At 37.1% G+C, this 72,089-nt stretch overlaps 1 protein-coding gene and 1 long non-coding RNA gene across 2 annotated transcripts; one reads left to right on the forward strand and one right to left on the reverse strand.

Moving 5' to 3' along the window:
• Positions 1-11,205: 11,205 nt before the first annotated feature.
• LOC129504584 (uncharacterized) lies at positions 11,206-37,341 on the reverse strand. Its single transcript, XR_008663382.1, has 3 exons — positions 37,184-37,341; positions 12,431-12,487; positions 11,206-11,349 (listed from the first exon to the last, which is right to left on the reverse strand). It is a non-coding gene; the product is annotated as an uncharacterized LOC129504584 (long non-coding RNA).
• Positions 37,342-37,769: 428 nt separating this feature from the next.
• On the forward strand, positions 37,770-50,478 carry UFM1 (ubiquitin fold modifier 1). Its single transcript, XM_055317352.1, has 6 exons — positions 37,770-37,858; positions 37,935-37,991; positions 43,232-43,289; positions 47,471-47,510; positions 48,752-48,784; positions 50,068-50,478. Coding segments are annotated over exons 1-6 (258 nt in total). The 5' UTR covers positions 37,770-37,856; the 3' UTR covers positions 50,136-50,478.
• Positions 50,479-72,089: the final 21,611 nt, after the last annotated feature.

Raw genomic sequence — 72,089 nt, forward strand, 5'->3', positions numbered from 1 at the left:
GAATGTATATTTTATGAGCATAGGAAACATCTCATTTTTTCACTGATCTGGCAACAGTATCTTCAACAGTGCCTGGTATAGTGAGTACTGATGGAAGGAAGGAAGGAAGGAAGGAAGGAAGGAAGGAAGGAAGGAATTAATGATGAGTGGGGCTCTTTATCTTTGCATGCCTAGACCTTCTTGCTTTGATCATCTTACCTCTAAAATCAGTCAGACAGATACTTTTAAGCACTCTGAAGAATTTAATAAACGCATTCCTCTTTCAAATTCCTCCACATTCTCAGAAAGAGGCATGTTAGCCCTGTATGTAGAGACATACTAAGTTTATTTGTTGAGAGGAATTAGCTTCCACATTAAGACACAGCATCCCACAGCCATGTATGCCTATTCCATCTCTTCTATATGAAAACATTTTCTGTTATGTAAACACGAGTTTTCAACCCTATCCATAGACAAAGACTGTGATCACTGTCAGTAGTTTCATCTTCACACATTACGGATAATGAGAAATTGATTTGCTCCCAGCAGATCAGCCTGTTCCTTTAGCTTTAGTGAGATAGCAGGCTGTAGAAGGAAACCAGATGGCTGTGACTAGGGTGAGGGATGGCTCTGGAAAATAAAGAAAAATCAATGTAAATTCTGTGAAAAATACTGAATATTGCAGGTGATTTTTTTATTTTACTCCCAACTAATTACATAAATTTTCAAGACATACATGATGGCTCTGCTATTAGCATATTTTTAAAAACTACCCTAAATATATAATGGACCTTTACTCTGAAAAGAGTACAAGGCACTTTACTGATTATGATATATTTATGTTTTCCAACATTCCTATAATGTAGAAGGGGAATTAGAATCAGCAAACATTTAGAATCAGCAAACATAAAATTTTAGTCCCTGTTGGCCTTCTTTTTAGCCTTGGGACCTTAGGTAACTTATTGTCTCTTTATCTCATTTTTTCATCTATAAAATGAAGAGATTAATAACTCTGCTTTGTGGTTGCTGTTAGTTGTAAGTAAATCAAAATAAATATCTAGCTATAACCTGAGACTGGGCTTTTAGCAGATGCTCAGAAAGAACTAAAGAACACTTGCTGTTTCAATAAAGAAGTAAGACATGGAACATTGAAGTCACAACGTAATAACAGATTTTAGATTTCTTGATTTCTAGTTCATGAGCACATCCACCTCAGCTTTTTTACGTGACTGTTATTGGTGTCTTTACAACAAATGAGTCCCCATCCAACCTACTGTTTAAGGAATATAACTCTAAACTATTTTTAGAACAAATTATTTGTCTATATGCTGGATCCTGGAAATGGGTTACTTTTGTTCAATTAATCATGATATTTGTCTTTGTGTTCCTTCCATCAAAAGGAATTCTCTCCACAGGCATCCTTGATTCCAAAAACACAAGCACTCTCCAAATGCACTATGGCTACATCTTTCTGTCTTGCTTCTTTAAACTCTCCCTCTTGGTCCCTTCCATCACCATTCAAATATGCTGTAAGATTTTCCTTTCTTGAGTAATTGTCATGGGCCCATCTACCTTTGCATTTATTTCCGTATCTCTCCACCCCTCTTCACAGGTGAGCTTTTTGAGTTGGCTGCACACTTTATTATATGGTCTTCCTTTTCCCACATCTTGCTTGTTCTTCCACCTGCTCTGGTATGAATCCTGATCCCACCACCATTTTATTTCAACATTTCTTGTTAGCTTCACCAATGATCTTCAGGTTGCCATTCAGTAAGCCATCTACAAATCTCTTCTTAACTTCTTAGAAACATTTGACATGCTGGCCAATATTTTGCTGTCTTATCTTGACTTCTTTGGTCAGACTTTCACTACCTTCCTGAATACCTTAGGTCAGCTTCCACTCTTTTCTTTGATCTCTGAATACAAGAGGTTTCATTGCTTTGTTCCAAGTCCTATTGTCTCTTTCTTCACTCTTATCCTATGTGAGCTTACCCACCTCGACTTTACTACTCACACTGGCTTCCACATTTTTTTAAGATTTTATTTATTTATTTATGAGAGACAGAGATGCAGAAAGAGATGCACTCTTTATTCTTTTGCCCTACTATATAGACTCATTTGTGATTCTTACTCTTCCACAAATCTAAGTATTGTGCTGATAGAGTGTGACTCCGAAGTGTGATAACAAAAACTAAACTCTATTCTTTTCTCTCTGGTGCCTGATTAAATCTGACATTTCTTCCATGCCCTTTGGCTGACATCTCAAGTGAAGCCCATACATGATTACTTAGGCCACTTTAGCTTAATTAATCCTCCCTAATCATTTAATCTCATGATTAACTTTGGTAACTATACATCAAGTCTAATGAAATAGTCAAACTAGATATTTTATCAAGATTAAATTCTCCCTTTCTTCTTCTCAGTTCTCATTTTAATTGGAAGTCTAAGTTGGAAAGAGGCATATAGTAAGCTTTTCTCTCTTCGCTTTACATGTAGCTCTTCTCTCTCCCATTCCAGGCTGCCTTTTGGGTCTTCTGGGTTTGGAGGTTGGAATGGTATACTGGTAAAGGGAAGAAGAGATATTTTTTGACTGGTCCTCTCATCATATGGGTTTAATTCTTTTGGAATTTTAGGTATATAAAAAGCAGTGTTCTTTACAAAATCCTTAGATTCAATAATTTTTTGTGAGTATAAGAATTTTTTTAAAAATTTGCAATGTACATAGAAAAGGTTTTAAATATTACTATACAGAAATAGCCTTGCTATTATCATTCTTATACATGTACATAAAGGACAGAAAGCAAAGTGTATGTTCTTGTTTACTTACTCAGCATCTGTTACTCTCTTATTCCATTCTAAAAGTAGCCTGTGTTCAGATATCTAATCATTCTTTAGGCAAATAACACTTTTGTAGTATTAGGAGCATAAAATTTTCACAAACTCCAGAATACATTTGGAAAATAAAAACCCAGATATTTCAACTGTTACTGGACATATTGTCTAGGTTGATACTCGAAGAGCTCAAGTATCAGTATGGCAGCTCTGTTATGTGGAGGCATTTGAGGGCCAAATAATAGATGGAGTCCTGGGGCATACAACTCTTGATCTCAGGGCTGTGAGTCTGAGCCCCATGTTGGGTGTAGAGATTACTTAAAAATAAAAAATCTTAAAAAAAAAATAAAAAAAAAATGGAGTCTACATGACCTGAGAAGCCACTCACCCAGTTAGAATAACACCTTCATTTGTAGCCTCAGGAAGATCCTAAGTGTAATTTGAAACTACAAATCTCTGCATCTGCCAGACAACCTCAATACTACATCACTATCTCACAGCTGTGTCCTTGGTGCAGCTTCTGGGGACAAGGAAGTTAAGCAGAAGACACATTCCAACGACAGGAGAAGTGGTAAGGAACCTCCAGTTTCCCAGGTCCAACTTGCTGGTCAATCAGTGGTCACGTTTTCTCAAAGACCTCCCCAGTAATCATATTTAGGGGAAGTTGGTGGAGATTAAGGTCACCCTTAAAGATCCCTTGCATATCTTCATTTAAATTGCCAGCCTGGCCTCTAAAGAAATAAAGTGGGTCCCTGAGAGAGATGGTAAGATGAACGTAAACTCAATCAAATAGTAGCTCTGATTAAAGCTGCCAAATTAGATGGTCTCAGGTAGATCAGATGCCTATCCTAATATAGTGATGTGATATAATATTCTAATATGAACAATGTATTACAACAGATTAACTAGAATGTCACACACATGGCACATAGGCATAGAATCTCACGAAATACAGCATCTAACCAGGGAACACTGTGAGGAGTGTATGAGAGTGAGTCTTTGATTATATACAACAGCAGCCAGAAGATGCCAGCCTGCTACAATAGGGATGGCTTGCTAAAAGTATAGATGAAGTGATAACTTGAGGAGCATATTTGGAAAAGTTTAGGTGCTCTACTCCATGTTGCAGTATAATCATGAATTAATACCTCTGTAAGGCACTATGTCCCCATTAAAATGAATACATGAGTGTAAGAACCAAGGATGGATGTAATAGTGGCTGTTCTTACCATTTCTCCCCATGACTTAACTGAATGACTTTGAGTATTCTATTTTCCAACACTGGATTTTGCAGGGTTAGAGGCCATGCTCCCCAAAGGTGGTATCAAGTTTGTGCTGAACTATCATGTATGGCTGCTCCCAGGTCATTTTAATCTTCTTGGGCCTGGGAACCAACAGGAAAGAAAAGGAGTCACTGTCTGGTAGAGATAATTGATGCTGATCAGCAAGACTACTGTTAGAAAACAGAAGGGAGGAATATGTGGAGAGCTTCAGTGGTTCTTTGGTAATCCCTTGCCTCTATGTGACTTTCAGTCAACAAATCCAAAAACATTGGCTTGAGAATGGTGTAGTCACCAGTATATCAGCCTCTTGAGAATGAGAGATTGGGTCATACCACTGCATAGGATGACAAAACTTATAAAGGATATAGTTTTAGATAAGGATCGAGGAGGAGGGAGATATTGAGTCCATTTATGGCCCTCAGACTAACTAAAGCAGCAGGGACTATTGCTAATCTCACAGACTTCTCTTTTTCAAGTATTTCTTCAGGAAGGGAAGCTGAGAAAAACCACAGACAAGCTGTTTCCTTATATAGAGTAGATCTGCCTGGTGCAAGGGATGAACTGTGGCACCCACATAACTGCACAACTCAGATCTTTATTCAAAAGGGGACCTACCAGAAGAAGTGGAGTTAACCAACCATCTTCAGCTGCAATACCTTTGAGATCCATCTCAGCATCTGAGCGGAGGCTATGATCTTCCTGGGAAGCTCTCACACAACAACGGAGCAGAGAGGAGGTTCTAGAGTTTAGCCTTTCTGCCTCAGGCAGAAAGAAAGTCTTTTTATCTGGGTTCCCACTAGATTAGTTGAGACTATCTCAGAGAAGCACTGAAGTGTAACTTTCTATCTCATCCTTCTCGCTTCCTTCTTTTCACAGGTGTTCAACTTGCATCGCCACCTCCTGTTTCCACTTCCCATTGTCTGACACAGTCATTAACCCTAATAAATTTCTTCAACTTGCAACTCTGTCCTGGTATCTGATGACTGGAATACCTGAATAGACATAGATTTGTTACTTTCTTAGAAAGAGACTTGTTGAACAGTGCTAGCTAATTGAAGTATAATGGACACCATGATGTTTATTAGGGGATGGGTGCATAATCATCCTTCTGATTTCAGATCCAAGAAAAATATTCACATAAAAATCAGATAAACACCTATGCCAATCTAATCAAAGATGATGGGAAAATTCTACAAACTTCCCATTAATGATGGGAAGTATTAGAAATAGAAATGAAGAAGGCCTTTCTCTTCTCTTCCATAAATAGGATAATATATAGTTTTGTTTATTTTTTAGGGGAAGATACACTGACCTAAACAACAGGAAAAAAAATATATAAAAACTAAGACTATAAAAAGAAGCCACGGTGCCTTTCGAGGTTCAAGAGATGAGGAAATATATTCTACTGCTTGACAGAAGTAGTAAATACTTTGGGGTCATTTTTTTTTTAATCTAACACAGAAGTTAAAAGCCTACTCATTTGCTTAAAAGACTGGCAATCATTACCATATTTTAGTTTGTCTCCTGGGAGCCAGTAGGTATGAAAGTTGACAAAATGAACCTCCAGTATGATTTTTTTTTCTCTCAAAATGGTCTCAAAGATTGTGTTTTAAGTTTAGAGAGAAAGTAGTCTTGTCGCAGTCATTTATTTGTCCTGGTAACTGCTAAAACTATCATACTGAAATTTTTCCTGATAGTCATTGTCTTAAAAGGCCTATATGTTGGTAGTGGGTGATTTTTCAGAATGGCATTATATTAGACCACAGTTTTGGAGTCTGGGAAATTGAAGATCAAGGCACTGGCAGATCCAGTGTCTATTGAAAGCCTGCTTCCTGGGCCATAGATGGTCGACTTCTCACTGTGTCCTCACATTGCAGGAGGGACTAGAGAACTCTCTGAGCTCTTTTATAAGGACACTAATCCCATTCATGAGGGCTCTACTCATGACCTAATCATCTCCCAAAGCTGCACCTTCAAATCTCATCACACTGAGCATTAGGTTTTAACACATGAATTGGGAAGAGAACACAGACATTCAGTCTGTAGCAGCCCTACTCCACATTTGGCATCCTGAAAAATGATTCATAAAAAAAATACAGCTATTCAGCCACTTCACTGGAAATTGGAATCTGAACCCATCAGGCAGCAAAACTTGTGAACTGTTATAATGAAATGTTCTACTTACGATGAAAGTATACAACTCCATAGGGTTGTTCAATCAAAAGTTCATTGCATGGATGACAGGCCTCTTCATAAAGGCCATATATTATATCAATATTATTTATAAAGGCCATTATATAATATTATTATTATTTCTTGGGACTGGTGCTACTTTTTTATGACTCACCAGCTGCTTAGGTATAAATTTCCCACAAATCACTGGATTGGCTATCAGTATCCTCCGCTGCAACATTAAACCAGAAGGCTTCTAATGTGTTAATAGGGCCATAAGTAAAGAGGCAGGATGTAGTCTCTGGGGAATAAGCAGAGTACCAAAAAAAAAAAAAAAACCCTCAAAAATATTGACACATTTTCCCAAAATGCAAGCTACGACCTGAATAGGGTAGCCACTGTCCATTGTGACAGTGATATGTTTACCTGTAGTATATATAGACTTGGATCTTTGATTTTGGTGTAACTATCCAAACAGTAGCTTCTTGAATCTTCCCAGGTGTATTTGTTTGTTTTCGAGACAACAATGAAGCCAAGAGATAAGCTCTCTCATTATTATTGGTAGAAACCATGGTGACTGGTCTTCTGAAGCAGTAGGACTAGTCAGAGACTTTTCTTCCTGCACCTTTAACATATTATGCAATGAATATGGGGACAGTGACAGCTTGGTAGGACTCGTTAGCTTGTTTTGGATAAATATAGACCTTTCTCAAATTGCTTGTAAGGAGTTCTCGTGTCCAGCCCCAAATCATATGCTAAAGAAAGAGAAAATGGTGCTTAGAAGGAGAAATAGTGACAAATTAAGACTGAGTAAGCATGAAGGAAAGGACAAGAGAAATATTCTATGTAGAGAATGAATACCTACTCTGTTCTATGCATAGCCCAGGTATTCTTCCTACATTATGATTAATCTTCCCAAAAATAATCTTGCAAATTAGGTATTATTGTATTCATTTTACAGATGAGTAAGCTAAATTGTTAGAGCTGACACCAAAATCTGAGCTATTTCTACTACAACTTGCCACCTTCCTAATTAAAATGATTGCATTCTTCCTAGCTTGTCCAATAGCTTCCTTATTCATTTACATTTATCCAGAATTTCCTTTCTCCACTTAATTGTTTGTCATGATGAGATTTATTTTACTAAAATCCTGCTTTCATCATGTCTGGTGAAGGGGTTCAAAACAAATCTCCCATAAATATGCCATTTTGGCACAAAGATTATTTTAAGCTAATAGTAATCAAAAGCCAGCATGTTCAGAAAAATCTCTTTAACGCCCCCTCAACTGCCTAAATTTACTTAGGAAAGGGGGCCTGTACCAGGAAGACAATTATTACCAGAGATTCCTTTTTACCTAGGAACATATCTACATAACAAGGCAAACTTCTGTTTTCCAAATATCTCCTCTTACCTTCCTACAAATAGCCCTCTCCCCGTTTGCATCCCCTGATCCCTAGCTCAGATCCCTAGCTCCCTAACCCTTCCCTTAGCTCAGAAGGTTATATAAGCTTCAGTTACCTGGCTGCTCTTTGCACCTTATCTTTTATGGGGCCACCTGTACATATGTACTTAAATTTGTTTTTCTCCTGTTAATCTGTCTTAGGTCAATTTAATTATTAGACCAGTCAAAGAATCTAAAAGGGAAGAAGGGAAAGTTTTCCTGCCTCTACACTGGATTGAAACACTGAAATGGTTCTCCAAATCCTAAAAGATAAAATAAAAACTCCCACATGCTGACTTTCTACAGACTGAACTCAAGTACTATGCTAATCTTTTACTACTTGCTGGAAATGAAAATCATTCCCTCTCTGCCCCCATAATTCATTTCTTTAAGAACTATAGGGGAGCAGAATTTGCCACCCCAAAATATATCTCTCTGGTACATTTTAGACTATTTTTAATTAACTGCAAACACAAGAGAAGCTCTGAAAACCAAGAGAAAGATCCTTTTTGAAAGAGACACTTACATGTATAAGGAAAATCTCCATTTGCAAAGGTGTCTCCCTGGCTGTGTACCAGAAAGCGGCAGAGGACTATAAATTCCTATAAACTCTTATCAATGGAGAAGACTACATCAATCTGCAGAACAACCTTACCCTTGTTTACTGTGTTTTATTAACTTCCCATAACTGACTCCGCATCCCCAACATCTTAATTTGTCTTTAACTGTGGATAGTAATTAAGGCGATAGCTTCAGGCATTGGGAAGATACTCAGTTTCCTAGATCTCTTCCATGTGTACAGTGTAGAGGCTGCTTTTAGGCAGCCAACTTGAGCAATGGACACCTGAGTAAAGCAGAAGGGCCCTGCAGTGACCCGCTGGATAAATACAAGCAGGCCCATGAAGAGACTCACCTCAAAATATCCATAAGCCCTAGCTGACCCAGGCACAGGTACCAAAAAAGGAAAAGTCAGCAAGTTGCCCCAGCCTCTCACCCCCCCTTTAGCTACAGCAACCCGCAACCCCAATCCCACCCTCCCATTCCCCACCTCCTACCCCCATCTCCTCCTCACAGTCTCTCCTCTGCTGTCCTGCCTACTGCTCCCTTACAATGTAGTCAATAAATTTCTCTCTCCTTTGTTCTGCCTTGAGAAAATTTCACTGCCCTTATTGTGGGTCCCCATCTGATTGGGTCACCCCACACAACAGGAGGCTTACTTGTTATTAAAATTTTGCTTATTTTTCTCCAGTTAATCTCTTCTATCAAATTAATTATTAAACAAGCCAAAGAACCTAGAAGAAAAGAAGAGAAAACTTTTTTGCCCCTACAAAACCTACTTATCCCTCCTTTTGAGGGCTTTCACTCCCCTAACCACTCCTGTTTGGGCTGTGAAAAACATGAACACATCCTCATTTGTGTCCAAAATTGGAATCAGAGAAAAACACTGGACAAATCCTGGGCCTCTGACATTTTATTTCTAAGATATTTGGAACTGGGCCTGAGAGACTAATTTGTCTCTTACAACTTGGACTATGAAGTGATGGATATCTGAGATTGGGGCCAACCAATGAGTATAAAAGAGAAGATTCACGTTCAGAGACAGGAAGAGAAATCATTGTTCTGAGAAAAGTAGGAATGAAAGGCCATAGAGAGAAGAAGAGATGCCTTTATTATGCTCCTTAGTGCTTTAAATGTCTTCCTCTAGTCTCTCCAAGGCATGCATTCTCAGGGGGCCATATCACTTCCATGGGGGATAACTGGTTACTGGGGCAGGGGGAGGATGGCCAAAAAAAAAAAAAAACAAAAAAAAAAAACACCCAAAAACAAACAAACAAAAAAAAACTTAAGATTTTTGCAATTTGGAATTTCCCTTCTGAAAAGAAAACCAACATTCTAACCGCAGTTGTTGACCCTTGAACAACATGGGTCTGAGCTGCGTGGGTCCACCTAAACACATTTTTTTTTGGATCAATATAGTACAATACTGTAAATGTATTTCTCTTCCTTATGATTTCCTTCATAACTTTTTTCCGTAGCTTACTTTATTGTAAGAATTAGTATATAATGCATATAACATACAAAATGTGTGTTGTTAATCTTAAAAATAAAACTACCAGTTATGTTACAGCAAAAAAAAAAAGGATTTATTTGAGAATAGCAGAGAATTACAATCTGAAACAAACAAACTATGGCTAAACTTTAGTCAGGGCTGCAGAATAAAGGAGAGGAACACTCTCACAAAGAGGAAGGAGTAATTTGGGAAGGCTGCTATAAAAAAAAGTTCACTGGAGTAAAGTAGGAGGTTGAAGTATAGTGAATTATCACTGGTTGAGTTGTGACTGTCTCTCACTGGTGGGGCTATTGCTGGAGGAGGAGGAGAGCCTTTCTTCCTCTTGCTGGAATCCACAAAGTAGTAGCTGTGTTCAAGGTCTATCTCTATGTTGGGTGTGCAATTGATGAGTGATAGGGTATGAGAGCATCCCCAGCCAAACCTCCTCATTCCATTTTAGTGAGGTTTCCCATCATTAATTCTCCCAGTGCCATTCAACTGTTTATGTTACTGGTAGGGCTATTAGTAGTTAAGATTTTGAGGAGGCAAAAGTCATATATGCATTTTCACCTGCACCAGGGTCAGTCATCCTACCCTTGTGCTGTTCAAGGGTTGATGGTACATTTTATCTACTGTTCAATGAATAAAAATAGGACCCAGTTCCTGTATGGTATTGAGAATTGTTTCATAAATTTTGCAAAGTTATGCATTTTTCCACAAGATACTACTATGCCTCATCTGCTTTTGGACAGTCCTTAAATTTTTTAACAATTACACTTTCCTTTAAATAAGGAACAGAAAAGATTAGTATACTAAAGAAGCAGAGAAATTGGTGATAAAGAAGAGAATAAATCCCTTCCTTTCCCTTTCTCCTCTTTTCTTTCTTCTTTGTTAACAAAAATACTAATCCTCAGTGACCCTGCTGGGTATATTATTATTATTATCTCTCTATTTAACAATGAAAAAAATGAAATACGAAGATATTAAGACACCAGGAGGTAAGCAGATAATGTCCTAATTATCAGAGCCAAGAGTTAAATGTGTGACCAAGTGGTTCTAAAACCCATGTTCCTTTCCTACCAAAACACACTGGCTCCCAGAAATCTATTCCCTTATAACAGAGATTTTCCTCATTCCACTCAAGCTTTATAACATTAATTCTCCAAGAGACTTGAATTTATGAAAATGAATTCCCTCATATGCCTACATTTTCATTCCTTTTTATTTCATTCAGCCCACAGCAAAGCAATTTATGGTAAAGGCAAGAGTAACATTTATCCTTATGTTTACTCTTACCCTTATGTTACCTTTATATTTCTCTCAGGAAATATATAATATAGTATAGATATTGAATACACTGAATGGATTCTTACTTGTGTTTAAGTACAAATGTAAGGGAAATTTTATTTTATTTTAAGATTTTATTTATTTATTCATGAGAGACACATACACACACAGAGAGAGGCAGAGACACAGGCAGAGGATGAAGCAGGTTCCCTGCAAGGAGCCCAATGCAGGACTTGATCCTGGATCCCGGGATCCTGCCCAGAGCCGAAGGCAGCTGCTCAAACTTTGAGCCACCCAGGTGTCCCTGTAACAGAAATTTTAAAGGGAAAACAGTGTTTTGACTATGTTAAGCCCCTTTATGGCCCACCTCCCTCCAGAAGGGGAAAGGTATTCCAATTCCACACACAGGAAAGTTCTTCTGTGTTCATCACATGATGATTACTTTCCTCCCATGCATCTTGTCTCAGAATCATATGATAAAATAGCCAACAGCATAAAATACTGAAAATTCAGACTACTTTCACAAATTTGATTATTAATTCACTCTCTTTAAAAAAATCACATGAGGTTATACATAGAAATACAGACAATCCCTTTCTCTAGAGCACCATTTTAAAAGAGTAGGTGACCCATGTCACATATCCTTATGGAGTGCTTCTTAAATTAAAAAGGCAGATTCTCTAGTTCTAATTTCATTGAATCCTAGTCTGAAAGCTGGGCTTGAGAATTTCTTCCTGAACAAGCTATCCAGGTAATGCTGATACATGTTTTCCAACTTGATGATCTTCAGTACTTCCTTTTTATACATGTTAGTATTTGCAGAAAGCAATACATAGAGATTACATCAATTGTATAGAAATGGTATCAACTGAATGAAAACTTATTAGATTTTGTAAGGTCTGTAGATTTAAGAATTGTCTTCTAAATGTGTATTTCAAAAATATGTACAAAGTGGTCAATTTGCCATCCATTATGTTACTCATTTTTCTTTTTATGAACAACCTTATAAATTCTCCCCTAGTTTCATTTCTAGGGAAGCAGTTTGTTTCTCTCAAAAAAAAGAGAAAATGCTTAGTGCGAGGGGTCAACAGGAGCTAGTTAACTCATTATATAAATTATATACGCAACTCTAATATATGAATCTTCAAAATTTGGGCCAGCTATCGAAGATATAAACAATATAAGTACGGAGAGGCCTCCATTAATGGCATGTCACAAGAATATACAAACTGCAAAGGAATTAGAAAGTCTTTTTCTTGCCTTGATTCTCAAAAAAGGTCAAAACTAACTTGCAGCATTCTAGTTTCTGCTCCGACATATGAAGAGGTTGAAACACTTCACTCCCACCTTTGCAACAAGAAAAAGCTAGATTAACTGAAAGTCACCTATTTTAGGGGGATCCATCTGAGAACTCAGGTTGCAAGACAAATTGCACCTCCCTCCTAAAAAAAAAAAAAAAAGATTTTAGAGAGACACACAGATCCCAAGAGTCATATATGAGACCTGCTGAATCAGAAGCTGCTGCCAGCACAATCTGATGGAAACACTTAGCTGGTAATTTTAATGACTTGCTGGAAACTAGCTGTAGTTTAGCTTGAGAGTAAGAGACTTGTGGAAGACATAGTCCTAGGGATCCCCTACAATTTTATGGGGTTTATGTCTAGACACCCAGGTCTTCGTGGTAAAAAATTGCTGGAGGTCTCTGCCTATCTCGCAGAGGGAGAAGGGAATCATTGTGATATATACTCCTAGAGATTTCTTCATAACAAACATCTACTCCTAGGGGAAAACAGTTTGCCAAAGCCTCCTTCTTGCTGAGGGAAGGGAATTTTTTTTAACTTTTTATTTTTATTTATTTTTTTTATTTTTAGAGAGCGAGCAGGCAGTGGGGGGAGGAGCAAGGCAGAGCAAGAGGGAGAGAGAACCCAAGCAGACTGCACTGAACTCAGAGCCCAACATGGGGCTGGATCCCACGAACCCAAGATCACGAACTGAGTCAAAACCAAGAGTTGGAAACTCAACTGACTGAGTGACCCAGGTACCCCAGGGAAGGAATTCTTCACACTCCAACTGCCTCTAGCCTTTCTTCAAGTGAATGAGGGTGATGATAAAGTCAACAAAATTCAGGCTTCAAGCAAATAGATTAGGGTTATTAGAGCCAGGGAAGAAAGTAGGGACCCTGAGACAGAAGGCCCACAAAAGACTTTACTTTCCTTTGAGAATTTTTCCTTTGTGTTGACAGCTTAGCTACCTTCCTGGAGCAGGAGGCCTAGCTTTTGGACTATCTCAGCTTTTGACATACCTTCCTCAGTAAGCTTAGTCATGTCTAGCTTTCGAGTTAGAGAAATAGGTGACTCTTCTTTTCACGTGAACACTTAGAGGACACTATAGGGTTATTCACTGGCTTAATCTCAATATTGTCATGTCTCAGGGAATAGAGAGGTGTGAGGAGAGGAAAAGAAATGAGGGAATGACTAGTTGGTGGAGCAGTCAAAACACATAGATTTATCGATTTAATTCACTGTCTTACATGAGCATGGTTTGAGGCATCCCAAAACAAATATAATGGTAACTTCAAGATCAACAGTCACAGATCACCTTTAAAAATATAATAATCAAAAAGTTTGAAATATTGTGAATATTACCAAAATGTGACACAGAAACAAGAAGTGAACAATGGGTAATGGGAAAATAGTGTTAATAGATTTGCTTGACACAAGGTTGCTCCAAACCTTCAATTTGTAAAACACACACCTGAGCTGAACAACGGGATTCCTCCTCAGACTCTTACAGTAGCTGTCAGGAATGAGACAGCTTCATTCTCTGGGATTTAAAAGTCATAAAGGCATTGTAGATCGCAGTATGTCAGGGGTTATATTACCACAGCATGAATATTTCCTGTGAGGGGCCACATTTTAACCCTGAGGGACCCTTTATCTTGGCAGAATTTTTTTTAAAGGTGCATATAGCTTCTGTCACTTGTAACTGTAGTGAATATAGTTTCTAGGGTGAATAGAATTTCTGTCCTGTGTAACTGAAAAAACTCAAATAGATCATTTGACTTTGCTGTACTTCAGGAGAAGAGTTTCAACAAAAAAGCTAGAATAAAATTCATATATTTGTTAAATAATGAGTAAGAGTAGAGGGAGTGAAAGCACTTACTATATGGCACTCCTTGAAGACTTTGGATATTAAGTGTGAGAAAAGAAGAAAAGCAAGCAAAAAGCAGCTCTGGGAAATTTTGATTTACTTATTTATTTAAAAAATTTTTTTTAAGATTTTATTTATTTATCCATGACAGAGAGAGAGAGGCAGAGACAGAGGCAAAGGGAGAAGCAGGCTCCTCGTGGGGAGCCTGATGTGGGTCTGGATCCCAGGACCCCGGGATCACAACCTGAGCCAAAGGCAGATGCTCAACCACTGAGCCACCCAGGTATCCCTATTTGAAAATTGTGGTTTTTTTTTTTTAGATTTTATTTATTTGTGTGTGTGTGTGTGTGTGTGTGTGTGAGAGAGAGAGAGAGAGAAAGAGCCAGGATGGGGGGAGAAAGGAGAGAGGGAGAAAGCAGACTCCCTGCCGAGCAGGGAGCCCCATGCAGGAACTCAATCCCAGGACCCTGAGATTATGACCTGAACTGAAGGCAGATGCTTAACCAACTGAGCCACCCAGGTGCCCTTCTGGGAACTTTTTAAAAACAATTTTCCTTTCTGAAGAAAAAGAAATTTGAAGAACAAAAGCACTCAAAGAACATTTATAGGCTGGGAACAGGGACTGGAAAAAAGTGCGATTAAGGGTGTATACCAAAAAAAAAAGCAAGATGGGGGCGCCTGGATGGCTCAATGGATTAAACCTCCAATTCTTGATTTTGGCTCAGGTCACCATCACAGGGTAGTGAAACTGAGCCCTGTGTTGGGCTTGCTGAGTGTGGAGCCTGCCCAAGATCCTCTCTTTCACTCTGCCCCCCCAACCCCTCCCTAAAAAGGAGGGGGCAGGGAATCTAGCACTTACATTTGTATTGTCTTGAAATGCTTTTTTTTGGCAGCAGAGACTTCGGATAGAACATACTAGAACAATTTTTGGAGTGACAATCATCTTTCTCAAACTGATTGATGGAAACAGTATCACGAGTAAGTGTGAACAGAGGAGAAAGAGGTAAGTCAAGAAGAAGAGAAAGATGAGAGAGATACTTGGTAATGTCAAACTAGGATAACTAGTCCCTCGCTTAAAAAACGGTGTTTATATTTTGAATCTCTAACTAGTAGTAATTTTTAAAACCAGGAATGATATCTAATAGTTAATGGTTTTCATTACAAAACAATGCTACAAACAGATGTTTAATGAATAATTTTCATATGATTTTTTAAAGTCTGAATTCTTAGGGATCTGAAAGACTGGAACTGTATTCTTAGTATATATACTCTGCCAAATACAATTATATTAAAAAGTGAATAGTTAATAGAATTTGTATATTTGGTGTAATGATGAAAAGATCAAAGCTTCTGAACATAAGCTTCTCTATCAAAATTTTTTGTTCTCTACACCCTTATTTTTTATAAAACTTTCATTAACTCTTATTCTGAATGTACAGGAAGCCAGGTAGTGAGTTTGCTCAAGTGCTTTTTTTGTTTTGACAAGAACCTAAAATAAAGAGAGTCCTGCTTGTGTTTGTGTACAGGGAAGGTGGGGGTGGGTGTTTTAATAATACCAGCACAGAAACTGAACATAGCAAGTATTCAAATAGTGCCTATTGTATGAGTGAAAGAATAAAGTGAGAGTATGAGAGATTAAGTTATGCAATCACCTCCCTCATTCCCTTTTTCCTGTTTTCTGAAAATTTTAACTTCTGTTGTTTTGTCTAAACCAGTACGGTTTATTCAGAGTGTATTAATGCAAAACCAGTCCTTTTCCATCAAATAATACAGAATCTCACTAAGTTAATTGCCTCCATTTAAAAATTCAAACTGTGGGGGGGACCGCGAAGGGCACGCAGGTGCACGAATGGGCAGCACAGCTCACCTCCCTCCAAAAATAAAGAAATAAATATAAACAAACAAATAAATAAATAAAAATTCAAATTGGCTTGCTACTGTAATGTCTACATTTATACTATGTGTGCATATATATATGTACATATATATATGTATTTATATATACAGACATATATATACACATATATATATATTTGTATTTCTTTTATCTGCCATATCCACCCTTTATTGCCAACATCCTGAGTTTATTTCCAGGTTCCCAAACTTCCATTTTGAATGGGAGAAGGTCTAAATATATATTTACTATGGAACTATAAGAAATACTTAAAATGCTAGCTCCCAACCCACTTGGACAGGGCAGGTGCTAGAATGGAATGCTCACTGGGTTCCATGGTAGCAGCATCCCTGAATCTGCTCTGTCATAAATCCTCTCACTGACTAGTCTCCTATCAATCTAGTATTTTTTCTTTTCTGAAAACCTAGAGATTAAGGTTTAGATAATCAAAGTGCAAAGGCATATTTTTAGATTTTTAAGTCATATTTCAGACAAATTTCAAATATATTTTTATTCTTATAAACAAATAATTTCCTAATTGTAAAAAAAAAAGGCTTGTTTACTCTGGACTACAGAAAGGTATTTGGGTTCTATTGAACAAATAAAGAAGAATTTATTTAACATATCTTTGAAAATTGGGATTTTCATCACATGTAATCATCTAAACAGTAAAGCAAAATGAATTGAATGTCCAATTCATGTGGCTTTGTCAAAACGTCCTCAATGTTTAAGGTGCATATTAACTTCTTAACTTACTTTATGGGTTCAAGAATAACCCCAATAACAAAACTTCGCAAGAACTTTATAAGAAAAGAAATACCTATCCAATTTATTTTATAAACAGGGACTTCAAATATCCTTCACTCAATGTTAGCAAATTGAATTGAGCAAGGTATAAAACCTCATAACCAAATAGAGGTTTTCTTAGGAAATGAAAGTCTGATTCAACAACTAGAAAATTAGCATAATTCACCACCTTAATAACATAAAAGAGAAAACGCATATGATTGTCTCAATTGAGGCAGAAAAGACAACACCCACTCAGGGAAAAAAAAATCTTTAACTAAGAATAGAAAAAACTTAATCTATTTGTAAATGTGAAGAGAAGGGAATGTTCTCAATCTGATGAGGTGTATTTGCAAAATATTTGTAGGTGATATCAATATCAACGGTGAAATAGAGAATGTTTTTACCCTAAGACTTGGAACAAGGTGAGGATGTTCAGCATCAACACTTTTTATTTACCATGTTATGGAAGGCCCTAGCAAGTACAATTAAAAAAAAAAAAGGGAAAGAATGAAAGAAAAAGAGGAATAAAAATCATAAAGGAAGAAGTAAAGCTATACGTATTTATAAAGAACATGATTCTTTCTATAAAAATCACAAGAAATATACAAAAATAAATCCTTCAAGATCTAATAAGTAACTTTAGCTAAGTCACAGTATATGGAATCATCCAAAGAACAAATGGATATTTATTTGCTGGCAATAAAAACTGGAAATTAAATTTAAATTATAAAACATCAAATAAAATCAAAACAAAATAAGAATAAATGTAAATAAAAGAAAGATCTCTATACTAAAAACTTTAAATATTTTTGAGAGAAATTTAAAAATACCTAAATAAGTGGAGAAAATATACTATGTTCATGGACTGGAAGACTCAATATTAATAAGGTGCCAATCCTCCTCACATTCCTGTTAAGGTTATACAGCCCCAACTAAAATCCCAGGGAGATATTTGTTGAAATTTCCAAGCTAATGTAAAAATTTACATTGATATCCACAACATTTAAAATAGCCAACACAATTTTGAAAAATAAAAGAAAACTGAAGTACTTAGACCATCTGATTTGGAAAGTACTCTAAAGCCACAGTATATATAGGCAATCTGGTGCTGACAAAAAGATAGACACAGAGCATAGAAGCACAAGACAGAGTCCATAAGTAGACCTGTGCATATATAGTCAGTTGGTCTTCAACCAATGTCAATAAGGTAATACAATGGGCGGAGGGTGGTTGTTTTTTCACCTTCATTTGTTTTGCTTTCAGCAAGTGGTGCTAAGACAATCTGACACCTCTATGAAAAAAGCATTAGCCTCGACTTTAGCCTTAAACCACCCACAAAAATTGCTTTGAGACTGATCATGAACTTAAATATAAAGGATAAAGATATCAGGTTTCTAGGAGGAAATAAAAGAGAATATTTTCATGACTTTGAATTAGGCAAAGATTTCTTATACCAGCTAAAAACCCACTAGTCATAAGAAAAAAAAATTGGACTGTAATAATCCAATAAGGAAACAGACAAAAGATTTGAACATCCATTTCACTAAAGTGGATATGTAATTGGACAATAAGCACATGAAAAAAAATGTTCAATGTCACAAGACATGCTAGAAATGTAAATTAAAACCACCACAAGTGACCACCATACAACCACCAGGATGGCTAATTTTTTTTAAACAATAACAGCAAATATTCACAAGGGGAAGAAATAATTGGTAGTTCATATATTATTGATATGATTGTAAAATGGTAATACCACTTTGGAAATCTCTTAAGCAGTTCTTTTAAAGTTTAATATATACCTACCCAGCAACTCTGCCACTAGAAATTTATTCAGGATCTATAAAATATATGTGACCAAAGTGGTTTTTACAAAAATGTTCATTGAAGCCTTATTTGTAATAGTCAAAAAACTGGAAGCAGCCCAATTGTTCATGAATAAAAAAATAATTATATAAATCATGTATATCTGAACAATGGAATACTATTTATCATTATGCCAATAACATGAATTATTAGACTGAACAAAAGAAGCTAGACACCAAAGATAATATACCATATAATTCCAATTATATGAATTTTTCAATAGCAAAGACTAAGCTATGGTGATAGAAATCACATTGATGGTTTTCTCTGGGTGAGATGAACGGACTAGAATAGAACACAAAAGAAGTTTCTGGAATGATGGAGATATCCTATATCTTCATGAGGTGCTGGTTTCACAAATGTAAATATTTTTCAAAATATGAGACACCTAGGTGGCTCAGTAGGTTAGGTATCTGCCTTCAGCTCAGGTCATGATGCTGGGGACCTGGGATCCGGCTTCCTGCTCAGTGGGGAGCATGCTTCTCCCTCTCCTGCTCTGCCTGCTTTGCTCTCTCTCTTTGTCAAATAAAAAATAAACTCTTTTTAAAAAACCTAATTGAATTGTGTACTTTAAATCTATGCATTTTATATGCAGATTGCTCATCAAAAATAAAATTAAATTAACGTTATCATGCATATGTTTAAGTGTATTGCATTGTTACATAATGTACTGAGAAAGCAGATGTAATATAATGGAATATATTTCAAAAAATACTTTGATATCTCTGTTTCTTTATAGTTGATTCCTTTTATAATCCCACATATTTTATTTTACATGTTTAAGAACATTACTCAGGTAGGTTTCATGTGAGTGCTAGTGTCTTTGGAAAAACTGTGCTAGAGATGGAATTTTACAACTAGTTGTCTAGCTCCAGAAGCTGTTGTCCTAGTCACTATAGTGGGGGAAAGAAATTTGTAAACTGTATATTCTCTAATTTAATCACAGAACCGATAGGCCACAATTCCCCATTTTCTAAGAAGTATTTAAAAAATGTTTTTAGAAAATAATCACTAGCCATTATGTGTTGTTAGCAGTTAAGAAAAAGGTTAGTGAATAATTACGTTAGTTAGCATACACTTAAATCTATTCATATTTTGTATTTTGTCTTCCATGATGACTTGCTGTCATAGAATAACCAACTCTGTTTACTTTCTTTTGTTTGTTTGTTTACTTTCTTCTTTAATACGAATTTATCAGAAATACCTTGATTAAATTGCCAAAAGAGAGAGATGACAAATCACAGGAGCCATCTAAGAAACCTAGTTTTATAATTTCTTATAGTGTCTTAAAGAACAAAATAAGAAATGAGACCTACATTGATGATATCATTTACAATATGAGAGAAGGTAATCATGTACATGCTTTATGAACTTTTTATATTTCACTATTTCTAACAGTTTGCTATAATTTAGACATTAACAAGTTACATATCAGGTGCCTAAAAACAATCTCTTTAGTGAAAGCATCTTAATAAGTGTCAAATTATCACATTGTTATCACTTTGCACTGGATAAAAGGAATTCACACAGAAAGGGAAGCTGGTCAGTCGAAATACTGAAGAAAGGTGTACTGAAGCTGACTCTTACAGAAACTTTACTTCACAGATGATGATCAGCTACCAAAGTTATTTCTTTCAATTGTTTAATTAAAGCTAAAACTGAGACTGGCAGAATTATTTTTTAATTTTCTCTTAACAAAGTAATGTGTGTCTATATATATTATAAATCTAAAAACATATATATTTCAAGTCCATATGTCGATGTCTCCTCACCATGAAAACCAAAGTATTTCCTGTAACATAGTTTGTAATGAAAATTCCAAGAACTGCTACTTGAAACTTGTCGCTAAAAATATCTGTTATAGGAAATCTTATTTGTCAGAATGTTTGTTGCAGAAAATTGTAGTTTGTTCACTCAAAGTTAAATAGCATGTTTTTTATAGAGGTTGATTTTATCCCTAAACCTTGTAATAAGTAACTCATTATGGTCTTGGTCTAATTAGCCCAACCATAAATAAAAACATGGTAGATTTTTTTTAAAATTAAGAATATAGTTAAAAGCATACTCACTGGTAAAATTTACATGTGAAAAAAAGACTGAAAATCATTTTATTTTATTTATTTTATTTTTTATTTACTTATGATAGTCACAGAGAGAGAGAGAGAGAGAGAGAGAGAGAGAGAGAGAGAGAGAGAGGCAGAGACACAGGCAGAGGGAGAAGCAGGCTCCATGCACCGGAGCCCGATGTGGGATTCGATCCCGGGTCTCCAGGATCGCACCCCGGGCCAAAGACAGGCGCCAAACCGCTGCGCCACCCAGGGATCCCTGAAAATCATTTTAAAAACTCATTTTACCCACAACAATGATGTCTTGTGACTTAACAATGGCCTAAAGAGGTTACTGTAAGGAGTGTGATATGAATGTGAATGTGACATTTCTTCAATGTTTAACTACCAGTATCTAGTTAATAGCAGGCAAATAGCAAGGAATGAAAAAAATATTTAAAAGGTAAATATCACACTTCTTAATAACACCTTGTTAAAAAAACTGTGAACAAATTGTGAGTTGTAGTCTTACTCCTCTGAAAATTGCGAATCATTTTAAAACTCTAAAATGGAGAGAAAGTAAAAATTTTGAGAAAAGAAAATGTGGAATTGCAATGACATCCATATTGAATTTTTTCAGGGCAGATGAACTATTAAGAAATTAAATTTTATGATATGTAGGAAAGATGTAAACTAACAAAATGCAAACAAGAAAGTGTTAGAAGCCAAAGTAACTAATATCTTTGTAGCCAGAGAATTTCAGTAATTTTGGCTCGTGTTCCTAATCTCAGACTGCTAGACCACACTTCCATAGCTCCTAGAATATAAAACCAATTAAGATTCATTCTGTGTCATTTATATTCAGTCTAAACTATACTATTTAGCCAAATGTTTAAATCTGTTTACTTCACTACAAAAAAAAAAAAATTCCTTCGAAAAAATCTTTGAATCTATCACCCATTAGCTGCCAAGCAGCTGGTCAAGAAATGCTCAACAGTCCAAAAAAAAATTCAATTTTAGAAGCTATTCTAAGTCAAGAGCCTTGCCTTGGGAATTCAACATATCTGGAAAGTATCCCAACAATGGAACAGAAGAACTATTTCTTTTTTCTCCTGCTTAGCCACAGGCAAAATCTAAAATTATAAAAATGATCATCACCCAATCCCAACATTATGATGTTGGAAACCATAATAAAACAAAACAACAACTGCATTCCTTCCAAATTTTCAGATTCCTTATTCTCTAACATTTGTATACATTCCTCCCAATAAAAGTTTAAGCAATATTCATGAGCCAAATGCATTATATTGGGGCTATATTGTCCTTTACATTAAGAAATATATACTCTCGTCAGATGGTTGCTGTACTGTGATCTCAAATTTTCCCATTTTACTGTCAGTTGAGCATTTTCTTAATCTTCATCGTTATTGATGTGTTTAGAACATTCACACTCAATGGTTGGTCTTCAATCCACCAACTTATTATTTGTTTTTCATTCATCCCATCTGTTCTTTGTTTCTTTTTTCCTCTTTTCCTGCCTCCTTTAGGACTGATTGATTTTTTATGATTACGTTTAATCTCTACTATTGGTTCATAGCTGTTAATTCTTTTTGTTTTAGTGGCTTCTGTAGAGTTTGCAACATACACCTTTTATATATCACAGTCTCCTTTCAAGTAATAATGTACCACCCTCTTATATAGAAGGAGCCTATTTCCACTCTCTATCTATTGCTCCTGGTCCTAACAATGTCACACACTGTTTCTGCACATGCTGTAAACACCACAACAAATTTTTATTGTTTTACCTTTGAACAATTAGCTTTTAAAGAATATCTCAAAATTAGACAAATTATCATACGTTTATCCAACTAGCCACCATTTCTGGCAATTTTCATTCCTTTGTGTACTAAACTTCATTCTGGTATCTGGTATTATTTTACTCCTGCCATTAGAATGTTCTCTAGTATGTCTTGTAATGCAGGCTGGTGGCCTTGAAATCTCCCAGATTTTGTTGATCTGCAAAAACTTCTCATTTCACCTTTTTGAAAGAATTTTATGAGTACGGTATTCTGATAGGGTTTTTGCTTCCAGTACATTAAAGATGCCACCCTATTATGTTCTAATTTGCAAACACTGTGATGAAAAGTGGTCTGGTTTTCGTATCCTTGTTCCCATGTATATAATGTGCCATTTCTCCCCCGACTGCTTTTAAGATTTTTTTTCTTTATTTTGGTTTTAAGAGACTTGATTTTACTGTACTTTTTGGGTGTTTCTTTCTTTGTTTCTTCTACATGGGCTTGTTGAATTTTTTGCATTTCTGGACTGAAGATTTTCATTAAATTTAGAAATTTTTAGTCATTACTTCTTCAAATACATTTCTGTACCCATCACCTTCTGGATATCACCCTCTTTCTTTTATTTTCTCTTAGGTCATTGATGTTTTATTCATTTTTATGTGCTTTCTTTTGGATAGCAACTGTTGCTAAATTTTCTGCAGTGTCAATCAGTTAATCACAACTACAGTAAGATTTTTACTTTAGATATTGTCATTTTCAGCCACATGCTTCACCTGGAGATAAAGATGATAGATTGATAGATACATAGATACACAGATATATAGATTAGACAGACAGGTATTCCATTTCTCTTGTCACATTCATGTTTTCCTTTATCTTCTTGAATCTATGGAAAAAAATTTTAACAGGTATTTAAACATCATGATCTGCCAATTCCATTATCTCTGCCAATTTGGTCTGTTTTTATTGACTGATTTTTAATTTTTTTTTTGCCTGCTTCTTGGAATGCTTGTTAGTTTTTTATTAGATGCTGAATCTTCTGGGTGCTAGATTTTGCTATACTCTTTAAATAGTGCTGGACAATGTTATGGCATATGAGTAAATTACTTGGAATCAATTCAGTCCTTTTGAGGTTTGCTTTTAAGACTTGTTGATATGGGTAAAGCATATCATTTAATCTAAAGTTAATTCAGAATACTACTAAGGCATAATCCTTTGGAAGATTCTACATGATGGCCTGTGCATTAGACTCTTTTCACTTGATGGGTGGGAACACAAATTATTTTCAGCTCTTTCTGAGCACTGGCACTCATTAGGCCTATGGCTTTTCAATCCATGTACTCTCGTTGCTTCTGCGTTTAGCATTGAGGAATCTCCTGTCAAGCCTGAGCAGATGAGGACTCACTGCAAAACTCTCTACAGGTCTTAGGGATTTTGACTCCTTGAATTCTGATCTCTGTCCCCTAAGCTCCACTGGGATCTGCATGAGTCCTTCTCCCTGTACTGTGTTCTAGAAGCAGCAAGCAGGACAATCACAGAACTACTCCTATTTCTCTTCTTCTTCTTGTTCCTGCTTTCCAATATCTGAAAATCATTGCTTCATATATTTTATTTAGTTTTATAGTTATTTAATACACAGGAATAGATATGATTCCTATTATTCCATTATGATCAAAAGTAGAAGTACTAGTTTACTAATTATGATTTCAATTCATTTTATTTCTATTTTTCCTGCCCTTTAAATTTTCAGTTTAATTGGTAAATTTTTATCTTCAGAATTCATCATTTTTCTCTTTTCAAAACTTCCCTTTTTCATAGTGCATAACTCTTTTTTAGCATTAGAGTGATTTTTTATTGTTGTTGCTTACTCTAACTTTTCAAATTCTTGGGAGGCTTTGGCTTGTTCCTTTTGAATTTCACTCCTGGTAGCCTGTTTCCTAATTTTATAATTTTGTGAGGTCAAGTTTTGTAGCCTCTTTCTTTCTATGAGTACCTCACATGCCATGAATTAAGAAGCATGCATCCAAAGACTCTTGGTTTTTATCTCATTCAAGAGTCCAAGTGCCCAGGAGGGACTCCTGCACCATGTGAATAATATATATGTTTTTATCTAAATTTTAATTCTTCTACCTTTGAGGTTGATGCCTCTCTTTTAAATCTTTGTTGCATTAGGATTGTTGTTTAGACTGTTTCCAAGTGCTTTATTTTTTTTATTGCAGACTTTCTTCAGTGGACTGCAGATTGGGGTAGAATGGGATAGATGGGTTGACCAGTAACAGGTCTTCAAAACAGGAGGTCTCTCCATTTATTGCTTGGTATTCCCAGTCCCCAAGCTAATACCCCCAGTCTCTCCTTAGAATCTATACTCAATTTTTCATAGGAAGAGGGTAGTGCCCTTACTTGTTACCCCTTGCTTAGTACCTCTATCACTAGCTCTATCATTTACCCCAGAGTTCCATGCTGCTTATGCTTATTGCATGCTCCAGCTTTGGGATACTCCTAAACCTTCTCCTTTAACAACAGCACATTTTGAGTTCTAGAACCTGTCACCCATTTGATCCTTTCTTCCCTCCAGAGATTCCTCAGATTTCAATTATACTCTGAGGACAAGACTGCTTGTTTTCCCAGATGGTGTTTGTGTGTGTCTAACCACACACACCCATAAAAAACATTATATCAAAATATACAAACATTACATAAACACATATGTGTGTATCTATGTAGGTAAGTATAGATATAGACATAGATATAGATATAAATATAGATCATGATCCAAGATCTTGACTCAGTTCAAGAGTAATTTTCTATCAAATGCCATCCAGGGGTGTCTGGGTGGCACAGTCGGTTAAGCATCTGCCTTCAGCTCAGATCATGGTCTCTGGGTCCTTGGATCAAGCCCCATGTTGAACTTCCTGTTCAGCAAAGAGTCTGCTTCCCTCTCTCTCTGCCCCTCCTCACTACTCATTCTCTCTCTCAAATACATAAAAACTTAAAAAAAAAAAAGCCATCCAAATTATTTAGGTGAGTTTAGAGCAGCCAGAGTTTCTGGAGTGGAAGGTGTGTCCCAGTATTTGTAAATTTTAATTACATATTTGGAGCAGAATAAATTATTGGTTGTTTTTACATTTATTATTTTGCCCCCTAATTTTCTCTTCTTCCCTAAGAAGTTAACTGGGATCCTGTGCTCTCTTGCCTTAGAAGTGGTTTGTACCACGGAACCGAAAACAAAAGCTTCCTGAAAAAGATGCATTTTTCTATCTTTTGTGAAAGTGGACCAGTTGTAGGATTGGGCTAACAACTTTAGAGAGGTAAGAGAAAGAGGTTTATCCCTTTCAAATCAGAGATTTGAAGATAGGAGAGATAGGAGAGACTAGTCCTTTCTCTAAGTCTGGGGTTAGGAGAGATAATATGTGGGTTCCTTGCTATCCCAAGGAAAATATCCCTTTGGAAAGCATGGTAACATTGCAGCAGAAGGGACAGATTCCCATACTGATAGTTGGTACAGACATTGAACAACTAAGAGCTCAGGGACCTAGCTAACTTATTAACCAACTAAAGAAAAAATAGGAGGAGGAATAGGCTAAGCCCCCATCCTACTCCTTCTGTTTGTACATTTTGGCTTACATGAGCAGCAGGCACAAGCTGTGGGTTGTATTTATCATGTAACCCTCATTAGCTCTGTGATTAAGGCAATGTCTTAAAGAAAAACAAAATGCTTACTGTTGACCAGTGTCCAATGAAATTGCTATGCAGTCATAACTCCTGTTTTGTGTTATGCCTTCATCAGTGTTTTCAAAGAAAATTAAATGTCTGCATTAGAGATTACTAGCATTATACTTTCTTAACCCTATAATCCATTTTGGAAATTTTAACAGATGATTAGTTATGTTATTCCTTTATTAAAGACAATATAAACAAGCCTATTTAGCAAACAGTGTTCCCAATATTGTACTCATAGAACTTTTTAAAGGTGACTGAGTAATGACACGGAGAGGCTAATGCCATTGAAAGATTTTTATTACATTTTTCAAGAAGAGAGGATATATCGCACTATGCAAGCCCACATGGAATAACACCAGATTTGGGGCAGGAGGCAGAAGCAGGAGAAAGCTTAGGGCAGATAGGGATATCTGCAGGAGAATGCAGGCAGAACAGGGTAAACAAGTTAAGAGTTGGTTAATTTGCATAATCCTGGTGGGCTTTGGGCTATAAAAGTGGTCTCAGGTTTTCTGGAACTTGAGTTCATTTAGGGCAGAACAAATGTTGGGTGGTGTGTAAGAGTTGGATAAGGAGGTGGTTGGGGCTGTAGGCTCCTTAAGATTAGCTGATCTGCAGATGAGAGGTATGCTCCTAGCTGAGCCCTTTGCTATCTGTAAGAACTGGCCATCCCTGAAAGGGATGCCTCTCCATTTCATGCATCAACCATTTCAAGATGTCAAAATATTACAAAATACAGAAAACAAAAAACATAAATAATACAAGTAGATATAGAATGTGTAATAGCTCTTAACACATAACATGATGATTGAGAAATATTCTAGGAAGATGGACCATAATAGTAAGCTTATATCATCAAAATTAACATCTAAGTTAATACTCTTTCCTCTGACACTAACCTAGTTTATAAATAAAATGCTCCTTATTATGCTTCCTGTAAGAAATGCTTTATTTTTTTTTTAAATTTTTTTTTTAATTTATTTATAATAGTCACAGAGACAGAGAGAGAGAGAGGCAGAGACACAGGCAGAGGGAGAAGCAGGCTCCATGCACCGGGAGCCCGACGTGGGATTCGATCCCGGGTCTCCAGGATCGCGCCCTGGGCCAAAGGCAGGCGCCAAACCGCTGCGCCACCCAGGGATCCCAAGAAATGCTTTAATGTATTGTGAGCAATCTTTGAATTTTATGTTATGATAAGATGTATTGGATACAAATGTCTTTAACTTAACATTCATGCTACATAACAGTCATATTAAAATGACTGTATTCATGAGCCTTGTCTGAAGAGACATAGAAGCAGGAAAAAAATTATATTATGCAAATATCTATTAAAATAGCATATATTTCTTGTAATAGAAATTTGAAGTTCATATTAACAATGAATCAAAATATTAAAAAAATGCCAGGATACGGTAAATCTCTTAGGAAGTAATGACTGTTTTTTTCCGGTAGGAAAAATAAAACTTTATGAGCAAATTTTATTTAATAATCACAAAATAAGTAGGACATAGGTGGAATATTTCATTCTACTCTAAATGTAGAAAATATTCCCAATAACTGTTTAAGACAGATGAAAAATATTCTTTTTTCTCTGGAATAGTAAGAAATTCTTATCAATTACAAGTTTGTGATCTGTTCATTTATCATCGTTAAGTCCATTAAACTACTAAGCAAAACAAGCAAGCCCAAAAAAGACCCCAAAAAAACAAAAAGTAAACAAAAATAACATGCAAAAAACCTCCAAAAAACAATTAAAATTTTGTAGAAGTTATTTTAATACCTCAGAAAGTAAGAGAAAAGATAGCTATGAATGAAAAAAAGACAAAGGAAATATTAAAGGAATTACTATAGATTTGGTATAAAATTAACTAAACCAATGTGATCAGAGGTGCCTAAAGGCACTCAGAATTGCAGGCAATGATAATATTGTCACAGCAGGCAGCCAATCCCCTTTGCAAGATTTCTAAAACTCTTACTTGAAACACTAAAATTCTGTAGCAATGAACAGTTTTAAAATAATCTAGATTAGATCATTCTAATATCTAAAGTAGGTGTTTCAAGTCAAACTTTTAAGATCAATTCCTCTTCATGACATAACTGTTAAGCCATAGGTAAGGCTTTCACATAGTTATTTGGGTCTTTAAGATTTCTTTTTTTTTTGTCTTTAAGATTTCTGTTTTCTACATTATAACTTCAAAACACATATTAAGTATTCATGTGCTTCTTTTGGCTTAGTGGAATTGCAATTACAAATGCTTTCTCTAGGGCAGCCCTGGTGGCTTAGCAGTTTAGCGTCGCCTTCAGCCTGGGATGTGATCCAGGAGACAGGAGACCTGAGATGGAGTCCCACGTCAGGCTCCCTGCATGGAGCCTACTTCTCCCTCTGCCTGTGTCTAAGCCTCTCTCTGTGTGTCTCTAATGAATAAATAAATAAAATCTTTAAAAAAAATGCTTTCTCTATATCATGCCATTTACACCAAGGGTCCAAAGCTCAACTGGCTGCAGGGGACAAACAGAACACATGAAAGTGTAATTAGGATAATAGGAGTTGAACCATTTGTATTTGCACCAAGTAGAACACTTATTAGTTCAATACCCTGCGTTACACACCACCACCTTGAAAGCTACAAAAAAGGTTAATAGCAAAGAGCAATCCATCTCTGAGAAGTATACAATCCTAGAAGAATGAATAATGAGATTTCTATTGCAAGGTCTTTGATTCAGATAAACACATCACATAAAGTATGGTGAGGGAACGTATGAGGATATTCAAATACTTTTTTATTTGAATGGCTTCTTTATATCATCATATTGGATAAGAATCTTTAATTAGCCTTTTCTAACCTTGACTTTCTCCAGAAGCACTAAATTGAGTGTAGTCCTGTCCTCTGAACAGATAAGCCTTAAGAACAATGCAAGCATCAAAATGTATAATGTACTACATTAAGAGCATTTATGATTGTAGGTAATAAAATTTAAAAATATTACCACACTTAGGATGCGCTACCAATCTATAACACATTTAAGCTAATATCAATTCACTAAATAAATATTGATTGAGTAGTGCTCTATGCCAGATACTATTCTATGTGCTGAAAATAAAAACTGAGTAAGAACTCCTTGAAAAGCTCATCAAATGAATTATCAATGCAATTATTTGCACTTAATACTATAAATAAACATTGTATAGGACCAAATTAGATAAGTTTTGTTAAAAAAAAATTAATGATTCTGTTTTTTCACCATTCTCTCACAAACCATGAGCATGACCTTAGGCCTGTACATATCTCTTCTTGTTTATTTTCTCATTTTTAAAAGAGATAATGATATCCACCTTGAATGCTTTCTAGGTTTTATTTTAAACATCAAATAAGGCAGGGAATGTAAAAGCAATTCAAAAAGAACAAAATGCTATGAAAATGTAAGGAGACATTATCATTGACTGTTCTTTGCTTTGGTTCTCACAATTTCCATCTACTTATGTTATCCATTAACATTATTTATACTTATTTTTAATACTTTTCTCTTTGACTTTTATAGTAGAAATAGAAGCAATTTACCTACCACCATTAGAGTATTACAATATTGTTATCTCTATCTTTACCTTTACCAATGAGTTTTATACTTTCTAATGTTCTTGTGATGATACAATTCTTATATAATTAAGATGTCACACCAGTTTTAATACATTCAAAGTGTTTCAGAGACTAACCTATATAATGACAACTAATAATACTCTAAAATAACTTAAAACAGGGGTCTTATGACAGTGTTAATTCTTAGGGTAAATTACAAAAAATTAAACATTGTAATAAAATCAAATGTCATATAATTCCATATGAAAAACTAAAAACAGGAAATATTAGTTAGGAACAAATCTATGGGGTTCTTGGGTGGCTCAAGCAGTTGGGCATCCAACTCTTTTTCTCTGCTCAGATCTTGATCTCAGGGTCATGAATTCAAGCTATTGGGCTCCATACTGGGAATGGAGCCTAATTTAAACAAAAACAAAATCTAGGGCAAGAATTTACATGATAGAATATTATACAACAGTAAAATAAGATGATAAGAAAAGGCAATTTCATTTTCCCTTTAAGAAATAACTACTAAGTTCAAGGATGCCTGGGTGGCTCAACAGTTGAGTGTCTGCCTGTGGCTCGGGGTATGATCCCAGAGTCCCCCAAGTCCCACATCCGGCTCCCTGCATAGAGCCTGCTTCTCCCTCTGCCTCTCTCTGTGTCTCTCATGATAATAAGTAAAAATTTCAAAAAAAGAAATAACTGAGTTCATTCAAATTACAAAAATATTAAATGGAAATTTCCAGTATATATGGAAATAAATTTTTGTCTTCTTAGAGACTAAGCAGTTCGTATTATTATAAGGCACATGCTTCAATTTGAAGTACATTTCTACTGTTTTATTTGTAAACTCGTATCAGTTATCATCATTTTTTCATTTTATTTTTATAAAAATAATTTCTTTTAATTGAAATAAACTGGTTTCCTTTCTAAATAATATATTCATCTATCCATGTTTGTCTCCTATTTTTTGTTTTTAAATCACTCTTTATCATTTTTATTTTCTTATGTCATTGTAATTTTATTTCTAAAATGGCTTTCATCATTATTTGACATTATTCAGAATAGGATTAAGAATAAGGAAGAGAAACTTTCAAGGACTTGTGTAATTTTATATGAAATTTACTTCTTTTGCAATATTATTTCTGCTACATATAGATTAATTATGAAATAAGTGTCCCATAGGCTACTGTGAAAGGACTCAGTAAGACTCTGGCATAGTAACTTTAGACAGAAATGACAACTCTCTCCACCTCACCACCAAACCTGCCTACCCAATGCAGCGTAGACTGAAGGGGCACATGTCTTCAATATACAAGTGGCAATTTCTCAGTGATTAATTAGAGGATTTGTTTTGATGTGAGAATGATCTTTTGATAAAGTTCATCTACAATTCCGCATTTAAGGATGTGTTTTTTCTTATGCTAGGAAGTAAAATAGTAGGAATTAAAGAAGATAACCCGATTACATACCAGAGAAAATAGTTTTACATTATACCTAACAGGAACAATGTAAATATTCCTAAACTTATCTCTTCAGTAAGACAGCTTTGTGTCTGTGACGTTTTAAGGAATATCTGATTTCACCAATAGTAGAATTACTAGATCGTTTAGTATCTTCAAAGCATATATCCCTGTGCACTAGAACAGAACAGCAGTCAGGAAACCTGGAAGATCTATTTTGCCCCAAAGTGATTTTATAATTTCTGGACCTTAAATTCTGCACCACGGAGGTATCAGGAAAATATTTCCAAGTAATAATAGAAGTCCGCCCCGCCCCTCCCCCCCCCTTTTAAATCTTTACTTCAATATTCTTTCTTCTGTTCAAAGACACTAGTACTCCAGTACTTGACAGAGAGGAAAACAACATCAGGCAACAGAGGGCAAAATAAGATAATTCTAAGCTTGTGAGTTGCAAAACATATAAAGTAGGTACTTGAAGGCATAATTTCTGAGCCATATACATATTTCCCTCTGCTGCCTTCTTAACCTTCTCTAGCCAAGCTGTTAAACTAATCTGGGCTAAAGTAAGGAGGAAAAGAAAATCATAAAGTTAGGACATGGAAGATACTCCTTAAAAAAAAATGGACCTACTCCCTGATCCCTAGGAAAACAACCCCTGCAGAATTACAGAACCCCAGAGAAGATACCTAGTTCTTGCTCCAGTGGAAACCAGGAAAGCAACAAAGTCCCCCCTACATTCCAGAAAGAGAAAGACATTACAACTAGTCAAAGATGACTCAGCCCTGCTGTTTCCTACATTCACAGAGTAATCTCTTATATCCCTTAGATTGGACTGTTCGACCTGAAGACACCTCGCCACCCTTCAAAAAGGATATATCCTCAGAGAAAGGAGATATATCCTCAAAGAATAATGGGATAGCAGATATCTCATCTCAGATGATGTCAGTGGATATAAATTACAATGGGTATATGGACAGATGATGACAAACAAACAGATATTCTGAAAGCCCATATTTTAGATATAACCCCAATAAGAACTGTAAAGGAACCATATCGGACTTAGAAATCCCAATTTGACTAAGAAAACTTTGATTTGGTGGAGAAAAATCAGGTTAAATTCGTGCCAGTAGGTAGAAATTGGCCTGAAACAGAATCAGACAGAAAGAAAAAAATGAATTATATTTTTAGTTCACCATAGATTGGGCTATGAGAAGTTAGTATCCATTATAAATATATTGGATTATATAAATCAGTGCTTCTCAATGCTCCTTTTTTATTGAAAATATTTTTTAAAAATATTTTATTTATTTATTCATGAGAGACACAGAAAAAAGAGAGGCAGAGACACAGGCAGAGGGAGAAGCAGGCTCCACGCAGGAAGCCTGACGCGGGACTCCATCCCGGGACCCCAGGATCATGCCCTGGGCTGAAGGCAGGTGCTAAACCGCTGAGCCACTCAGGGATCCCTATTGAAAACATTTTAATGCTTTCTAATCCTGAATACAGTTTCCTGGATAATACAAACTATCTACATACATAGTCTTTAAAAATCTGTATCATGTCCTATCTGTAATACATAAAAGAAATAATAAAAGTAAATATTAATTTTATATGTACTTTAATATATGTTTCACATAAAGTCTAAGTAGTAAAATGGCTAAAACCTGTTATGAACATGTAAGGTAATCATGAGTATAACAGCCACAAATACACCTTGATACTACTGTACTGATTGGAAATTCAAATATATGAAAAGGGTAGCAGTTATTACATGATTTTTCAAAAAAAACTTAAGAAGTCTTGAAAAGTACTAGGAAAAAATGAAAAGTTAATTTCTTCTTGATTTCCATTGTATTTGCCTACCTTGAAAATACACTGTTCTTACTCTTTCCCACTCTGCATTTAGCATTGCTAGTCCTCTGACACTCTGCCCACTAAAATTCCAGTATCACTCCCAGTCATTTTTTTGTAACTGTGCTTTTCTTTTAGTCTTTAGAATCTTCAAGGATAAACTTTCATTGGAATAGAATACACACAAAGTACACAAACCCTAAGTATTGGGTTCAATTCAAACCCTTGAATTTTCATAGAGTTAATACAGCAGTATAATCAACACCCATGAAGCTCCTTACATACTTCTGTCACTATGCCCCATTCTCACTTCTAACACCATAGATTAATTTTGTTGATTTTGAACCATACATACAAATGGTTTCATTCAATATGTACTCTTCTGTCTCTGGCTTCCTCTAGAAATGGTACTGTCTATACTGAGCTCTCTGAATTCCTATTCAACATAATATAAAACAATTCTACAATTATATAAGAAGAATAACAATTATTATATCTGGCACAGGATAAATCTGACTTGGAGGCTGAAGTGGGAAAAAGAGTATCTATAATTAAGTGTAATATTTATAAATAAGTGATCATAGATTCACGACATATCATGTTGAAGAGTATAGGTTCTGAATCCAATCTGTCAGGGTTCCCAGACCAGCTCTGGCATTTTACTAGTTCTGTGACCTTGAAAAAGATTAGTTTCTCTTGCCTTCCTTATCTGTGAAAAAGGGATAACAATATTTGCTACCTCAAAGAATTGTTTCATACTAGCTAAGGATCTACCTTATATCCTTAAACTCTTATAGTGAATAAAACCCTGTTTTATATCAGACGTCTGAGTTCAGTCTCATTTCAACCACTTATTTAAACTTAGGATAAGTCATTTAATTTTTGTGTGCTACTTTCTTCTTCTAAAAATGGAATAGTAATAGTACTAACTTCATAGCTATTGAATGAATAAATACATATGTATGAAAAACCACAATCTTGTGTTTGGAAAAGATCTGTCAGAAGCTATTTTAATTTTTCTAACAAGTAATGTTCTCATTAAACAAATAATTCACACAATATTTAGAGAGAAAATTTAATTATACAAGATTGGTAAATTCCTGGGTTTTTTAATAATTTAAAGAGTTTTCTCATAAGGAAGTATTTTACAAATTCTGTAGTTAAAATATTGCAAGTCTAGTGATTATGTTTCACATTTATAAAACTTAGAGTCAAACAGTGAACCTTCCTAAGAAAAGCCCTTTTTTCCTCATTTAATTTCAGGAAATATTTGGGAAGGGTATGGAATCAAAATAATCTAGTACAAGGGTGCTTGCTCATTTGGTTAAGCATTCATTCAACTCTTGGTTTTGGTCATGATCTCAGGGTGGTAAGATCAGCACCCTGTATGGGACTCCCAAGTATCAGGTGATTTTAGTCATAATCATAAATATAGTCAAGTTAGGGTGAAAAAGTTAAGAAGACAATTTTTTTTTTTTTTGCTTCCAAATCTGACATTTTCTATTTTATTTAAAGCTGGTTACACCGGAGAAGGACAAACAGTGTATGTTCTCATTCATTTGGGGAATATGAATAATAGTGAAAGGGAATATAAGGGAAGGGAGAAGAAATGTGTGAGAAATATCAGAAAGGGAGACAGAACATAAAGACTTCTAACTCTGGGAAATGAACTAGGGGTGGTGGAGGGGGAGGAGGGCGGGGGGTGGGGGTGAGTGGGTGACGGGCACTGAGGGGGGACACTTGACGGGATGAGCACTGGGTGTTATTCTGTATGTTGGTAAATTGAACATCAATAAAAATTAATTTATAAAAAAACAAAACAAAAAAAAATAAATAAAGCTGGTTACAGATAAGTGAAGGTAAGAAGGATTTTTATGACTACATAAGCAAATCTTTTTAGTTTTTATACAAATTTAATTTCCCTCCATTTCCTTTCTAATAATGAGAAATGTATGTGCTTTTACAAACAGAATATTTGTATGTTCATTTATATTTAATGGTTTCAAATATGGTCACACTGTGCATTCTGTAATCATTTCTGCCTCTACATGATACTAACTGGAATCCTTCCAAAACACATTAGACCATTTATGCTGTATGTTGCCTTAAAATGTTGCATTTGCCAATTACCTCCTAAAATCCAGAGTTTGCTTTTGTTTACAGTCATTAAATGTACTTCAACACTTTAATGTTTCAATAAATAAGGTTCTTTTTCTGACATATTTGCCAAATTTTGCTAAATGCCTTAGCAAAATCTAAAAGAACAAAAAACATTAAACAAAAAATCATATACATCATTTATTTATATTAAGTATAAATGAATCTATTTATCATTTCTTTTCTGGTATCAGGAAAAATAAAACTCGGAAGCCTCTAGAAATTACTGTGATTCTGAGGACACAGATACAGGGGTAGGAGAGTTAGAGTATGGTGGGAAAGAATTCTAAACATTTAGGAATAGGTAATTTTGAACACAATGTTTTCCGCTTGTCCTTTTGATATATTAATATGTTTTCTGAAGAAGCAACGGAATGTAAGTACTGAAGTCACACTGTCTGGTGTTGAATCTTGTCTTCAATACTTTTTATAAGTACAATAAAAACTGAGCAAAATATTTTTTCTGGGCAGCCTGAGTGGCTCAGCGGTTTAGCGCCGCCTGCGGCCCAGGGCCTGATCCTGGAGACCCGGGATCGGGTCCCACGTCGGGCTCCCTGCATGGAGCCTGCTTCTCCCTCTGCCTGTGTCTCTGCCTCCCTCTCTCTCTCTCTCTTTCTCTCTGTTCTCTCTGTGTCTCTCATTAATAAATAAATAAAATCTTTAAAAATATATATATTTTTTCTCTTCAGGTACTTACTCTAATCTCTTCATTATTTTGGCTATTTGACACCAGGTAGACACAATCAGTAGTTTTCTTCTTATTGCTATTCTCAAAAATTTTATTCATACCAACGAATCCCATAGATTGACAGCTATAAATGCTGTACCTGTCAATCCCCAGATCATTTGCCTCAATCTCTTTCTATATAGCAAGGCCCGCATTTTTAGAAGTGAAGAATGAGCATGATCACTGACAAAATAAATTAATAATAAGTTTGAGCATTCGCCTTGATGTCTAGGTAAGTTTCATTTGAAAATAAAATCATAACACATTGAAATAAAACTCCCAGTAAGAATTCTTATCGGGAAAAAAAAAAAAAATCAGGTGCCATGCATCATACTGAAGCCTTTCTTTCCTAAGTCAGAGTCTGCATTCTCTCCCCGGGCCCACAAAACAGCACTCTGACACGAAATTACGGAAATTGGTCTTTAACATCCCTCCTGCAGCTGTTTCCCTATTCCTGTTAGATATCTCTCCTTAGAAATCTTAACATAATAGCCTAAAGATTATCTAGATTTCCTCATTATTTTAGTACCTACTTGTTTCCTATCTTATAATTCATTGCAATACTTCCTAAAAAGGGAATTACAGACATTGGAGAGGGATGTTTATTTTGCGAATACAGGTGTTTAGACTTGTAGTGGACTTTAGAGGGCATACAGTCTATCTTCACTGCACAAGAACTTGTTAGACCACGGAGGGTTGGCATCTACCCTCTTACTCATTCTAGCATCCGCAGCACTGAACTTTACTAGAAAGGATTCAAAGTTTGTTATTAAATTGAATAGATGTAGCTCATGATCGGCGCCCGAGCTCCCTGGTGTAATACTATTAGACCACACAGCAAACTAGTGAAATCCTGTTCACGGATTGCTCTTTCTCTTAAAGATTTTATTTATTTATTCATGAGGGTCGTGCACAGCGAGAGAGGCGGAGACACAGAGGGAGGAGCAGGCTCCACGCAGGGAGCCCGACGCGGGACTCGATCCCGGGTCTCCAGGATCACGCCCTGAGCCAAAGGCAGGCGCCAAACCGCTGAGCCACCCGGGCCTCCCTCCCTGGATTGCCCTTTCCATGTATATTCCAAGCTCTTCTAGCACAGGGGTCTTACCTTTCTCACCAACTTTATTCCTCTGTCGTCTGTTGAAATTTGACATCAGTATTGCCTAGCGTTAAGGAAAAAATTTTGAAATGCAAGATACAACAGGATTGCATTGCTGGAAAGACAGAAGAATGCTAATACTAAAGAGAGGCGAAGATTCCAGCTTCTTGAACTCAACGCTCCAGGTTTTCGGCGAACAGGTTGCCTTAGCAACTGCGTGGCAGGCCGGCCCCCAGCCCCGCCCGCGCCCCGCCCGCGCCCCGCCCGCGCCCCGCCCCTCGCCGCGCCTCGCCGCGCCGCGCCCGCCTACTCTGTGCTCTCACTTCCGCCCCAAGCTGCCCGCTGGGACCTAGCGTCCCGCCGTGTCTTCCCACATTTGTATTGCCTGACTGGAAATACGGCAGGAAATAACCGCAGTCAGAAAAATATTCCTCCATACGATCCATGCTTTAGTCTCAGAACTTTAAGTGCTAAATAAGTAGCTCTTTGCAACACGGAGGCTCCGCCTAGCACAAGCAACCGAAGCCGATGTTCAGGCAGTGCCTTAGACAACATAAGCTTTGGAGGCCCCCACGTTGCGGAGGGAGACGTGGACCTGGGGGAGGGGTGGCGCGGCCCCGGGCACCGCAGGAGAGGGAGACTAGGCGGCGTCGGCGGGGGTCTCCGTCCGCAGGGCTCCGCTATGTGAGTGTGTGCTGACCCCAGCCTCAATCCCTGGCCCTGCTGCACGGCTTTAACTCACTCTGGCTTTCCTCCTCAGGTCGAAGGTTTCCTTTAAGATCACGCTGACGTCGGACCCGCGGCTGCCTTACAAAGTGTGAGTAGCCGGCGGCGGTGGGCCTTGCGGGCTGCGGGAGGAGAGGGGGTGACCAGGCTGGCCTTCGGGCGCTCTCCCGCCCCAGCAGGCTGCATCCCGTCCCTTCCCCCCACCCCAGCAGTGGAGACGGAGACGGAGACGCGAGGGAGCAGGGACGTGCCGGGAACGCTGCGGCTGGTCGCTGACGGGTCCGCGGGACTCCCCGGGCGGGGGGCGGGGGCTGGGGGTGGGGCGGGGGTACGGGTGGCAGGTCCTTGAACAGTCCCTGTCCGCTTCTGATTGGAAAGGCGTTTTGCTGCTTTGACCAGCTGTTAACAGGAAGTAAGGGAAGACAGCCCCGTCCAGGTTCTGAAATTCCTGGAACATGGAGTACTGTCAGGCTTCTGGTTCCTGTGTAAGCGACTCAACAGCCGGGCGTCACAAAGCACTGATCCTCAAATCATACATTTTCTATGTTGGGGTTTAATGAAGAGTGATTAGTGGGAATAGGGAGTGCAGAAATAGGGCACGCGAGGCCCTGTTTTTCTCCTTCAGCAGTTGAGTGATGGGTTGGCACAGGTTTAACAACATACTCACCCGGAATCTTCTGTGATTTTAGACAAACGATTATTGAGGTTATTGCTGCCGGAAGTCGCATAAGATGCGGTAAAGGGCAAGACTTCAGTAGGATTTTTTTCATAGTTAATATGACGAGTATCAAGGCCTCCCTAACGAAACTCTTTAACAGTTGTCATCAGCCTCAGTGACTTAACTATCTGACCCATGCAACTCCTAGCCTTAAGCTTTCTCGATCATTCGTCTCCAGGTAAATCTTTCATCTTATCTCACATAGTTATGCTTGCAGCCTAGAACCGTAAGGTCTTCAGTAACTGCTCCAGCTAAGGTGTCATTTCCAAGTATTCCCTTGTGGATGACCTTGTTTTCTTTTTAAATTTGAGTTACTCTAATATTTTTTCTGTAAAAAAAAAAAAAAGAATTTTTTTTCTTTTCTTTTTTTTTTTTTTTTTTTTGAGATTTTATTTATTTATTCATGAGAGACACCGAGAGAAAGAGAGAGGCACAGACACAGGCAGAGGGAGAAGCAGGCTCCATGCAGGGAGCCGGACGTGGGACTTGATCCCCGGTCTCAGGAATCACACCCTGGGCTGAAGGCTGCGCTAAACCACTGAGCCACCTGGGCTGCCCAAAATGTTTCTTTTAATTCACTGATCAGACCTCTTTTTAAATATTTTTTTCTTTATTTATTTATGATAGTCACACACAGAGAGAGAGAGAGAGGCAGAGACACAGGCAGAGGGAGAAGCAGGCTCCATCCACCGGGAGCCCGACGTGGGATTCGATCCCGGGTCTCCAGGATCGCGCCCTGGGCCAAAGGCAGGCGCCAAACCGCTGCGCCACCCAGGGATCCCTAGACCTCTTTTTAAATCTATCGTTACCCTCTCCCCACTGCTTTACCCCATTCCTTTTCTTCTTACTCTTTTAGAGTCCATGGTCCAGTTACTCTCTGGTGGGTCCACTCACCTCAATTCTGGTGTTCTCTCCCCGGTATGTTTTCCTTGGTGAAACACCACCTCTGAACTCAGCCACTATGTTCCCTACATAACTAAAGGTCTTTACTGAAAATTATACAGTTAGACTGATGGATTTTTTTAAAAGATTTTATTTATTTATTCATGAGAGAGAGAAAGAGGCAGAGTCACAGGCAGAGGGAGAAGCAGACTCCCCACGGGGAGCCCAGTGTGGGACTCCATCCCAGGACCCTGGGATCATGCCCTGAGTCAAAGGTAGGCACTCAACCACTGAGCCACCCAGGCATAGGATCCTAGGTTGATGGATTTTGTATAAAATTCGTAACTGCGCTCATTGGTACCTAACACTATGTTACAGTTCCCAAGTTTTCTTATCTCTTTATTTTCTAAAAGATTTTTAAAACATCTATTCATACTTTCTACAATGCTTTTTTTTCTCTTTTGCTGAAGCCATCAGAGGAAAATGCATCTTTCCATCACCACATCTGTAAAGCTACTGTTACGTTTATAAACCCATAATTTCTTTTCATCATCCTTTTACAAAGGAACACATGATTTTATTCCTATGAAAAGCCAAGCTGTGCCACTTGGGCTTTGGATTTCATCTGTTTCAGTCTTCTCAAGCTTAGAGCAGTTGGGAGTCCAGAGATCCCTCTCTCCTCACCACCTTTGATTTCTCCCTTTATATGGAATTATTCTCATCAGTGTGTGTAGATATTCTCTAGAACAGGAGGGAAAAAGGACAGAGTAGGACAGCAGTAGTATCTGTAAGAGTCCCCAGAACTTTTTACTAGTTCAATTAATATTCATGACTGAATGAATTTAACAGACATACCTACTGTTTGGTGTGTATGTACAATCTGTATATGGATATGTGTGTATATAAAATATGTATGACGTGCATGTATGTAAAGTTAATTATGCTGTATTTCGTATTCGAAGTAAGCGGTAACTAGTACTTGGGTACTGTTAAATGCCATTCGTGAAATTTGTAGGAGAATTTGCTTTGGCTTTTTAATGTCACTTTTCACTTGCAAAGCCAGTAAATAAATGCTTTGATAGATAATTGTGCTTTGAGTTTCTAACATTACTAATAGTTGAATTCTAAAAAGGATTTTTTTTAATATTTTTTTTTTAAGATCTTATTTATTTATTCACAAAGACACACAAAGAGAGAGAGAGGCAGAGACAGAGGCAGAGGGAGAAGCAGGCACCACACAGGGAGCCCGACATGGGACTCGATCCCGGGTCTCCAGGATCACACCCTGGGCGGCAGGCGGCACTAAACCGGGGCTGCCCAAAAAAGGATGTTTCAATTCCAGATTTATTTTGGGGAATATCAGAGGTTTTATTGTTGTTTTGTTTTTTGATAGATTAACTCTTGGTATTGCCATTAAATTATGGAAATGTTGAATCAGATATGCTCATGTATATAGGATGAATTAAATATACCTTTAACTCAGTCTGAGTCCTATCTTTCCAATCTTACTCCCCACCTCTTTTCTCCCCTTCTCTTACAACCATAGTTAATCAAAGCTTCAGTCACTGTTCCCAGATTGACAAGCAAGCCCTTTAATCCTCCCTGCTTTTACACATGTTCTTTTTTAGGTTTGGAATGCAGTCTTATGACCACCACTTCTGGACAAACAACACCCTTTAATAATCAGAATGTCACCTCAGTAAGGATTTCTGTAATTGTCCAGGGAGTTATATTTCACCGTTCTTCAGTTTCCTATAGAAACTTTATTCTTAGTTCTTCGTAACAGCGCTTGTCAAGTTCTGTCATATTTTTGCTTATATGTGATATTTATTAAATAGACAAATTTTACCAGTAATTTACTTTTAAAATTTTTTTTTTTAATTTTTTTTTTTTTTAAATTTTTATTTATTTATGATAGTCACAGAGAGAGAGAGAGAGGCAGAGACGCAGGCAGAGGGAGAAGCAGGCTCCATGCACCGGAAGCCCGACGTGGGATTCGATCCCGGGTCTCCAGGATCGCGCCCTGGGCCAAAGGCAGGCGCCAAACCGCTGCGCCACCCAGGGATCCCTACTTTTAAAATTTATCTTAACATACAGAATAATTCTCATTTTTTTTTCAAAATACCAATGTAGTGTTTCAATGCCGGATTTGCAAAATGATGCAATTGGCCAACAAAACAAATTCAAATCTAGATAAAATCTGTGCGGTTGCAACTCCCAATTCCTTTGTAATTCTCTGTCACTTAGAACATGCATTAAAATGTGTTTTCATTTTATGTTTTATTGGATTATCTTTGGACAGTCTCACGAATTTAAGATACAAGTAAAAATCTATTTTAATGAATATCAGTATGACATTTAGGTATGTATTACAGGGACATACCCTGTCTTTAGTTCACAAGTGAATTGAAACTTTAAGGTTTTAGAAGTTCCTTTGAAGCAGAGGTTCAGGAAAACGAATCTCAGTTTCTAAACTGTAAATGTACTACAGAAATATTTGCCAAATACAATTCCCCACTTTGTAGACTGTCACATTCTCATTTTACTAGATGTTTTTAAAACAAATGGCTATCCTTTAGAACTTTGTTTTAATTGTCTCCAAAAAAACAAGGAAAGAAAAGGGAAAAAAATTATTTCCGTTTTCACCTTTTAGTGGTATTTTGGAAAAATAGAATGGAGGCAGCCAAGAATCTATTCACACTTCTCCTATTATGATGTATTGTGGCAGCTAGTGATTTTTATATTCAGAGATCTGTAAACTAAGTGAAGAAATGGGACACATATCTAAGATGTTACATAATGGTAATTTATTAAAACATTAAAGAATAATACAGTGGTGACAAACAGAAGTTACAAAGAGAAATGTTAGCTTGCCAGTCACTTCCCTCTGAAAGATACTGTTTTTCAGTCTTGAATGATTTATTTCACATTAGGAGTTTTTTATATATATTTTTAATCTCTTTCTGTGTTTTTAAGTGTTTTCTTAGGGTATAACGTCAATTCTGTTTTTAGTTTTTAAATTGGAAAATTCATACAAATTAATAATCATTAATGATTAATTAATTCATACTGATTAATCATTAATCAGTAGTTTTTTGTATACTTAACACTGCAAGTTAGTGACAAGATCACATGTTACCCTCCAAAATATTGTTTCAGATTGTATTAAGCCCTTTTTCTGATGATGATTTAAAGGTAGAAGATCACTTCACATTTTATCATAGTGAACATACTCATTTTCATCAACTTAGTCTACTATTTTAGGCATGATTATTAAACGCACACAGAAAGGTTCATCAAAAGGTGAGGGGGTGTGGATGCTTCCCAGGTAGTCTCTTATGATGAAAATGACTTTCCTGCATCTGGTGAAGAGGTGTTTGGACTGGAGATGGAAAAGGGGACTAAAGACCTAGAAGAGATGCAACTTTTTGAAATTCATTTGTGAATAAAAGCATCAGGCTATATGCTAGATCTGTTTGAATCAAAATATTAAAAATATAAAGTTTCCTTTATAGGTTAATTTTCAGGTGGAGCTGTGCGCATCATTTCAGCTATAAAACTAATTGCTTTTTTTTTCTCATTTTAAAGTTAATGAACATAGCATGCAAAATAGACAACTTTCAGCCTCAAAAGACCCCCTTGTCCAGCTCTACTACATTAGCCAAAATAAGGAATGAGGGGCTTTAAGAATAATCACCTTTTTAAAAAATTCTTTTTAATTCTTCTTGCAGACTTAGTGTTCCTGAAAGTACACCTTTCACAGCAGTCTTAAAGTTTGCAGCCGAAGAAGTAAGTATAGAATTTGGAACAACCTGTATGAAATGCAGTTTAGCAGTATCTTTGTCAAAAGTCTTTAAATTTGGGGGCTCCTGGCTGGTGTAGTTGGTTAAGCATCTGACTCTTAGTTTCAGCTCACATATGGTTTTAAGATTGTGAGATGGAGTTCTGAGTCTGCTTGAGTTTCTCTCATCCTCGCCCTCTGCCCCTCCCCCCTGCTCGTGCATGCATGTGCACATGCCCGCTCTAAAAAATAAATAAATTGGAGTGGGTTTTTTTTTAAGTCTTTAAATTTTGCATGTACTTTGACCCACCGCTTCTATGCAGATTTATTACTAGGTTTATGCTGTCCAAAAGTTAAACCCTACTTCACTTAAGATGTAAGTGAAATGGGAGCTAAAACTTAGAGAAGTAGGAAGATTGAGTTAAACAAATCGATCCCTCTATTTAATGCAACCATTGAGAATTATAAGGAGGGGTGCCTGGGTGGCTTAGTGGGTTAAGCTAATCTGCCTTCAGCTCAGGTCATTATCCCAGGATCGTCGGATTGAGCCCCACATCGGGCTGCCTGCTCAGCAAGCTGCCTGCTTCTCCCTCTCCTTCTGCTGTCCCTCACTTTGTTCTCCGGCATGTGCGCGTGTTCTCTCTCTCTCTCTCTCTCTCAAATATTTTCTAAAAGAAAATTATAAGATAAAGTTTTACTGAAATTGAAAAGGTTTGAGGATATGGGAGTTTTTTTTAAAACAGCACCATTATTTAACAGTGTAATTGTAAACATTTTTACTCATTTTGATTCTAGAATTAGAATTTTTTTCTTTATCATTTTTTTCAAGTTTTTTTTGTATGAACATGTTGACTGATTGCTTTTAAAAGTGTACAGTCTTGGGGGGCCTGCCTGAGTGGCTCAGTCAGTTAAGGTGTCATGATCCCAGGGTCCTGGGATGAAGCCCTACACTGGGCTCCCAGCTCAGTAGGAAGCCTGCTTCTTCCTCTCCCTCTGCCCCGTCCCCTGCTTCTATGCATACTCTTTCACGTGCTCTCTCTGTCAAATAAATAAAATATTTATAATGATAAAAGTTGTGTATGTAGTCTTTTAAGGCATTTTGGGGTTTTTTGTTTTTAAAGAAAGTTTTTTTTCATCCAGAGTTACCAGATGCATCTATAAAGCAACTCAGTGGACATAATACTACAAGAGTAGCTTAGTCCGGTGGAAACAGCATAAAAATGTGACTTGGGAGACTTTTAATTGTCATTATCTGTGTAACATGGGAAAGCCTCTCAATTTCCTTTTTCTTCAAATTTCATATCCTGTAAAATGGGAGTAACTATTATCTATCCTTCCTGTCTGATTAAATGATTTTGAGTAAAAATAGAATTTTATTTACTGATACTTTGTGAAGTTAAAAGTACTGTACAAATCTAGAGTGACTCAGATCCAAATGTTCTGATTCAAAATCTTCAAAAAAGTTTCTAGTCAGAAAAATAATTTTAGTAAGTAAATTAACTGGCTTACCCCATAATCCTACTCTGAATTTAAGTTATAAATGGAAAATCAGCCAACTCATCAGTGCTTACATGTATTTGTCAGATTATTGACATCATTTATCACTCATTCAGAATTGAACTGAAAAGTGTAGTACTTGTTTTATGGTCAATTTTAATCTTCACCCATAGAGAAGAAGTAGAAAGAAGTAGAAAGCAAATCTGAATACAGCATCAGCATTACTTTCTTTCTTTCTTTTTTTTTTTTTTTTTTCAGCATTACTTTCTGCTGCACAGATCACATGCAAGAACTATTTCTGGTTCTAGGGCATAGCAAGTTCCACAAATTGCAGTTTAAGAAGTAGGCCAATTTGAACTATAATTAATATTATTATATTTTAGTTACATGTGTTCTTTGTAAGGCGAAGGCCTTGTTGTGATCCTGGTCTTCTGATAAAAGTATGAAAAAATCTTAACAGGTATACAATAGGAAATAAACTTAACAAATTTCACATACCTGAATATATTTATTGAGGTTTTAATGTAGCTTATAATCGTTATGAATTGCATGTGTTACACATTTAGAAAGGTTATGACTTTCAGGCAGCAATGAGAAGGCATTTCACAAGATCTTTCCGTGAGCAAGAGTTGACTTGACAAACTGAGAGTCTGTAGATTTAAATCCCTAGTAAAATGTCTTAAAGAAGAAAATTCCCCAGTAGGACTAAGAATTTAAGTAGTGAGTTGTCAAAACCTGAGAATAGCCTTACATCCTAAATTAGAAGATTTAGGAGGTCTGAGAAAGAAAATAAAATTTAAGAACAATAAATACTTTGCATCCAGAAGAAAACTCGTCAGTAGTATAGGCTGAAGAAAATAGTTGCTGAATTTTACATTACTAGAGATGCTTCTTCTCCAGATGTCGGCTTAACTGTTGGTTCTACATTCTGGAAAAGGGAAAGATTATGTTAGCAGTTGCTTACGTTTTTTTATTCATAAATATGCTGCCACTATATGGATGTGACTAAAAATGAATAGCTTATCTTAAAATAAACAAAATCTAAGAATAAGACACTCAGGGTAACTAGAAATTTTGTAATACTCAAGTTTTAGAAATCTAAGATGTCCTATAATTAATCTGGGTATTTGCTCAGTTTCTTTAGATATTACAATCTCTTTAAATAATTTTTTAGGAATTTTAATATTTATGTATTAAAGCACATTTCAGAGTTACTTTAAATTAAGTTTATTTAATTTTTTTTTAAAGATTTTATTTAATTTTATTTATTTATGAGAGAGACACAGAGAGAGAGGCAGAGACATAGGCAGAGAGAAGCAGGCTCCATGTAGGGAGCCCGATGTGGGACTCGATCTTGGGACTCCAGGATCATGCCCTGGGCTGAAGACAGGTGCTCAACCGCTGAACCACCCAGGCTTCCCAAGTTTATTTAAGTTTTTTAAATCCTTAAGAGGACATTTACAAATAAAAATGTACCATAGAGATAATAAAATTAGGTTTATTAAGGAACATAATCCAGTAACAGGTTATTGTTCTAATGCATAGTTAAATTTTTATTTTAAAACTTGATTTTTTAATTAACAAATTAAATTTTAGTTTTTTCTTAACTATGCATGTGACCATTATAAATACCCAGAGCAGCATTTCCCAGAGTATTTTTTCCAAGACCCTAGAACCACAAAACAAAAACCATGAAAAATTAGAATCAGTGGCCAAAGAGTATAGGAAATACTTCATTCACCATTGCCTTCTTGACATTAAGTAAACTGTATTAGCTGCATGTTAAAGGATTTTGAAAAGAATACTACTTTACCTTAGTATTTTCCAAACTCATTTGATCACAGAATTCAACTGTAAAATATCTGTAAAATTAGTCTATTGCATAGAAGTACTTAGTAAATATTCATTAGATAGATGAATGAACTTATGAGGACATGAACACATTTTGACAATTGCTGGTCTCTAGAGAATTAAAAGAAGACCTCTCCCTTTAGCTACTAATAAGTTCTGTACCATATTTTATTGATTCAAAAAAATGCATCTTTTTACACCTCTGGAAGTAGATCAGTGGGTCTTACTCTGTTAGCCGAGTGGCTATCGCATAATTGTCTAGTTGATATCACCTGCATCTACATAAACTAGTTATTTCCTGGTGGCATAGTTAGATGGTACATTCAAAAGAGAATTTGAGGAAGGAGTTTGAGCTTTGGTTGGTCTTCCATTAAATGCAGGAGAGCATTTGTTTAACATTACAATTTCTACAGACAAATTTTAGAAATGTTCTAAGCAATTGTTTTTATTTTTCATTATGTAAGTGTTAAAAATGATAAAAGTAGTATGTCTCAGTCTGAAAGAGTAAACATTGATCATAGATTTATTGACAGCGTTTTTCTATTTTTGTAATGCATAAAATAAGGTGCATTTTACAATCTGTGGTGTCCTAGAGGCAGTGAAATCCAGTATTTAAAAAATATTGTTCATTAAAATAAGCAAATTATAGTATTTCCTTTGGTGACATTATTTATCCTAACAGAAAAATTACATTTTAGGATTATAGAATTGATTATATGTATGCCATCCTTGCTAACCGCTTTTATAGTTTATACATATTTTTTATATGTTTATATATATTTTATTTATATAGACTTGTATAAAGATAAAAAGTGTATTTTTTCCTTTTTCTCCCTTTCAGTTTAAAGTTCCTGCAGCAACAAGTGCAATTATTACCAATGGTAAGAATTCATTTTAAAACTATTACCACAGAGCTATAGAAATTGTTTTAAAAAGTCAGATTAATTAAAATCGACTTAAATAAAAAAGACCAAAATTTATATCAACATAAATGATACATGTAATTGTAAACACTAAGTCAAGATTATTGTCCGTAATGAGCTGTTTTCAGGGTTTTTAATGCTTTTGGTATAGTGTAGCACTTAACAGTATCTTGTGTCCTTACCGTTTCATGCCAGATTACTAAAAATAACTTTTCTGTGTATTTATTAACAAGGTGTGTTGTTTTTTAATAATTTGTAGATGCTTCTAGAATATAGGACGTTGAGTGGGAATATACCTTTGCTATGGCTTTTTTGTTGTTTGTTTGTTTGTTTGTTTGTTTTTGCTATGGCTTTTTATTGCTTTCCTGACAGTAAACTATTTGTTACAAGCTTGAAATAATTATGATTTCGTTCAGTTAGGTCTATAGTTTAAATTCTGAATATCTTAGAATACTAGTAATTGAGATGGAACTAGCCCTGTGAGAAGGTACCGAAATAAGTTGAGGAGTAAATATTGCAGGAAGGCCTTAATGGTCTTGCAGAAATACAAGGTAGTATTTGTGGGTGGTGGCCAGTGGTTCATCTGCAGTCAGGGCAGCCCAGATATGACGGGTTTAATGCACGGTAGCATGCTTTAGTTTATATGTGACAGAATTTCTCATTCTGAAATATTCTATATGTTGTCCCATTGAAGTGTTCCTCTACCTGAAATGAAAGCTAGCCTACTTTACGGAAAGTTTTAGATTTACAAATGAATTGCTGTTAGGAAAGTGCCTTGTAAACTATCATCAGGTTTCCCTGCAACTTAAATTAAATGAGTTTGTGGGCTTTCCTGGCCTTAAGATTTTATGCCCAGGAGCAATACATAAATGATTAAGAACAGACCTAAGGCTTCTTTTGACTTTTACTTTTCACTGGGTGTGGTGTAATAGAATAAAAACTGTCTTCTGTGGAACTTAATCAGGATCATCGCATTGGCAGATATTCTCATCTAATCCAGCAGTGTGTGTAAATGCATAATAAGAACAGGATTTCAACAGGTAACCTACCTGAAAGATTTGTCATTCACGTTTCTGGATTTAAATTGTTTGGCTTGTGCCTATATACTCTGTAGCGACAGATCTCTTCTTGTTACTGTATTAAACCATTTTAACTTGAGAAATAAAAGAACTTAGGTAATTTTACAATTTATTTTCTAGATGGAATAGGAATAAATCCCGCACAGACTGCTGGTGAGTATCTGTGTGAAACTTCTGGAGTTGTGGATGGGGCTACACATGTCAATTGAAACTGAACATTTAATTCATTCTAATTAGAATCAAGAGGATTTTTACCAGGATGATAGCTGTTTTTTAAGGATTATATAGTAGTCTTTATCTATGTGTCTGAGTAATAATTTGTTTTGTGATGGGCATCAGTTATATATGCTTTTGGCTACAAGAAAGCCAAAACCTCACTAGTAAGTATTAAAGGTGCTTAAGCTTGTGTTATCCATAGTAGCATTCAGTACGTGCTAGCTGTCACTATTATTTTAAAGAAGTATGGTCATTAAAATTTCAAGAGACTTAGTCCACACTTAGAACTACAGTGCGGTATATTAATGTCCTAACAAGCAGGCAAAGTAAAAGTAGTCTTAAACTTTTTAATAGGTAATTTTATATTTTTAGATGTACTTTTTGTTGGGTTATCATCTAATTATAGTATTTTAAAATTAAGCATGTTTTAATGTAGTGTGATCTCAATTTGAGTAGTAGTTATGTTTAAATTACTATATTCTGAAGTACATCTGTACTGTACAAAATTGCAGTGTCTTCATAAGGCCTTGGAATTGAAATTTAGCCATGTAGAAAATGAAGAGGGATGTAAAATTGTAACTTTTTTGCTTTAATCAGTGGTTTTAAGTATATAATGTTATTAAGATTATTGAAAATTATGAGGCATTTTATTGTGGAGGTATCTTGGGTTTAAAGGTTTTATTTTTTCTTATTGTAGAAATGTTCAGTAGTTCATATTGTTTGAGTTCCTGCTTATTGTAACACGTTGCGTGTTGTATTATTACCCTTAAAAGTTGAATTGTGTGTATCATGGGGCGTGAAGAAAATTTCAGCAAGCAATTGAGCAAAAATAGATTAGATCAGGTTTCTAAACTTCGGTCATTTGTGGTAATCTATATTTACTGTTTTTTTCTGTCCTTAGGTATTTTAATGTGTACTAAATTAGCAAATGTTGATGGTTAAATTAAGTTACATTGTTGTTTGCTGAGTGTATGTGTTAGCACTTTTGTGGCTAGTGTTCTTATTTAAAATTTTCAGATATGGTTGTGTTGTGAGAATGTGAGAGGAATGGGAACAGGCCTTAAAAATAAAAAGCATGGAGTTAGATTCTAAAGTTACTTGAGCTTCTGTACCTACTTACTTTACACTTCTTTGTATCTTGTATTATGATAGTTGTTGGAATGCTAAGATAACTTGTCATTTTTAAAATACCTGACTTTATGTTTTATTTGTTTGTGTAGGAAATGTTTTCCTAAAGCATGGTTCAGAACTTCGAATTATTCCTAGAGATCGTGTTGGAAGTTGTTAATATCTGCTGCTTGGAACATAGGATGACCTTTCCAAATAAATATTGGTATTGTTGTAAAACTGAAATCAGGCATTTAAAACTATGAAAAGACCAGTAGCTGATGAAATAATGAAGGGTGGCTCTGTCCCTTCTTGTTATTCACACTCTTCTTGTGACAAGGGAATGTTTATGCACAAAGGGTACCATCTCCACAGAAGATCATAGTCTGTCATTGCTACCTCACAACACGTAACAGGTAGTTCATTTGGGCTCAGTGGATTATCCAGCTGTATTTTGTAAGTGGTGGATGCTTCTGATAATTCTTACTGAGAACATTTGGAAAATTAAAGTTTACCAAATTTTCTGTGTGTCTGAGTTAAAATTTTATAAAAGGACCATGGGACATACATGCTTGCTCCAGATGCTTGATAGCATCTGACTTGGAGACTTAAAAAAAGTTGAATTCTTAATTGTATATTGTTTATGATAAAGGACATAGACATAGCAATGAATAGTTAACTATCTCAGCTTTTTATCATTTAGGTTTTGTTTATGTTTCAGACTATATTAGAGACCCCAAAATGGAATTTTTTGATCTAGCCCTTATGTACAAAATTGATATCCCACACCAAAGAGTTTTAACTGTGATCTTGCAGAATACAGTACTTGGTAGGAACTGAGAATAAAGTAGAAGCATTCTTTGCTGAGTTATGTATCCTTTATCAGTCTCTTAATACGACTTTTAAAACAGGAATCCTCAAGAAATCCTTGTCTTATTGAGGGTAATATTTCTAAATAGCATTCAGGAAGAGAGTATTGGAAAGATGTCAGTTCACAACAGAGCTCTAGGAAATGCTAATTGGAAATCCTGATTATTATGCTTACTAAAGACCCAACATTAAAAAAAAAAAAAAAAGACCCAACATTTAAGGAGGTGTTTAGTCACTGATATGAATAAGAAGTCAGGAAAAGGATCCTATGAAAGCTCCAATGACCAGTTTTTTAGTAAGGAGGAAGGAGACAAAAGACAGTGTAGGGGAACAGAAAGAGTGTCACAGAAAAAGCCAACTGGATTGGCAAAAGCACAGAGAGTAGGTTGTGGAGAACCAAGAGGGAAAGAAAATAGGACATTGTCAGAAGGAGTAGAAGGGCAATCAGAGAAAGCAAAGTAGGCTTAGTCAACACACAGACTTCAGAGTTCCCCTTATGATAATCTAAAAAATGATATGCATAAGAGAAGATTTTATTTGCCCTTACAGAGGAAATTAATATCTATATAAATCTTGGAAGATGAAAGGAAGGTTCATAGTAATTCTGAACCAGTGCTGGGCCTGCTATAGTCTAGATGGTGAGCTCCCTGGAGGCAGGCTTTGTATCTATCTTGCTCTTTCTAGACCTGGAAATGTAGCAGGCTTTCAATAAGTACTTGCTGAATTATTCATGAATAAAGTATCTCTAAGACCAGTTTTTATCTAAGCGTGTTTCAGTTACCTTCCCTGTCAAAGGCCATAGGTTCATTGAGAAAAAAATATGAAAGGACTGCAACAGGGTCAGCATCTCAAGGGTGACACTGATAATTAAGTTTAAGAAACTAACCAGTTGCTGTCATATATTTGACAGACGAACAGTAAAATTCTGAATTGTAAAGGTAGAAAGGTATGCTAATATTTGGGAAGTTTTTATTCTTCTAAACAAAAAATGCTCAAATGTATGAATACCCATTCCCTGAAAAAAAAAAATTTTTTTTAAAGATTTTATTTATTTATTCATGAGAGACACACAGAGAGAGAGACAGGCAGAGACACAGGCAGAGAGGGAGAAAGCAGGCTCCATGCAGGGAGCCCGATGAGGGACTTGATCCCAGGTCTCCAGGATCAGGCCCCAGGCTGAAGGCGGTGCTAAACTGCTGAGCCACCCAGGCTGCCCCCATTCCCTGAATTTTTTCATTTAAATTAGATTTCCCTCCATCCTGTGTCTACAACAAAATCTGCCTGCTTTGTTACATAAGTTATGATATCCTCTGCCATAAAGTAATTTCTTTGGTTTTAAAAATTTTGTTGTAGCTAAGTCCCTTAAATTACATTTTCCTAAAGAACTAGACATTTTGTTATTAAGTAATTGTGATCTGTAAGTTCTTTGTGCAGAATGTTTTGAAATGTCGTATTTAAATACATGATTAGTATATAATATCTATGAAAATACATTTGTCATTCTGTAAGCTGTATTGTCTACTCTTACTTCATTATTAAAGCTCTTAATCAGCAAGCACATCCATTGAGCCAGTATATAGCGTATGTTGAAAAAAAGGTGAGCAGGGGCAAAGATGTAGGTCATAGAAATGAATATATACTTCCAAATTCCAGTCCCTCTTCAGAAACAACAACAAAAAAGAGATTAAAGTAACTGGGTAGGCTAGTAGGTTCTAAGTGTAAGTGACTATCAGAGCCACCTATAGAATTAAAAACATGGATCTCTAGAAACCACCTCAAAAATTTTGAATCTTAAAATCTTGCATGTTACATAAGAATCTGTTTACAAAAAGCAGTCCTGGTGATTTCTGTTGTGCAGCTGGGTTTGAAAATGATAAGGCCAACCTTTCACTTTGTAGATGAACAAAATTCAGTGCAAGGGTATGTTCTAGAATCTTGGAAAGTATACATTCCATTTCGTGGTTCTCTAGTAGTTGACTAAGTGCAGAGAGGCTAGCTAATGACTCTGGTCATAAAGCCCCCCTTTACATTGTTTTTAAGTACAATAGTTTTTATGGATATTTTATTTCCTAAAATTAGTTATTTGAAAGAAAAGTTAATGGGAAGAAAATGCAGTCCCCTTGAAGCCCCCTTTTCCCAAATTAAAATATTAAAAATCTATCATAATCTTTTACCCAAGTCATTGAAATATTTTTGAATTTGAAAGTATTAATACACTTTAATGGAGCAATTCTAAGTTGACTGCTCCCAAGGCTGTTTACAAAACAGTCAATTACATAGGTAAATCATATATGCATATATATATATATATATATGTCTATATACATATGCATATTTATATATTATGTCGGTTGTGGTTATATATGTACACATGTATATATAATTTACATAAGTAATTCACCCAAAAGAAATGTATTAAACATCCACTGTGTGTCACATATTTGGATATACTTCCACTTACCTCATTTTCAACAATTCCAAATTATCACCATTTTACAGAAGAAAGAGACTGAAGTAGATTAAGATTTGAATTTGACCCCTTTATGACTTTGAAACTCTTCTCATCATAGTAGAATTTTCTAGTATCTTTTTTATCGTATACGGTATACCAAATCTGTATGTGTATTGAATTATAAATTTAAAAATATAAAAGAAAATGTGTAGGGCTTAAATTCTTATTTCAGAATACTTAATATGTATGTAATAATCATGAATGGCATTTTCAATACATGATGTAAATTTGGTGGTAAATATGGTAAAAATCATAGGACATTACAGTAAAAGTCAATCAAATAAAGATAATTATGATTCTGGTGCCACTCCATAGACTGGCATAATGGGAGCAGGACTATGGCACCATATTCATAAGCTCCATCAGACAATTTATGTTTCTGTAATTTTATGTATCTTGCAGATGCAACTACAAGATTGGTAATCTTCTAACCAGACTATTGCCCATAAGCCCTCCAAGACAGAAATTCTGGAACCACCCTATGATAATACTGGAGATAGATAAATCATTATTTAAATCAGGCTATGTAATTAAACCATTCTTCCAAATTGCTTAAGCCAGGTATTTGGAACTCACTAGATTTTATTCCTTTCTTTTGCCATAGCAAACCCATCACAAGATTCTTTTTTGATTGCATTTATGAACTCTGTCTCAAGATCTACTATAATTAAAGCTCTCATCCTCTCATAAATGATGTTGGAAAAGCTTCTAGTCCCTCTGTTCCCTCTTTCACACTACTGTAATGGGGTTTTTGGCATGGAAATACGATTGTGTTCCACTAGTCGAAATCCTACTGAATAAAAATCTATATGTGACCTGTTACACCCTTCATGAACTGTTCAGTCAGCTGTTACCACAACTTTCTCACAGTTTCCTTCTCTGATTTGCACTGCAGCTATACTGAACTACAAATATTTATTATCTCTCTTGTGCCATGGTCTCACACCTCTATGCCTTTATGTTCTACAGTGGTCTTTCCTGAGAAACCTAGGATTGATTCTTCAAGTTTAAAAGCCATGGAGCCTTTCCTCACTCCTCCCAAGCAGAGCTAGATGTTTAACTCTCTAAGAAACCATTGCAATTCGTACATTACCCCATTGTAGCAATTGTTAAATGCAGAGTCTCGTATTTGTCTCTGATTTAAAGTATAAATTTTATAAAAGCAGCATAAGATTGTGACTAAAACAGGATTTCCAAATTGCCTTGCATGTAATAGGTAACAAGTACTTTGATCAAAAGACTACATAAGAGGATAAAAACTTTGAAAATTGCAACAATTTGTAGCTCATGCCTAATAACTTCTGCTAGAATATGTGGTTAATGAATATATTCCTCACCATTTCTTGTAGTTGAGAATTTAGTCTGACTTAAATGAATTAATCACTTTTAAAATTGAAAAGCAGTCTCCTATTTTTAACATATATTAATTATTAGCTATATCATGGGAATTGCTAAATGCTGGAGATGAAATAAAATTAAGACTCATTCCTTTGGGTCCCCAAAATTTACCCATTTCAGAAACCATAAAATCCACATAGCTGTATGGGAAATGAAGATGTTTACCAAGACCTATTTTAATGTGCTGGGCACAGTGCTAGGCACTTCACAAGTATGATCTCTAATCCTTAATCTCTGTGCAAAATGCTGGTATTAATTTTTTCTTTAATGTTAAGTAGCCAAGATTTAGGTTAATGTGTCCAAAGTTAGAATGAGATCGGCTCCTAGGGCTATATGATTATAGACTCTACCCTGCAAATCATTACATGTTTGCTATCATTTTCCTAGAATTATATTGAAATATTTTTCCAGACTGAAAAAGGGTACTTCAAACCTTGCTTTTTGAACATTTCTGTGATCTCACTTGGCTTGAAAAATTTAACATTCATTAATCTGTATAGATGCACTTGGGCTCTTTTTCAGTATACATACAACAAAAAAATTGTGAGCATCCAAAAAGAGGCTCTATTATCTGCTTTGCTTTATAGAGGGTGTTGTGGTAATTGTCTGGATGCGAAACAGCAGCCAAGATTGGCAGACAAACCGGCATAAATCTCTGATTTTCTGGCAAAACTCGTTAGCAATGTAAAAAGTGTTATTGAGAGCATATTGTGATGATGCATCATGTCAATATTTGTTTGGCTGTGTAACACTGGATTTAATAAATTCTTAAATGTACAATTTACAGCTGATGAGCTGTTTTAGAAATAAACTGTGGTATGTGTTGTCAGTGCCACAAACATTTTGATGTCTCAAGTACTTGCCTCTGATTTTCTAGATAAACGTATAGATGGATGAAGATTTATTGAATTATCCTTCAGTGTGAAAGTTAGGCAGGAATGAATAAGTAAATGAGTGAATCACAGAGATATCTTAATCCTTTATGAGTTCTCCCATAAACCCATTATCTGCTAGACTGTTTTACTCAATATTCTCAGTTTGGGCATAGGATTAGAAAATGCCTAAAACAAATTGTTTGCTTATTTTCTTGGTATGGGAGAGAGATCTACCTGGCGCTTTGAGCCTAAAACCTAAATTATAAATGGAGAATCACTATTCATTTCTTCCTAAAAGAGAGTACGTATGAACAACTAATATTTCTTGAGTTTTTAGTATTAGGCACTGGATTTTAGCTTTTACATTCTTATTTAATCCTCATTGTAGTCTATGAGGTCAATAATATCTTTTTCACCATACTTTGGATTATTAAGAAGCTGGATTTTTCAACAAGATTTGGTATTTTTCCCGAAGTTCTACAACTAATAAGCAGCTAAGGTGTAACTCCTACCTTACCTGTGCTACCCCAGGACATAACACTCCTGGCCACTGCACTGCACGGCCTCTGGCCTCTGTGCCGGGGACCCTGGGGCATTAGCCTCGTTCAAAAGCTAGAAAGCTGGTGCCTCTCTCTGGCCACCTGCCTCTCTACCAAGCTGCTGCTTCCTCATCCTCCTGACCTCAACCCTTCCATGTAGCTTGAAGCCCCTGAGAAAGGAGGGTGATGTGAATATAATTGCATCCATATTTCTTCATGTTGCTTCATAGCTATCTACTTGAAATTCTTGCATTCCTTTATTTAGGCATTTATTTACCAAGGATGCGAGGATGATCTAGACCATCTCACTGCTCTTCAGAGTTAAAGTCCATGCTCCCAAGGCATGGAGAGCAGGCTGTGTTGGCAGCAGTTTCTAGCAACCTCAGCCATCTTCCGTAGGTCTCATTGGATGTTTTTGTCCCTCATTTGAGGCCTGACAAACCCCCATTACAGCTTCCGACTCATAAAACTTTAGCCTCCACCAGATAATTTAAATGGGGTCTAGTAAAGAGTACAGGATCCCCAAGGCCAACATCAGTGAACCTGGGGATAAGGTTAGAAAGCAAAAGAGGCAAGGCGAGAAATCAAGGTAGTAACCAAAGATGGACAAAAATAGTTAACACTTGGAATTCAAGAGTGAAGATGGAACTAATTTCCATCTTCACTAGACTGGAAGACTCGTCAAGGATCAGAAATCTCATGGGTAATGGTCAAGGCATAGTAGGTATTTTGGGGGTATGAAGTGGCAAGAGCAGTGGGTAAATTAATATGGGTGTGTCTCAGAGAGTGTTCTGAAATTGGAAATTCAATCTGACACAACTACTATACCAGCCAAGAAGCAGAAGGAAATCTGAAGTCTAGCACCTGATCTGTTCAGTCGTTCCTGGTGAGAACCAAAGAACCGTATTAGGAAAATGCTTAACTAGGTTACTATAATATAGTGTGTTATTAGAACAGATACAGAGGATGCACATAATTATGATTTTTAGAAACTTCACTGAAAATAAGCTGTAAGAATAACTTCAAATTAATTTTTCAACTGATCTTGCTCTTGTACTAAATGTCTAGAGTGACCAAGTTAATATCAATGAAACAATATGGTGTCCAAAGTAAGAAATAACAATTTCAAAGTGTAAGCCTATGTATTAGTTTGCTGTAAAAAAAGTACCAGAAACTAAGTGGCTTATGCAACAGAAATCTGTTCCACAAACAATTATGGAGGCTACAAGTCTGAAATCAAGGTGCCAGAAGGGCCGGTTCCTTCTGATGGCTCTGAAGGATAGATCCATTCCAGGCCTGTCAATCCACATCTTCCCTCTTTCTTTGACTCTTTGTTTTAATTTTCCCTTTTTATAAGAGAATTGGGACCAATACCAATGACCTCATCTTAACTAATATCTGCAGTGACCCAATTTCCAAATAAAATCACCATCTGGGGTACTAGAGGTTAGAATTCCAACATATCTATTTTGTTTTGTTTCTAGGTGGTTGGGGAAAAGGAACACAGTTCAACCAATAACAATCCATCTCATACTGCTGGTCAGCTGCAGCTTCGCAGATAAGCCTATAGGTGATTTTCATAAACTTACAAAATGTGCCCCCCATCCTTGCATGTGTGAATACAATTCACAAGTCTAATCAGAAATTTATGAATAAAGCTCCATAATTTAAAAAGTCAACTGAATCCATTGGAATAAGTAGAAGGGGAAATAGAAGGAAGAGGGAAATGCATTTTAATCCCCAAATTTCACCTTATTAGCCTTTTCCAACAATCCATTCATTGCCTAGTGCTGATGCAGGACCACAGCAGCCATGACACTGAGTTGTCTTTTCTTTCGGCCCTCCCTTGGCCACGCAAAGGGCAGAGCTCTAAAGGCCCGCAGCTGAAGGAAGAGAAGTTCTGGCACATAATTCAGACACCTTGGTAATTAGTACCCAGTCATCAGCTCGAGTCGTTGACAGTGGCTGAAAGGTCTGTAGTTGTTCGATCTTTTAGCTTGGGTGTTCAACTGTATACAACTCTGTCGTTCCAACAAATGAGAAGTTGGGTTTTTTTGTTTGGTTTGGTTTTTCTTTTTGATAGCCATACAGCATTTTTCATTGGCTACACTAACTTGCAAAGATGCAAAAAGCTATATCCATCATTCAGACACCCATTTGGTACCATAAACAAAAAAAACAAACAAAAAAGTGTGGGTATCCAAAGTATCTTCTAAGCCTAAGCAGGGAGAGGCTGTTAACCTGGAGACACCATATTAAACGGGAAATGGAAGCAGCAGAGCCAGTTATAGGTATATTTCTGCTTGTTGAAGAGACTTCAAAATAGGTTTTTTAAAAAAATCTGCCTCTAAAGACTTCATTTTCAATAAAGTAAGAAAAAAAAAAAAAAAACCCGACAGGCCATACGTAAAACAGAACGACCACCCCACCCCGCCTGCCAAGGGAGGGCGGCTGGAGGCCTCCCCGGGCCGCTCCCGAACCGCCGGAGCCGCGGCGAGCCTCGGAGCTGTCGTCGTTTCAGACGCTGAGCAAAACGCACTTCCCCCATCTCTAAACTTGGTAATTAGGTGTGTTTCGTTGGAGTCAAAGATAAAGTGGAGAGCGAAGCTCCCCAGGCGCAAGCCAGTCGCCCGCGGGGCCCGGAGGAAGCGAACCCCCTCGGGGCGCTCGGCCGAGCGAAGGCTTCGCCCAGCGTCCCCCAGCGCTTCACGGTGATCCAGTTGTGAGTCCGTTTAACGGATGGTGGGAGGCATGGAGCGAGCCACAGGGCGTAGAAGGGGGACTCCAAGCCTCGCTTCCCGGCCTCGGGGCTCCCGCTCCTCCGCTCGCGCCCGGCAGCTCAAGCGCGGGAAGGGAACACGCAAACGAGCCGCTGTCACTTCCTCACTTGTCATCCAGGTCCTCCCTCTGGCCCTGCTGTCTCTAGCAGAATCCCCCCGGCTACACCTCCCCCTCGCCTGGATCCTCGCGCCCCCGAGGCGCACTCCCGGCCGCGGGGTTGGCGGCGCCGCGTCCACCCGCGCGCCCGAGCTCCGCCCCCGCCGGCTCCGCCCCCCCGCCCCGCCCCGCCCGCGCGCTTGCGGCCGCGCCCTTGGGCCTTGGGAACTCGGGAAGACTGCGTGAGCCTGTGCGCTGGGGATGAATTATTAGTCACCTTTTCATATTACATTTATCCTCCCTTTGTGCTCCTTGAGGGCAGGCACGCGTCTTGTGTCTCTTTCATCACAATCGCAGTAACGAGTATTCCCGGAGCCTACACAGAGCGCGGATTTGCCCGCCCCTGTCGCTAGGGTTTCATGCACCCTCCTAAGAGCACTGAAGAGTATCATCTCTTTCCTCGTTTTATAGACACACAAACTGAGGAACAGAGAGATTGAGTAACCTGCAGCAGCACCTGGTTAACAGGTGTTGGGGGCTGTGATTCAAACCCGGAGAATTTGGCTGCAAAGGCTGATTCTCTTAAACCACTAAGTTCTATGGCCTTTTCTAAAAAAAAAAAAAACCACAATGTCTTTTTCTCATTTTGAAAGAGACCCTTCCATGTTGTCGATTTACCTAAAACAAACTTTATTATCATAGCCTTTTCATCAGCAAACTAGCCAAGCTGCGCCCTTGGTTCACTCCACGGAAGTCAGTGGGGCGTGGACGGATTAGCTGGTGGCTGAGCCTGGCTGCTGCTCCCCTGTGGTTAGCGTGGCAGGAGGCCCGGGGAACTAGGGAGCTTAGGAAGCAAGGGGCTGCATTTGCATGAACTGTGCCACTGGAACAGAAATTTTAAAGAGGAGGCATAAGGGAAATAATGGCTCTACTAGACCCTTCGGGCCCTCCGTTTTCACCTTCACCTACCAAGCACCCTTTACTGTAAACAGGACAAAGAAAGATACCTGTAAAAAAATAAACAGGTGTGAAGGGAGCCTGTGGGTGGGTGTGTCCTGTGTGACTGGCATGTCTGTCTGTGCTGTTTGTGTAATGGGTGCGTGTGTCTACATTCCAGGCAAAATGAGGATTGGAAGGGAATTCAGCAGCAACACGAGCTCCCCTTACATCCCCAGGGGAAGTCACACGGCCTTAGGGTCAGTGTCTCAAACCTTAGCATGTTTTTCATGGTTAGTTCCCCATGTGCATTGTGTGACTGAAGCACAGTATCTGTGTGTTCTCACTCTGTGCCCTGTGTGGTCCTTGGCACACAGAAAGAGATCAAAATTTGTTGAGTTCCTTGTGATCAAATCAACCCCAATTTTGATACTTGATTTGGAGTAATTTCTGCTTCTTGTTTTTGTGTGCTGCTCTAGGAATTTCTCTCAAGTAGTGAAAACAAAGTTGTTTTTTTATATCTATGGTGAGACAGTGTTAATCCTAATATGTAAGGGTCGTTGCAACTCAGTAAAGAAAAGAACACTCACTGATAAAAATTCGCTGAAAAAGGAATTCAAATGGCTTATAAGCATATTTAAACATTTTCAAACTCCTGAGATATCAGAGCTGCAAAATAATACAATTAGATGCTATTTCATCCATCAAAATGCCAAAGATTAAAATTCAGATAGGATACTCAGTATTGGTAAAGATGCAAAAAATAAATGCTTATACAGGACTGATGTAAACGGGAAGTGATTCCATCTTTCCACTGGTAACATTCTCAAAAGTCTTATGTACCGCCTTTTACCTGTATTTCCATTTCCAGGAACTTATTAAATGGAAGCAATCAGAGACATAAAGGAAGGTTTCTGTACAGATACTCATCACAGCATTATATACCAAAACAACAAAACAAAAAGGAAATAATCTGAATGTTAAACAATAGATTCAGGTATAAAAGTATATTATGCACAAAATATAACAATGCCATTGGAAAGTATTCATGATAAAATATTAAATTAAATAGAATATAAGACTATATAATATACCAAAAATTATATACCTGCTCAAATTTTAGCAGTGGTTAGGTGATTTTAATTTTTTTTTAATTTTTAAAAAATTGTATTTACTTATTCATGAGAGACACAGAGAGAAAGCCAGAGACATAGGCAGAGGGAGAAGCAGCCTCCACGCAGGGAGCCCAATGCAGGACTCTACCCCAGGACTCCAGGATCATGCCCTGGGCCGAAGGCAGGTGCCCAACTGCTGAGCTACCCAGGCGTCCCTTTTTTAAAATTTTTATATCATCCAAATTTTCTATTAAAGGCACATGTTCCTTTTTTTAAAAAAAAAAATTATTTATTTATTTTAGATAGATAGAGAGCATGAGTGGGAGCGGCAGAGGGAGAGAATCTCAAGCCGACTTCCCCCTGAGTGAGGAGCCTGACATATTCTAAATTTTGCTCTAGGCACTGAGGAGGCATTGGCATTAAGTATATTACTGACCTTTAAAGACTTGATTAGGGATCCCTGGGTGGCGCAGCGGTTTGGCGCCTGCCTTTGGCCCAGGGCACGATCCTGGAGACCCGGGATCGAATCCCACGTCGGGCTACCGGTGCATGGAGCCTGCTTCTCCCTCTGCCTGTGTCTCTGCCTCCCTCTCTCTCTCTCTCTCTCTGTGACTATCATAAATAAATAAAAAAAAAAAAAAAAAGACTTGATTAGTAGAGTAACAAAAAAATAATAATAATAACCAAAAAAGTGCATAAAATAATATTAGGAAAAGATAAGTACTAGGAACAAACAATACAGCAGGATAGGAGAATAATAAGCGATGGGAAGGATGGTATTAGTTAACACAGTCAGAGATGGCTCCTTAAAGAGGTATTATATGCACAGAGACATGACTGAGATGAAGGAACATATTCATTATGGAGAGATAAGCCTCCCAGGCAGAGGGAAAAATGGATCCAAAGTCCATGAGGCAGAAGCAAACTTGGCATTCTCCAAGAACAGTAAAAGGGCCAGTGCCACTAGAGTAGTGGCCATGGGGACAAGAGCAGGAAAAAATGAGGTCAGAGGAACATCCAGATCATAGAGGCTTTGCTAATTCTTTGAATTTCTTTCTAGTGCTATGCGAAGTCATTAGAGCATTTAGCAGGAGAGTGATATAATACAATTTGCATTTTTCAAGAATATGTTGGTTTCTGCGTGGAGACTAAACTATGAGAGAGAAGGAATATAAGGAAGGAAGAATACCAGTCTGGAACTCTTGCATCTGTGCAGGCAAAGTAAAAAGATGACTTAGATTAGAAATGAAGGTGATGAGAAATAATCTAATTTTAAACATATTTTAAATGTGGACCCAACAATCTATTAAGAAAAAGAGATCAATCAGTGATGACTTCTATGTTAAATCTGAAATGTATGGAAAGGACTTTGGGGATTCAACACTGATAGTCTGGAAAGAACACTTACTTGGTCTTGATCTGACATCTATCTTTTATATTATTAGTAAAATTGGTACTGGTTGAGATTCACCATTTGTGGTGAATCTGATTGGACTAACTCTTCACGTTAGCACACTGGTGTTTATCCATGGTTTACAGATGAAGAAATTAAGGAACAGAGAGTTAAGCAACCTGCTATAGGTCTCACCACAAGTTAGTCACGAGTCACGGTTTGCACCAGTGAACTCTGACACCAGAGCTTGTGTTCTGTGCTAGTGTGCTACACTGCCCCTCTCTTGTCTCTGTTAACTCTTGCTTTAAAATCCTGCTACAGAAATAACAGTTTCCTACCATCCTGACTTACTCATCTGGCAAGACCAGTTAGGACAAGGACCACTATGAACTCATTCCTTCACCTGAGATGGGGTGGGAACCCATTTTGCCTGGAGTGGGAACCATTCTAATAATGTTTTTAAAGGCTACCAGAAATGTGGCTATTACACTGGTGACTTCACAGATCATCTGGTATCTCTAGTTATGCTCTTCTGCTGTGACCCTTCTATGTGCTTTCTAAGGACAATATTTCTTCTGTTAGTTGTTCACAAAATTACAACAGCAGTAAAAATTTTTACTTTGGTCTGGGCCAAAGTTAAAGAAAATTGGTTCAGAATGTATGGTGTTGAAAGGTTCTGTCCCAAGAGAACATTTTTCTTAGTGCTAAATGAAGAATCACCTTTCTATCTTTGACCTTTAAAATGGGCTCATACTGCCAAGAATGAAGAATTAGTTCTTCAGATGGGAGACAAGTTTGAGAACCATTAAGTCCATGGCTATGAAATGTTGTTAACAGATATGCATACATGTGTTTTCATACATATACATATTAGGAATATATTTCTGCCTATAAAAATACTGGTAGTCTGAATAGTTTTAGCTATAAGTAGATAGCTTTGTATACTGCATTCCCAAATCAATTCACCACCAGGAACATGAGTTGGCTGATCTATGCAGTGATTTATAATAAAAGGAGAGAACATCTGATTTGTCTCAGCTTTTGAAGTAAGGCACGTTTTTATTAAGTTGCACTTGACAGAAGCAGTTAAAATTTGACAATACAATGAATCTTTTCTTTCTCACAGATTTTATTGACATGTTGGGATGGGTTTATCTTTTTTACTAAAGGGGGATTGTCAGAGCATTTATGGGCTGTGATTATTTGTGAATTTCTTTACCTTTATGGATTTTTTTTCCATTATTTGCACATGTACTTTTGTATATAAATAAAAATCAAATTTACTTTGTAAAGATTAGTCTTCATTCCAAACATTGATTTCTCCTTCATTTCATTGAGTACAGTTGATCCAAGGTATCTGTACTTTGCTTATATCCTTGATTTGAGGCCAAACAAACATGACACAGCTATTTCCACAACTTGGAGAACAATCTCTGCTACCAGGTCAGTCTTACTTCTCAGGCTGGAGGTGTCACCCTGGACCCATATATGGAGAAGGAATGTTGCATAATTAAAAGATTTCTATTCAAATCCTGGATTATTTTTGTTTCTTTCCCAGTAAAATAAATTTAGAAAATAATGACACCAAACATGAACATGTGGAAGTACCTGAAAATATTCTCAGTAAATTTTAGTTTAATTTTTTGTCTTATCATTGTCTCTCTTTGCCCCCACCTCCTTCCCAACAAAACAAACAAGGATTATATTTTTGTTATCTTGTAAAAGCCGTTAAAAGCTAGACATTTATATTATCATTTCAAAACATGTGAACATCTTCCATTCTCTTACTATATGTATTCCCATTAAACCTCTGAATTAAACATTAAAAATTTTCTGGGATGCTATTTTTTAAAGATTTCCCTGGCTATGTAAATGTTTATTTTATCCCTTCTTATTTCTCCTATTTGATTATTTAAAAAAAAATATTCCCCTATTTTTAGGATCTAAGACAACACACATTTCCAATTATGGTGGAAAGACTATTATAAAATAGTCATTCTGTAGTAAAGGAAGCTTGATTGGAGTGAGGTATCCTCGAACTCCATGTGCTTTCTTTTTCTTTCTTTTTTTTTTTTTTTTTTTTTTTTTTTTTTTTCCATGTGCTTTCTTTCAAAGACTCCTGGTGAACTGTCAGAGATGCTGTTCCCACTGGGCAGGCATTTCTCATTATTCAGCATTGTGAGTCACTCTCACTTCCAAACTGAAGCATAGAAAAAGCCCTCTTTGATTCTCTATTTCTCTAGAGGAGGCCTATGTTAGATGGAGAAATCACAAGTTGTAGGCAACATAGATTTCTAGGTCATTCCATGAAGGATGGCTGTCCTTGAGTCCTTGGATGAGCAGAAAGCTCTGCATGAGGAAGAACTAGATTCATGTCGGTTTCACTCTTAAGAGTTTGGGACCATATCACAGACAATAAGCCAATCTGTTTTTACAAAAGCTCTAAGTGGAAAAATTCATTTTATTTGTGAAGATGATTAATTCACTCAGACACTTTATTTACACTGGGCCATGAATTGTGCTTGATGCTATGAAGGATAAAAGAAAAACTGAACAAAACCTAGAACCTGGCTTGTAGGGGCTGATAGTCTAATAGCGCCACCATCCTAAGTTTCATTAGTGTATCTATAGTCTTTCAAAGTATCTTTACACACTTAATTTCACTTGATTTTCACAACAACCTTATAACTCTTTCCAGCTCATAAATGAGTTAACTATGACCCAAATCTATAGAGAAATTAGTGAGAAAAACATAGCTTACATAAGGTCTTTTGGGGATGCCTGGGTGGCTCAGTGGTTGAGCGTCTGACTTCAGCTCAGGCCATGATCCTGGCTGGGGTCCTGGGATCAAGTCCTGTTGGGCTCCCTGCAGGGAGCCTGCTTCTCCTTCTGCCTGTGTCTCTGCTTCTCTCTCCCTCTCTCTGTTTCTCATGAATAAATAAATAAAATCTTTTTAAGGAAAAAAAAAAGGTCTTTTGATTTCTGCCTGTTCAGATGTGCCAGCTGAGCTCAGATTTCTGGGAGTACGTCCTTGCAAGCAGTCAAGAACCCAAAGGATGGCATGTTGGAGGAAAGAGAAGGGGGTGTTGGGCTCGAAGATTTTGCCACTTGGGAGTTGTAGCTTTGAGGGTGAATATCATACCATAAGAAAGGTTTCTTAACAACAATGAAGATTTCTTTTTATTTCATTAACAGGAATATGGAGGAGCAAAGACATCTAAGAATGAGGGCTTCAATGTCATTTCTCATTATATATAGAACTCTTAGATGGGACATTTGCCAAATAATTTTTTTAGACTTATTATTATATTATTTTAGAGAGAGAGCGCGAGTGAGAGAGAAGTCATGATTGGGGGGAGCAGAGGAGGAGAGGAGAGAGAATCCTCAAGCAGACTCTCCACTGAGTGTGGAGCCCATCTTGGGGCTCAATCCCTGGACCCTGCATGACCTGAGCTAAAATCAAGAGTGGGCTGCTTAACTGACTAAGCCACCAAGGTGCCCCCAAATAAATTTTTAAATAAAGTTGTCTAATACTGTATGATAATTTGCCTTTAAGTGAATATTATATATCTTAAAGTAATTAATGAAGAATTATTCTAAATTATTATATATATCTTATTCCACTAACTTCTCTAGTAACCCCTATTAATATGCAACACTTTTCTGTTTGATAAGTCATTTCATCACACACACACACACACACACACACACATAGTATTTTTTGAATTAATTAAGATATTTTTGAATATCTTCTAAGATACAAAGCCTACAAAATTATCAACTTGTGAATACAGGAAACGTGCATTGTTATCACATATATTCTGAATGCCTACCTTGTGCTCATTAAATATTTAATAAATCGGTGAATGATAAATGAATGCAAAAAACAGGGCCAGCAGGACTATCCCTATGATATATTTAGAAAAAAATTAGAGCTGAACATTGTGGATTGCATTTTAAGGAAAACAAACATCAGACAGAAGGGGAAAAGGTATGAGTCGGAGAAATTGAGAATATCCCGAGGGGTTAACTTAAATGTGAGTCTTTAAATCTCCATCCAAAAAGTTCAACTCAAATTTTGACATGAATTCTATTATAGTCAGTACTGTTTTGTTTCTGTGTTTATTTTACCCCTTTCCATCTTTATGCAGTATAAAATATAATATAAATGAGTTACACATAAGATTGCATTTTCCACCATCCTGATAAAGAGAAGATCATTACACAACATCTGTAAAAGAACCACAGGTACAATCTTTCAGAAGAAAAAATAAAACCAACATTAATTCAGGCTGACTAATAATTGCTCCTATCTTAGACAACTTAATTAATTAACTATTATTTCCCAGTAATGATCAAACTAGAGAATAACCATATCTAATTACCCTTTCTTCCCTATGTGAAAAATTCTTTTTCATCAATACATGAGCAAAGGCAATGAACAGCAATTACTGGTGAATGAGGAAGCAGCTTACTTTGTACACTTCATTAGGAAAACTGTAGAAGCGTCCCCAGGAATGAAACTTTAGCATAGCTCTGATCGGATCTGTATGTGAGAGTGCTGTTATATCACAGGGTTTTAGGATTTTGTGTACCATTGGGTTAAAGGCAATCTAACTGAATGCAGTGATGCAAAACACAGGATATGAATGCTGAGTATTTTATACAGTTGATGAGTGGCACAAATTTTGTGCAATCAAATCAAAGTTGATTTCTCTGATGAATAATATAAGCGCCTGTGTGCTATTTTATTGATTACTAAGAGCTTCCTATGTTTCACAAGCCTCTTTATAGGCCACAAAATTGATTCATGAAAACTGGAATCCAATCAGGGAAGCATTGCTTTGGTGGAGATTAAGGTCACAGGAGTGCCTCTGATTAAATCCACTATTTCCCTCCTAGCTGACCTTTGATTCTTCTCAAGAACTTGGAGCAATGTATAACTGAAACCCCAGAGTTCTGTTATCATACCATAAAACATTCTTGCCTTGACATAAAATAGTATCAACAGGCTTCTTAAAGATTATCTGAATTCATCTGTGATATCTCTGGATAAGCTGTCTGAAAAATGATTCTCACCAAATGTTCAAAACTTATCCTTACATAATGATTGATGAAAACTGACCATTGAAATGCTGGTAAATGTTAATTATATGCAAAGGTGGTGATTATCACGTATTTTGTGTTAAACCATTCTAATGATGATTGACCAAGGATCTTCTTGCATATGTATCTACTTAGGAAAAAAAAATCAACATATAAAAAATCCATCAGTGCTTTTGATTTCTACTATTATCAAATTGCTACTATGAAATTCATGAGAACCCATATTTGTATATGGCTTAGAAATGCTTTTGGGGGGGTGAGATGGTGGAGGAGTAGGGTCCCCAAGTCACCTGTCCCCATCTACTTACCTAGATAACTTTCAAATCATCCTGAAAATGTACAAATTCGACCTGAGATTTAAAGAGAGAACAGCTGGAATGCTACAGTGAGAAGAGTTTTCGCTTCTGATAAGGTAGGAAGGCGGGGGGGGGGGGGGGGGGGGGGGAGAAGAATCCAGTGGGGGAGGGGCCCTGTGAGGAGCCCGGCTAAAGCCAGGTGGCAAAAGCCTCTGGGACAGGAGAGCCCAGCCCCGGAGAAGCAGGAGCTTTAAAAATCTGCACCAGATTCTTCCTGGATGGAAAGGCGCTTGCAGGGAACTGAGGCAGAACTGTAGGAGGGGCAGTGGGGCCCCCAGGTTCCCAGGGTCACTAACCAGGAAGTGCGCCGAGGGGAGAGCGACCCACCCCGCGGGCCGAGCTCGGTCAAGGGGTGGAGTGGCCTGGGGGGCCCGGGAGCAGCCCAGGCAGCGGCTCTGCATAGAGGGGGCTGCGCCCTGCTGCCTTGGAGAGCCGAGCGGGAGCATGATGCCAGCAGCACAGGCCCCAGATCCCAGGGCGTTGAGCGGACACAGCCAGTGATCCTGTGGTCCCCCGGGGACGGATGGAGGTGGGGAGGGCACAGAACAGCCAGCACTCTTCTGCCGCCGGGGGGCCCCTGGCTGTGCAGATCAGCACCCCGCCCCCGACCCCACCCGCACCCCGGATGCATCCAGGCCAGTGTGGATTGGGAGCTGGGGTAGTTACTGCGGAAGCTGACTCCAGGGCTGGAGAGCTGGCGATCGCCAGTGATGTTGTTCCTCCTGGTGTCACCGTGTCCCTGGAGGAGGCGGGGCCTCCAGGGAACAGGGGCCTCACAGGATAAACAGCTCCCACTGAGTCATGCACCTGGCAAGGGGCGGGGGGTGTCACGCGGCAGCTCCTCCAGATGCACACACCTGAGAATCAGCACAGCAGGCCCCTCCCCAAGAAGACCAGCTGGAAGGACAGGGGAAGAGCAAGTTCTTGACCAAGCAGCGCTGGAAAGCTCCAGGGGAAGTCAAGGAATTTACAGTGTATAGAACCAGAAGATACCCCTCCTTGTACTTTTCTTCCTTTTTCCAGTACAACTCATTTTTATATCAGACTGTAAATTTCCAATTTTTTTTCTCTTTCCCACCGTAACTGCAATATTTTACCACCTCTACATTTTTAGAATTCTCCCTTTTTGACTTTCATATTTCTACAATTACAAGTCCTAGATATATTTTTCACTTCTAGATTCCCTTCAACATACTCAACTTAATTTTGGGAGATATATAAGATATGTTTTTTTGTTTTGTTTTGTGTTTTTTTTTTTTCTTTTCTCTGCTGCATTTTGTTCTACAATGGTAGAAGTTAATACCTTCTAAAACATGACTAGTAGGCACCCAGAACCAAGTAGTATACTGTGCTGGTTCATTCTGTGAGATTCCTCATTCCCATTCTGCCCCCCTCTTTTATCTCATTTAGGTTTTGGTGGTCAATGCTGGGGCTTTCTACAAGTATTTCTGGTTTATATAAATTTGGGACTGAGCATCTTCTAACATACAGAACTTAATATACTCAGAAACCAGAGGATCACCCTCTAGAACCCCTCAGGTAGACTACTTTCTCCCTCCACTACAACTTCATCACCACCACCATCTCCCAGTCCACCACCCTTTTTGTTCTTCTCCTTTTTTTTCTTCTTTTTTCTTTTTCTTTTTCTCTCTTCTTCCTTAGGATTCCTTGCCTTTTATTTTTTACTCCTTTGATTTAAAATTTGTTTTTCACTTTAGTGGTCCTCTTGTTTTATTTCTTTCTGATCTTTGTTTTTAATTTCTGGTCTCTGACCTCAGCAATCACCTAGGGTGAAATTTACTTAGGGCGTGGTTGATATTCTTGACGCAGCCCACTCATACAGTCACTCTGCACTTAGCAAAATGACTAGAAAGAAGAACTCACCACAAAAGAAAGAATCAGAAACAGTCCTCTCTCCCACAGAGTTATAGAATTTGGATTACAATTCGATGTCAGAAAAACAATTCATAAGCACAATTATAAAGCTACTGGTGGCTCTGAAAAAACGCATAAAGGATTCAAGAGACTTCATGACTGCATAATTTACATCTAATCATGCCAAAATTAAAAATCAATGAAATGAGATGCAATCCAAACTGGAGGTACTAACGATGAGAGTTAATGAGGTAGAAGAAAGAGTGAGTGACATAGAAGACAAGTTGATGGCAAGGAAGGAAGCTGAGGAAAAAAGAGAAAAACAATTAAAGACCATAAGGAAAGGTTGAGGGGAGATAAATGACAGCCTCAGAAGGAAAAATCTACCTAAAATTGGGATTCCAGATGGCGCCGAGAGGGCCAGAGGGTCAGAAAGTATATTTGAACAAATCATAGCTGAAAACTTCTCTAATCTGGAAGGGAAACAGGCATTCAGATCCAGGAGATAGAGAGGTCCCCCCCCAAAAAAATCAATAAAAAGCATTCAACACCTCGACATTTAATAGTGAACTTGCAAATTCCAAAGATAAAGAGAATATCCTTAAAGCAGCAAGAGACAAGAGATCCCTAATTTATATGGGGAGAAATATTAGATTAACAGGAGACCTTTCCACAGAGACCTGGCAGTCCAGAAAGGGCTGGCAGGATATATACAGGGTCCTAAATGAGAAGAACATGCAGCCAAGAATACTCTATCCAGCAAGGCTCTCATTCAGAATAGAAGGAGAGATAAAGAGCTTCCAAGGTAGGCAGAAACTGAAGGAAAACCAGCTCTGCAAAAAATATTAAGGGGGACTCTGTAAAAGAAAGATGAAGCCCAAAGAAATAATCCACAAAAACAGGGACTGAATACGTATTACAATGACACTAAATTCATATCTTTTGACAGTAACTCTGAATGTGAATGGGCTAAATGATCCCATCAAAAGACACAGGGTTTCAGACTGGATAAAAGAGCAAGACCATCTATTTGCTGTCTATAAGAGACTCATTTTAGACCTAAGGACACCTACAGCCTGAAAATGAAAGGTTGGAGGACAATTTACCATTCAAATGGTCTTCAAAAGAAAGCTGGGGTAGCCGTCCTCATATCAGATAAAGTTTATCCCAAAGACTGTAGTAAGAGATGAAGAATATAAATATATCATACTTAAAGGATCTATCCAACAGGAGACCTAACAATCATGAATATTTATACTCCTAATGTGGGAGCTGCCAACTATATCAATCAATTAATAACCAAAGTAAAGACATACTTAGATAATAATACACTTATACTGGGAGACTTCAACATGGCTCTTTCTGCAAATGACAGATATTCTACACACAACATCTCCAAAGAAACAAGAGCTTTAAATGATACACCGGACCAGATGGATTTCACAGATATTTACAGAACCTTCCTCCATCTGAACACAACTGAATACACATTCTTCTCAAGTGCACATGGAACTTTCTCCAGAATAGACCACATACTGGGTCACAAATCAGGTCTCAACTGATACCAAAGGACTGAGATTGTCCCCTGCATATTTGCAGAAACTTGAACTCAACCACAAGAAGAAATTTGGAAGAAATTCAAACACGTGGAGGTTAAAGACCATCCTGCTAAAAGATGAATGGATCAACCAGGAAATTAGAAAAGAATTAAAAAGATTCATGGAAACTAATGAAAATGAAGATACAACCGTTCAAAATCTGTGGGATACAGCAAATGCAGACCTGAGAGGGAAATACATTGCAATACAAGCATCCCTCAAAAAATTGGAAAAAACGCAAACACACAAGCTAACTTCACATCTAAAGGAACTGGAGAAAGAACAGCAAATAAAACCTACACCAAGCAGAAGAAGAGAGACAATAAAGATTCAAGCAGAACTCAATGAAATAGAGACCAGAAAAACTGTAGAACAGATCAACAAAACCAGGAGCTGGTTCTTTGAAAGAATTAATAAGATAGATAAACCATTAGCCAGCCTTATTAAAAACAAAAGAGAAAAGACTGGGATCCCTGGGTGGTGCAGCGGTTTAGCGCCTGCCTTTGGCCCAGGGCGCAATCCTGGAGACCCTGGATCAAATCCCACATCGGGCTCCCGGTGCATGGAGCCTGCTTCTCCCTCTGCCTATGTCTCTGCCTCTCTCTCTCTCTCTCTCTCTCTCTCTCTCTCTCTCTCTCTGTGTGTGTGTGTGTGTGTGTGTGTGTGACTATCATAAATAAATAAA

Source organism: Nyctereutes procyonoides, unplaced genomic scaffold, assembly GCF_905146905.1.
Source record: "Nyctereutes procyonoides isolate TBG_1078 unplaced genomic scaffold, NYPRO_anot_genome, whole genome shotgun sequence".
Lineage (NCBI taxonomy): Eukaryota > Metazoa > Chordata > Mammalia > Carnivora > Canidae > Nyctereutes > Nyctereutes procyonoides.

Excerpts from the sequence above, each read along its gene's own strand:
- UFM1 (XM_055317352.1), top strand. Across the intron at positions 43,290-47,470 it reads TAAAGTTTGCAGCCGAAGAA|TTTAAAGTTCCTGCAGCAAC; the intron begins GTAAGTATAGAA and ends TCTCCCTTTCAG. Across the intron at positions 48,785-50,067 it reads AAATCCCGCACAGACTGCTG|GAAATGTTTTCCTAAAGCAT; the intron begins GTGAGTATCTGT and ends TTGTTTGTGTAG.